The 72089-nt window shown below is 41.6% G+C and overlaps 4 protein-coding genes across 6 annotated transcripts in view; 1 reads left to right on the top strand and 3 right to left on the bottom strand.

Annotated features, from left to right (window-relative positions):
* The window catches only part of LOC109908203 (general receptor for phosphoinositides 1-associated scaffold protein-like), a 13209-nt gene extending 5929 nt beyond the window's left edge, over positions 1–7280 (bottom strand). Inside the window, exons 1-3 of the mRNA XM_020506751.2 lie at positions 6919–7280; positions 5120–5172; positions 346–397 (exon numbers count right to left, since the gene is read on the bottom strand). Of these exons, the coding sequence (XP_020362340.1) occupies positions 346–397; positions 5120–5172; positions 6919–7119 (306 nt within the window). The 5' untranslated portion in view covers positions 7120–7280. The remainder of the gene's footprint in view (positions 1–345; positions 398–5119; positions 5173–6918) is intronic.
* Positions 7281–12398: 5118 nt separating this feature from the next.
* On the bottom strand, positions 12399–56847 carry LOC109908204 (diacylglycerol kinase alpha-like). The gene is made up of 24 exons (XM_020506752.2): positions 56602–56847; positions 51487–51573; positions 51085–51161; positions 45800–45932; positions 45518–45592; positions 45354–45403; positions 43493–43567; positions 43229–43345; positions 41189–41306; positions 40735–40823; positions 40442–40561; positions 35583–35681; positions 35226–35312; positions 33297–33370; positions 33114–33188; positions 29710–29795; positions 28661–28750; positions 26036–26196; positions 25779–25843; positions 25566–25656; positions 18053–18242; positions 17716–17833; positions 16214–16274; positions 12399–16007 (listed from the first exon to the last, which is right to left on the bottom strand). Exons 2-24 carry the CDS (start codon positions 51560–51562, stop codon positions 15930–15932), a joined length of 2205 nt encoding a protein of 734 aa, XP_020362341.1. The 5' UTR covers positions 51563–51573; positions 56602–56847; the 3' UTR covers positions 12399–15929.
* A 1652-nt stretch (positions 56848–58499) lies between these two features.
* Positions 58500–69229, bottom strand: LOC109908205 (E3 ubiquitin-protein ligase NRDP1-like). 3 transcript variants are annotated; one of them, XM_020506755.2, is made up of 7 exons: positions 68741–69229; positions 63361–63436; positions 62971–63086; positions 62516–62787; positions 62177–62312; positions 60270–60373; positions 58500–60036 (listed from the first exon to the last, which is right to left on the bottom strand). In XM_020506755.2, the coding sequence occupies exons 3-7, from the start codon at positions 63058–63060 to the stop codon at positions 59682–59684; spliced, it is 957 nt and encodes a 318-aa protein (XP_020362344.1). In that variant the 5' UTR covers positions 63061–63086; positions 63361–63436; positions 68741–69229; the 3' UTR covers positions 58500–59681. The 3 variants fall into 3 exon arrangements, with proteins under 3 accessions (XP_020362344.1, XP_020362345.1, XP_031650337.1); XM_020506756.2 differs by having other exon boundaries at positions 63370–63436; positions 68741–69208; XM_031794477.1 differs by having other exon boundaries at positions 62971–63436; positions 68741–68936.
* A 1919-nt stretch (positions 69230–71148) lies between these two features.
* The window catches only part of LOC109908206 (zinc transporter ZIP10), a 13243-nt gene continuing 12302 nt past the window's right edge, over positions 71149–72089 (top strand). Inside the window, exons 1-3 of the mRNA XM_020506758.2 lie at positions 71149–71383; positions 71510–71559; positions 71754–71948. Of these exons, the coding sequence (XP_020362347.1) occupies positions 71766–71948 (183 nt within the window). The 5' untranslated portion in view covers positions 71149–71383; positions 71510–71559; positions 71754–71765. The remainder of the gene's footprint in view (positions 71384–71509; positions 71560–71753; positions 71949–72089) is intronic.

A 72089-nucleotide genomic window follows, 5' to 3' on the forward strand; every position in this document is an offset into this window, starting at 1 on the left:
GCTGGTGTCATTGTAAATAAGAATTTGTTCTCAACTGACTTGCCTAGTTAAATAAAGGTTAAATAAAAAGTTATGGGATACATCAGAACCTTATACTGTGAGTATGAGGCTCACGGATACATTTCTCCCTGTATTTGACAGATATGATGGCGACCTTTGATGCTTTCAACACACCCCACTAAATCTTATTTGATTTATGGGGTGAAATCATCCACATGGTTGGAGAGAACAAATCTCATCAGCGTTAATGTGAACATGAGAGAGAAGGAAAATCCCGTTAAATGACCCTTAGAAATCCAGAAATCCCATGTACCATACCACCTCCCACGTCTATTATCCTCTTACCTGAATCTCAAAGCCAAACGTCTCCTCATCCTTCTTCTCCAGGATAATTTCTCTAAAATACAAAAAAAAATGTAGCCATGATAAAACGAGTTTGAAATGAGTTTTCATTTACTTACAGTATTGAGCCACGAGTCAATTGTGACTGGCGACATCACCACCTGGTGCACATCAGTGCCATCAGAAAGTATTCATACCCTTTGACTTATTCCACATTTTGTGATACAACCTGAATTCAAAATGGATGACATATTTTTATTTTATCACCCATCTACACACAATGATAAAAGGTAAAACATTTTTGTATACATTTTTGATAATTTATTGAAAATGTAATACAGAAATACCTCATTTACATAAGCATTCACACATCTGAGTGAATACTTTGTATAAGCACCTTTTGCATCAATTACAGCTGAGTCTTTCTGGGTAAGTCTCTAAGAGCTTTCCACACCTGGAATGTGCAACATTTACACATTATTCTTTCCAAAATTCATCAAACTCCAAATTAGTTGTTGATCATTACTAGACTACTATTTTCAGGTCTTGCCAGAGATTTAAGTCAAAACTAACTTGGCCACTCAAGAAACTTTACTGTCTTCTTGGTCCGCAACTCCAGTGTATATTTTGCCCTGTGTTTTAGGTTATTGTCCTGCTGAAAGGTGAATTCCTCTCCCAGTGTAAGAAACCAGGTTTTCCTCTAGGATTTTGCCTTTCCTTAGCTCCATACCGTTTATTTTTTATCCTGAAAAACCTCCCAGTCCTTATCGACTACAAGCATACCCATAACATGATGCAGCTACCACTAGGCTTGAAAATATGGAGAGTTACTCAGTAATGTGTTATGTTTGGAGCGAATCCAATACAACACTTTGTATTAATTGCAGTATTACTTTAGTGCTGTGTTGCAAACAGGATGCACGTTTTGGAATACTTTTATTCTCTAAAAGCTTTTTCTTTCTTTGCATATATATATATATTTGTAATAATATTTAACCTTAAAATAATATAATACATAAATAAAATCTATTTAGTCTCAAATAAATAATTAAACATGTTCAATTTGGTTTAAATAATGCAAAAACAGTGTTGGAGAAGAAAGTAAACGTGCAATATGTGCCATGTAAAAATGCTAACGTTTAAGTTCCTTGCTCAGAACATATGAAAGATGGTGGTTCCTTTTAACATGAGTCTTCAATATTCCCAGTTAAGAAGTTACAATTTGTAGTTATTATAGGACTATTTCTCTCTTTACCATTTGTATTTCATTTACCTTTGACTATTGGATGTTCTTATAGGCACTATAGTGTTACCAGCTTAATCTCGGGAGTTGATAGGCTTGAAGTCATAAACAGCGCTGTGCTTCAAGCATTGCGAAGAGCTGCTGGCAAACGCAGGAAAGTGCTGTTTGAATGAACGCTTATGGGCCTGCTGCTGCCTACCACCGCTCAGTCAGACTGCTCTATCAAATCATAGACTTAATTATAATATAATAAACACACAGAAATACAAGCCTTAGTAATGACCTATGGTCAAATCTATCATTTCGAAAACAAAGCATTTATTCTTTCAGTGAAATACGGAACCGTTCCGTATTTTATCTAATGGGAGGCATCCTTAAGTCTAAATATTGCTGTTACATTGCGCAACCTTCAATGTTATGTAATTCTAATTATGTACAATTCTGGTCTTTGTTAGGAAGAAATGGTCTTCACACAGTTCGCACCGAGCCAGGCGGCCCAAACTGCTGCATATACTCGGACTCTGCTTGCACAGAACGCAAGAGAAGTGACACAATTTCCCTAGTTAATATTGCCTACTAACATGATTTAACAAAATATATATTTAGAATTTTAGCACTTTTCTCCCCAATTTCGTGGTATCCAATTGCTTAGTAGCTACTATCTTGTCTCATCGCTACAACTCCCGTACGGGCTCGGGAGAGACGAAGGTTGAAAGTCATGCGTCCTCCGATACACAACCCAACCAAGCCGCACTGCTTCTTAACACAGCGCGCATCCAACCCGGAAGCCAGCCGCACCATGTGTCGGAGGAAACACCGTGCACCTGGCAACCTTGGTTAGCGCACACTGCGTCCGGCCCACCACAGGAGTCACTGGTGCGCGATGAGACAAGGATATCCCTACCGGCCAAACCCCCCCTAACCCGGACGACGCTAGGACAATTGTGCGTCGCCCCACGGACCTCCCGGTCGCGGCCGGTTACGACAGAGCCTGGGCGCGAAACCAGAGTCTCTGGTGGCACAGCTGGCGCTGCAGTACAGCGCCCTTAACCACTGCGCCACCCAGGAGGCCAACATGAATTTATTTTAACTAAATATGCAGGTTTAAAAATATATACTTGTGCATTGATTTTAAGAAAGGCATTGATGTTTATGGTTAGGTACATTGGTGCAACGACAGTGCTTTTTTTGCGAATGCGCTTGTCAAATCATCACATGTTTGGCGAAGTAGGCTGTGATTCGATGATAAATTAACAGGCACCGCATTGATGATATGCAACGCAGGAAAGGCTAGTTAACTATACATGGTTGATGATATTACTAGTTTAACTAGTGATTATGGTAAGATTCATAGTTTTTTTATAAGATAAGTTTAATGCTAGCTAGCAACTTACTTTGGCTCCTTGTTGCACTAGCGTAACAGGTGGTCAGCCTGCCACGCAGTCTCCTCATGAAGTGCAATGTAATCGGCCATAATCGGCATCCAAAAATGCTGATTGCCAATTGTTATGAAAACTTGAAATCGGCCCTAAATAAAATAGGCCATTCTGATTAACCGATCAACCTCTAGTTAGTATTGTGGAGTTACTACAATGTTGTTGATCCATCTTCAGCTTCAATTACATTAAACTCTGTTTTAAAGTCACCAGTGGCCTCATGGTGAAATCCCTGAGCAGTTTCCTTCCTTTCCGGAAACTGAGTTAGGAAGGACACCTGTATCTTTGTAGTGACTGGGTGTATTGATACACCATACAAAGTGTAATTAATAACTTCACCATGCTCAAAGGGATATTCAATGTCTGCTTTTTCATCTACCAATAGGTGCCCTTCTTTGCAAGGCATTGAAAAACACCCCTGGATTTTGTGGTTGAAACTGTGCTTGTAATTCACTGCTTGACTGAGGGACCATTACAGATCATTGTACGTGTGGGTAAAGAGATGAGGTAGTCATTCAAAAATCATGTTAAACACTTGCACACAGTGAGTCCATGCAACTTATGATGTGCCTTGTTAAGCACATTTTTACTCTTGAACTTATTTAGGCTTGCCATAACAAAGGGGTTGAATACTTATTGACTGAAATTTCAGCTTGTCATTTTTAATTAATGTGTTAATTTCAAAAAACATAATTCCACTTTGACATTATTGGATATTGTGTGTAGGCCTGTGACAAAAATATCTACATCTAATCCATTTTACATTCAGGCTGTAACAACAAATGGTGGAGAGAAAAAATGAAGGGATGTGACTTTCTGAAGGCACTAAAGCTCATTCTCATAGAAAATGTTATACGATGAAATAGTATCTATAGTATCTATGGAGAGCACTCCATTGCACTCTGGCTATCTCTTTTCTACTATGAAAATAACTACAGTCCTGCTACAGTAACAGGACATAGATCTAAATTACATGACCAGATACTTCAGTTCCCCAAAACATGACAAGCACTCTTTTGTTTCTAAAAACCTCTTTGCGTCATGAAAGGTCACATGTCCAAAGGTCTAACTGGGCAGTGGTCTACAGTGTCCCCTCTACATCAAAACAACATCTATAAATTATATAAAAATGCATAATACACTAGAATGTCAAATAGTAGGATCCGTAGATAACCATCCAGTCCCTCAGAATCCCCTCCAGAGCTGAATCACATTCTGTGCATGCGATTCTCACACACAAATTATTGTCAATCGTAAATGATCATTATACAAGTTTTATCGGTGAAATGACCATGCAGCATCTGCATGCCAACCATTGATCTCAATCAGTTTCATGGGGATACGTGTTCAGATCTTGAGTTATACAGTGTTGTTTCAAGTATCCTTATGAGTTATGTACAGTGAAAGAATTTTAGAGCAGATGTTAACAAACTGTAGCATACCTGTGTTTAGTTTCAATTTTAAAAAAGCATATTTTTCCCCAGTGGCACATGCTGTTGAGTTTTGGCCACGAGAAAAAAAATGCAACCATTCGCACAATCAACCTAAAATCTCTTCAGAAATTAGGTGGTATTTTGTCTTAGAATAACATTATACTATGCCATTATATTTGGTTCTGTTATGTGGAATACTTTCATTGTGATCTTGCAGACATTCAGCTTTGATCTAACATTATTAAACTAGCAACATTCACCAGAGTAGCCTGTTCTCTGAGCAGCCAAACAAGTAGAGCAGAGAATGTGTCTAAAGTACAGACGTTTCAGACCTTTCGCTGTCGGGAAGAGGGGTCCAGAGAAGTCGCTCCGTAAATAGTAATAACCGCAAATACAAAAGGTTACTGTACTGCTGAATTTCTGTAACTCACTCCATTCAATCCTCCCAAAAGCTGAGCCCAGAGGCCTACTCAAATTACTCTGAAAGCAGCCCACTGTAACACGCATCATTTGAGTCTGTTGTGAATGAAAGGGTTTACTAATGCTGTTCTGGCATTCTGTGTATGATATATGCTTCCCTCCACCACAGTCAAGAGTGAGAAGTGACAGAAAGGCAGATGTGTCCTGTAACTGATGCCAGGGGGAGAGATGACTGTTTGCCTTACCTCCGTGGCTCTGTGGTCTGAGTCAGGGGATTCTTCTTCTGCAGCCCACCATTCTGTGACGAGAAAACATGACGGACATGAAATAACAACCAAAGACAGGTGTCTAAAGTTTCAAACAGAAATCACACTGCACACAAAGGGGATTTTCTTCCTACCTACGTAGGCCAGGTTTGCAGAACATACCTCAAAACTCTCGCTTATGTGTCTTGTCCACCAAGTGTTTGGTGTCTATGTTTGTGTTCAAGCTACTGAGCCAAAACATGGGTAAGAAACCATTACAGATAAAACCAGTATGTCTGTGTCTGACTGTTTGCTCTCGGTTGACCCTATTTACTGTCATTAGTCACAGGAGAGGTTTTGGACATCTATATTTAATTATCTACATCGGAGTCCACTGACTTGTGATGCCCAGACTGCTGATCAAACCAAACTGTGTGTCTTTATTTTTTATCATTATCAGAAAAAACAGATCTCCCCATTTCTACAGGTTACATTCAGAATGTAGACACACAAGACGTGTGTATGGATTGGAGCCATGGGCCTCTTGGTACAATCCCTGCATTGAGGGAAACCCCAAAACAAATTGGGACTTTGGGAGACCCAAACCTACACCTACAACCTACACTTTACCTAGTGTAAACTACAAGTATCTCTTACACTACATCCCTTACCGTATTTAGCCTACACTACAATCAATTCACCTCTGTTCTACCTCAATTATTTTAAATGTGGCCCCTATGAAAGGGCACTTTGTGTCACTGCCTCATTGGGTATTAAAATGTATTTTTTAAATAATATATATTTACACTGCCAGAATTGTCCTGGGCCCCTCAATGACTTCATTTATTCCCAAGTACCCAGAGAGAGACCCATTGGAGTGGTAGGAGCAGAGCAAGGTCCCCTGCACAATGCCCTGTTGTGGTCCTAGGCTCCAGATGATGAGATGTAAGAAGGAGGCCTCCACATAACTCTGGCTGGCCTCCTAAGACAGTACAGTAACACTACAGAACTGGGACAACCAATGCTGTTGTGTCACACACACACACACACACACACACACACACACACACACACACACACACACACACACACACACACTTCCCATAATAACAGTTTTACCAGTCTACATCACAGTACATTCTCAGATTATGATGATGCGTGGCCATGTTAATTCACTAGTAAAGTCAGCACTGTTCCTTGTGAGGCCATGTTCTGCCACAGTACATTATGTTTGCCTGCCTATAAATACTCATTTGATGCCAAACTAATTTCTCAATGCAGAGATATTATGAAATGGTTGGATTGCACTGAATCAAGAGGAAGTCTGGAGTGTGGCACTCAAAGAGTAATGTGTGGGTGGTCCTGTGGTCAGGAAGGGGCACGCTTTAGTACGTGACAAGTGGACACCATGTGTTTTTGCTTCAGTGTGTGTCAACATTTATACAAAGTTTATATCAAAATGGGGAACAGATGCAACAGGGGATCCATGTCGGGCTCTGACAAAAGGTCACAAATACTCACACTGCTATTTCTAATTAAATAACATGTCGTCACAAATAGGCTAATGTCTCCACTCATAATGAACAACAGACATCAATGCATGTGCTCGTGTGAGAAGCCACAAGGAAATCCATATTCAAATATTGAGCGTATCCGCTGGCCTCTGTACTTTACTGGCAAGTGACACTGTATTTGGCTAACTGAAATTATGTGCTTTCATTGATGTGTCTATTATGCTAGATTACTTGATTGAAGGAGCAAGTGAAAGTTAAAGTGATAAAGTTAAACAGGATACACACCTTTCTGAAGTTCCTTGGCAACGTTCCACCAGAGTAAGCCAAAGTCTTGTAATTATACACTTCCGAATTAGTTGGTAAATCCATAGTTTTACAACTGTCTGACTTTGAGGACGGAAAGTAAATATCGTCCGGACTCGAAAGTCTACCAGATGGATCACTGGAGTTTACATTTTTAAGCTTTCGTAGCGTCATATTCTTCATATTATGAGCGCTCCGATCAAGAAAGTACAAAAATAAACCCACACAATCTGAGTGAAACGTCTATCGCAGCAAACAACACTAATGCTTCTGTCCGGACAGCATGCACAATTTGGCAGTGAGAGCGAGGACAGGGGAGGCGTGCCCTGTGATGCACACGACACAATTGGATGGCAGTCGTATTGTGTTGTCTTTTGTTTGTCGATCAGCACTTCGTGCACGTAGGCAAAAACGAATGTGCCAAGAAAGTAGCATTTTTAGATAATTTTGGGATAACATTTGGGTTCTTTCGTTTGGCTAGCCAGAGCTGTGTTATGGTAAATGTTATTCTGCTAAATGGTTAAACTGCTTGTCAAGTGTGCAAAAAGTTTAACATACCTGAGAAAAGCCGTTGCCTATATAGCCTAGGTTCAAGTCTAAACAATAAGCCTACATTTATGAAAGAAAATAGTATCGGTTTTAGATAAAAACAGCCTAACAGACTACAGCCGTTTAAATTATAGAACGTCATCAGATAAATTGAACAACATTGGTCGGTGGCAGGGCTGTCATGAACTAGGCCTAGATATTTAGTCATTGCAAGAAGATCAGTATTGGGGAGTAGTGAACTAGCTACATGTAGTTCAACTAGTAAGTAAACTACATTTAGCAATACATTTAGCTTGGTAGTAGTTGAACTAAATTAAAATATAGGTAGTGTTTTCAGTATTTTTTTTGTAGCAGTGTAGCTAAGTAGTGGAACTACAAACTACTTTTTTTGCTAAAATAAAATATGGGTGAAGTAGAACATGTCCTTTATTTTCCAGAATCATACCTGCACAATTCTCACCTGAAACATAGTTGTGTTTAATAGGCTAAATTACACATTGTTGTTACCATATTACCCCAAAGTGATCTGTTTTTGCAATTTGGAGTCATTGACATTTCAGATTTACATATGAACATTTTTCATGAAGTAGTTTGAATTTAGTGGACTATTTTTTCAAAGTTACTTTAGTTATGTAAACTATATTTTAGGGTAGCTTTAGTGTAGCTTAGCTTCTTTCAATGTAAAGATATCGGTAGCTTGGTAAACTATATTTTCAGAGTAGCTTCCCCAACACTGAAGACACATAATAGCAATTGCTTCTAATAATCCATCTGTGAATGTACCAAAGTATAAGTCATGGGGCCCAGCCAATGAAGCTGGCACAGAGCAGACTGCTAAAACAGAACAAGTGGCACCCCCTGTGATCTTGTATGTGTAATACACTGCAAAAACAACAACACTAAACACTAAAATAACACATCCTAGATCTGAATGAATGAAATATTCTTATTAAATACTTTTTTCTTTACATAGTTGAATGTGCTGACAACAAAATCACACAAAAATTATCAATGGAAATCAAATGTATCAACCCATGGAGGTCTAGATTTGGAGTCACACTCAAAATTAAAGTGGAAAACCACACTACAGGCTGATCCAACTTTGATGTAATGTCCTTAAAACAAGTCCAAATGAGGCTCAGTAGTGTGTGTGGCCTCCACATGCCTGTATGTCCTCCCTACAACACCTGGGCATGCTCCTGATGAGGTGGCAGATGGTCTCCTGAGGGATCTCCTCCAAGACCTGGACTAAAGCATCCACCAACTCCTGGACAGTCTGTGGTGCAACGTGGCGTTGGTGGATGGAGCGAGACATGATGTCCCAGATGTGCTCAATTGGATTCAGGTCTGGGGAACGGGGGGGCCAGTCCATAGCATCAATGCCTTCCTCTTGCAGGAACTGCTGACACACTCCAGCCACATGAGGTCTAGCATTGTCTTGCATTAGGAGGAACCCAGGGCCAACCGCACCAGCATATGGTCTCACAAGGGGTCTGAGGATCTCATCTCTGTACCTAATGGCAGTCAGGCTACCTCTGGCGAGCACATGGAGGGCTGTGCGGCCCCCCAAAGAAATGCCACCCCACACCATGACTAACCCACCGCCAAACCGGTTATGCTGGAGGATGTTGCAGGCAGCAGAACGTTCTCCAAGGCGTCTCCAGACTCTGTCACTTCTGTCACATGTGCTCAGTGTGAACCTGCTTTCATCTGTGAAGAGCACAGGGCGCCAGTGGCGAATTTGCCAATCTTTGTGTTCTCTGGCAAATGCCAAACATCCTGCACGGTGTTGGGCTGTAAAGCACAACCCCCACCTGTGGACGTCGGGCCCTCATACCACCCTCATGGAGTCTGTTTCTGACCGTTTGAGCAGACACATGCACATTTGTGGCCTGCTGGAGGTCATTTTGCAGGGCTCTGGTAGTGCTCCTCCTTGCACAAAGGCGGAGGTAGCGGTCCTGCTGCTGAGTTGTTGCCCTCCTACGGCCTCCTCCACGTCTCCTGATGTACTGGCCTGTCTCCTGGTAGCGCCTCCATAATCTGGACACTATGCTGACAGACACAGCAAACCTTCTTGCCACAGCTTGCATTGATGTGCCATCCTGGATGAGCTGCTCTACCTGAGCCACTTGTGTGGGTTGTAGACTCCATCTCATGCTACCACTAGAGTGAAAGCACCGCCAGCATTCAAAAGTGACCAAAACATCAGCCAGGAAGCATAGGAACTGAGAAGTTCCACTCCTTTATTGGGGGTGTCTTGCTAATTGCCTATAATTTCCACCTGTTGTCTATTCCATTTGCACAACAGCATGTGCAATTTATTGTCAATCAGTGTTGCTTCCTAAGTGGACAGTTTGATTTCACAGAAGTGTGATTGACTTGTGTTGTTTAAGTGTTCCCTTTATTTTTTTGAGCAGTGTATATTTGGTGAGACAAGAGAATTGGTGAGACCACAACACAGTATCTTTATTTCTGTAGTAGGTGAGAATGTGGTAATTTGAGCAATGTTTTTACATTCAGCATTACTCTGTCAAGGGAAATATACACTGAACAAAAATGCAACAACTTTACTCAGTTACAGTTCATATAAGGAAATCAGTCAATTGAAATATATTCATTAGGCCCTAATCTATGGATTTCACATGACTGGGAATACAGATATGCAAAAGATAGGGGCGTGGATCAGAAAACCAGTCAGTATCTAGTGTGACCACCATTTGCCTCATGGCAGCACGACAAATCTCCTTCGCATAGAGTTGATCGGGCTGTTGATTGTGGCCTGTGGAATATTGTCCCACTTCTCTTCAATGGCTGTGCAAATTTGCTGGATATTGGCGGGAACTGGAACACGCTGTAGTTCACATCGATCCAGAGCATCCTAAACATTTGATTTTTTATTTCACCTTTATTTACAACTGCGACCTGGCCATGATAAATCAAAGCAGTGCAACACAAACAACACAGAGTTACACATGGGATAAACAAATGTACAGTCAATAACACAATAGAACAATCTATATACAGTGTGTGCAAATGTAGTAAGATAGGTAGGTAAGGCAATAAATAGGCCATAGTGGTGAAATAATTACAATTTAGCATTAACAATGGAGTGATAGATGTGCAGAAGATGATGTGCAAGTAGAGATACTGGGGTGCAAAGGAGCAAAAAATAAATAACAATATGGGGATGAGGTAGTTGGGTGGGATATTTACAGATGGGTTGTGTACAGGTCCAATGATTGGTAAGCTTCTCTGACAGCTGATGCTTAAAGTTAGTGAGGGAGATATGTCTCCAGCTTCAGTGATTTTTGCAATTCGTTCCAGTCATTGGCATCAGAGAACTGGAAGGAAAGGCAGCCAAAAGAGGAGTTGGCTTTGGGGAAGACGAGTGAAATATACCTGCTGGAGTGCGTGCTACAGGTGGGTGTTGTTATGGTGACCAGTGAGCTGAGATAAGGTGGGGCTTTACCTAGCAAAGACTTATAGATGACCTGGAGCCAGTGAGTTTGGCGACGAATATGAAGCGAAAGCCAGCCAACGAAAGCATACAGGTTGCAGTGCTGGGTAGTATATGTGGCTTTGGTGACAAAACAGATGGCACTGTAATAGACTACATCCAATTTGCTGAGTAGAGTGTTGGAGGCTATTTTGTAAATGACATCGCCGTAGTCAAGAATCGGTAAGATAGCCAGTTTTATGTTTAACAGCATAAGTGAAGGAGGCTTTGTTGTGAAATAGGAAGCTGATTCTAGATTTAATTTTGGATTGGAGATGCTTAATGTGAGTCTGGAAGGAGAGTTTACAGTCTAACCAGACACCTAGGTATTTGTAGTTGTCCACATATTCTAAGTCAGAACCGTCCAGAGTAGTCATGCTAGGCGGGTGGGTGCAGGCAGCGATCGGTTGAAGAGCATGCATTTAGTTTTTCTTGCATTTAAGAGCAGTTGGAGGCCAAGGAAGGAGTGTTTATGGCATTGAAGCTCGTCTGGAGGTTTGTTAACACAGTGTCCATTGAAGGGCCAGAAGTATACAGAATGGTGTCGTCTGCATAGAGTTGGATCAGAGAATCCCCAACAGCAAGAGCGACATCGATTGATATATACAGAGAAAAGAGTCGGCCCGAGAACTGAACCCTGTGGCACCCCCATAGAGACTGCCAGAGGTCTGGACAAAAAAAAGCAGGTAGCCTTGTGGTTAAGAGTGTTGGAACAGTAACCGAAAGGTTGCTGGTTCAAATCCCCGAGCCAACCAGGTGAAAAATATGCTGGTGTGCACTTGAGCAAGTGTGCACTTGAGCAAGTCACTTTATCCTACTTGCCCCTGTAAGTCACTCTGGATAAGAGCATCTGCTAAATGACTCAAATGTGAAAATGCTTAACACCTAATAAAGATATTGTACTTAAAAAAACTTGTTACCTCATATCCCAGCGATAATGCCTTGCATTATTCCTGGGAAGAAAACACTTCAATTTGCTATTAACTCAACTTACCCCAAGGCAAATATTTAGACTATTAGCCCACCCACACAGCTACAAGGATGCACTTTCATGCTAGGTTAAGGACCTCATGTTGAAGCTTATAGAGACCCCAACTGATGTATAGAACAATCTTAGAAGTATCTACTTTGGTTTAGATACACACATCATGAAATCTCTAACACAATAAATTAATTTACTTTTTTGGACTTAACTTGCTTACCACTTTTCCGTGTGGTTTCTTCCTTAGTCTCCATGAAATTATGACCATTTCCTAATTAATTGGTCAAATTATGAATTTTGTGTATGGTTTGCTTGAATTAAGAGTGACTCAACTTAACCCTTTGGTTCAACTTACCCCACTCTCCCCTTGGCCTAACTAATAAAGAAACATATCAAATAGTTACCTATTCATTATATAATAACCACACCACATTGCACAATGTCAAATCGGTTTATTGAAATATCTATAGCATCATTTCCAATATTTTCAACATTCTCAGTATTTAAGTGAAATGATATGGCTAACCTTCAATTAGAGATACAGAATAAGAGAAAACTGAGACCTTAAATTGAGAGGAGGAAGTAAAACAATTTGTTTTCGATTCCAAACGGTCACTCAATATATTAAAACTACTGAATTAAACTACTGCTATTAAAACAATTAAATTACGCTTGGCCACAGGACATAGGAGCAAAGAGTTTCTTGCTGACAAGAGTGCATACTAATTTCATATAAATCTGCACTGATGTGGGTATATTACCACAAGCATTATGCACTGAGCTTTTAAACATTTCATAACTTAACAAATCCTGGACAATTTTAGACTTTCAATTACCAAATTTGATACAGTACCAGTCAAAAGTTTGGACAAACCTACTCATTTAAGGGTTTTCTTTATATTTTACATTATAGAATAATAGTGAAGACATCAACGCTATGAAATAACAAAAAATAAATAAAAGTAGCCACCCTTTGCCTTGATGACAGCTTTTCACACTCTTGGCATTCTCTCAACCAGCTTCATGAGGTAGTCACCTGTAATGTATTTCAATTAACAGGTGTGCCTTTTTAAAAGTGAATGTGTGGAATTTTTTCCTTCTTAAATATGTTTGAGCCAAATCAGTTGTGTTGTGACAAGGTAGGGGTGGTATACAGAAGATAGCCCTATTTGGTAAAAGACCAAGCCCTATTTGGTAAAAGACCAAGTCCATATTATGACAAGAAGAGCTCAAATAAGCAAAGAGAAAAGACAGTCCATCATTACTTTAAGACATGAAGGTCAGTCAATACGGAAAATTAAGAACTTTGAAAGTTTCTTCAAGTGCAGTCACAAAAAACATAAAATGCTATAATGAAACTGTCTGAGGACCGCCACAGCAAAGGAAGACCCAGAGTTACCTCTGCTGCAGAGGATAAGTTCATTTGAGTTACCAGCCTCAGAAATCGGCAATTAACTCCACCTCCGATTGCACCACAGAGTTCAAGTTCAAGACACATCTCAACATCAACTGTTCAGAGGAGACTGTGTGAATCAGTTCATCCTGGTCAAATTGCTGCAAATAAACCCCCTGCTAAAGGACACCAATAAAAAGAAGAGACTTGCTTGGGCCAAGAAACATTAGACCGGTGGATATCTGTCCTTTGGTCTGATGAGTCCAAATCTGCGATCTTTGGTTCCGACCACCATGTCTTTGTGAGACGCAGAGTAGGTTAACGGATGATCTCCGCATGTGTGGTTCCCACCGTGAAGCATGGCGGAGGTGTGATGGTGCTTTGCTGGTGACACATAGTCCATCTGTAAATAGCCCACCTAATCTACCTACCTCATCCCCATACTGTTTTTATTTGATGTACTTTTCTGCCATTATGCACACCAGTATCTCCACTTGCACATCATCATCTGCTCATTTATCACTCCAGTGTTAATCTGCTAAATTGTAATTATTCGCTCCTTTGACCTATTTCTTGCCTACCTCCTCATGCCTTTTGCACACACTGTGTAACGGCTTTCCTCCTGGGAAGGAGAGGCAGACCAAAATGCAGCGTGGTTATAGTTCATGTTTTTTAATAGGTAAACTCAACATGAACATAATACAAAATAATAAACGTAGCAAAACCGAACCAGCCCTATCTGGTGCAACAAACACAAAGACAGGAAACAACCACCCACAAAACCCAACACAAAACAGGCTACCTAAATATGGTTCCCAATCAGAGACAATGACTAACACCTGCCTCTGATTGAGAACCATATCAGGCCCAAACACAGAAACAGACAAACTAGACATCCAACATAGAATGCCCTCTCAGATCACACCCTGACCAAACAAAACATAGAAACATACAAAGCAAACTATGGTCAGGGTGTGACACACTGTATATAGACTCTTTTTTTTCTACTGTGCCATTGACTTGTTTATTGTGTTACTGGCTTGTTTATTGTTTACTCCATGTGTAACTCTGTTGTTGTTGTCTGTGTCACTGTCACGTCCTGACCATAGAGAGCCCTTATTTTCTATGGTAAAGTAGGTCAGGGCGTGACTGGGGGGTTAGTTTAGTTTATATTTTCTATGTGGGGTTCTAGTTTTGTTTTCTATGTTGGTGATTGGTATGATTCCCAATTAGAGGCAGCTGTTAATCGTTGTCTCTAAATGGGGATCATATTTAAGTAGCATTTTTCCCACCTGTGTTTTATGGGATATTGTTTTGAGTAAGTGCACGTAGCATCTCTGTAGTCATGGTTTGTTGTTTGTGTTATTGTTTTGCTAAGTTACACTTTATAATAAATTATGTGGAACTCAACATCCGCTGCGCCTTGGTCCATCTCTACAAATATTCGTGACAGTCACACTGCTCTGCTTTATCTTGGCCAGGTCACAGTTGTAAATGAGAATTTGTTCTCAACATGCCTACCTGGTAAAAATAAAAAACACTGTCTGTGATTTATTTAGAATTCAAGGCACACTTAACCAGCATGGCTACCACAGCATTCTGTAGCGATACACCATCCCATCTGGTTTACGCTTAGTGGGACTATCATTTGCTTTTCAACAGGACAATGACCCAACACACCTTCAGGTTGTGTAAGGGCTATTTGACAAGAACAAGAGTGCTGCATCAGATGACCTGGCCTCCACAATCACCCAACCTCAACCCAATTGAGATGGTTTGGGATGAGTTGGACTGCAGAGTGAAGGAAAAGCAGCCAACAAGTGCTCAGCATATGTGGGAACTCCTTCAAGACTGTTGGAAAAGCCTTCTAGGTGACTACCTCATGAAGCTGGTTGAGTTAATTCAAAGCTGTCATCAAGGCAAAGCGTGGCTACTTTGAAGAATCTAAAATGTATTTTGATTTAACACTTTTTTTGGTTACTACATGATTCCATGTGTTATTTCATAGTTTTGATGTCTTCACTATTATTCTACAATGTAGAAAATAGTAAAAATAAAGAAAAACCCTTGAATGAGTGTGTCCAAACTTTTGACTGGTACCGTATACATTTAAATTATCCTACAAAAATGTCATAACAATGAAGTTAAATGCAGTTAAAATAATTTTGTTGAATAAACATTTAACTCAAACTTTTCAAGCGGATACCAATATCTTAGACTGTGCAACCCAGCAGTCTTTGTCCCCTTGATAACGCATAAGGTGAATTTGGCAAAAAATGATGGAAAAGGCACATAAAACCCACTAAAAGCTCTTAACTTGTTGTCCAGAGTAATATAAAAGGCTATCATACAGCTGTAGTTGGCAATGTTTTCATAATATCATCTTGTATTGAGGCAGAACAAACTAAATAATATGTGTTGAACTTTCTTAAAATGTTGGTCAACCTATTTCTCTAAAATAGGCATATACCAACTGGTTTCACAAACCAAGCTGCTTCAGTCATTTCACAAATGTAAAATAATAAGCAAGTGCATATAGGTCATGTTACTGCGTGTAGCCAGGGAGCAGGCTTCTACTTTGAGCTGAAGAAGCTGGACCGGCTCTGGGGACCCATCAGCATACTGGCCTGGTTCTTGTGTGTGATGTGAATCTTAAGGGGGAATATGAGTGAAAGGTTGTGTTACTCAAATGACCATGTTATTACCATGTCTACGTACTTGTTACCAACATGTTACCATGTTATATTAACAACATGTTATTAGCATCAAGCTCCATGGTCTCTAGCAATAGAACTTGCTTTAAAAGTTCTTAAAATGCTCTGTTACACTGAACTCAATCTGGGTTCCTAGCACTCACCGTACAGGGTGGCTGCATCCAGGGCTCTCCGTCTATCTGCATTGGTAAAGGTTTCTTAGTCCTGAGAGATGGACAGAGACATAAGGGAGAACATTTTGTGTTCACAACAGCTCAGAATTTTGTAAATACCAGCATACAACTGGGAAAAATACACTTAAATGCCCTTCCAACTGGTAATTACTAGTGGGGAAACTCATCTATCATCCCCATGCTCCGAGTTTCCCACTTGCACCTCTCTGACATCATTTGTCAACAAAAAAAGACAGCAAGCATGGTGGCATCTTCAGCAGTTGTACAAATGATTGATACTAAATTGATTCTGTTTATCTTCCTTCTGATTTAAAAAGTGAAAGCAGCTCTGGATATAGGGCAGGTAGCCTAATGGTGGCAGGTAGCCTAGTGGTTAGAGTGTTGGGCCAGTAACTGAAAGGTTGTTGGATCGAATCCCAGAGCTGATAAGGTACAAATCTGTCGTTCTGCCCCTGAACAAGGCAGTTAACCCACTGTTCCCTGGTAGGCTGTCATTATAAATAAAACTGTTCTTAACTGACTTGCCTAGTTAAATACAGGTTAAATAACAAACAAAACAATATATATATGTTCAACAGTTAGGGGCAGTTAACCCACTGTTCAACAGTTAGGGGTCACTTAGAAATTTCCTTGATTTTGAAAGAAAAAAACCTTTTTTATCCATTTAAAATAAAATAACATCAAATTGATCAGAAATACAGTTTTTAATGTTGTAAATGAAGAAGAAGAAAGCTATTTATTTATGGCCATTTTGAGCCTGTAATCGAACCCACAAATGCTGATGCTCCAGATACTCAACTAGTCTAAAGAAGGCCAGTTTTATTGCTTCTTTAATCAGAACCACAGTTTTTAGCTGTGCTAACATAATTGCAAAAGGGTTTTCTAATGATCAATTAGCTAATCCAAGTTTATCATTTTAAAAGGCTAACACAACGTGCCATTGGAACACAGGAGTGATGGTTGCTGATAATGGGCCTCTGTACCCTTATGTAGTTATTCCATTAAAAAACTGACGTTTCCAGCTACAATAGTAATTACAACATTAACAAGTTCTACATTATATTTCTGATCAATTTGCTGTTATTTTAATGGACAAAAAAATGTGCTTTTCTTTCAAAAACAAGGACATTTCTAAGTGACCCCAAACTGTTGAACAGTAGGGTATATATATATATATATATATATATATATATATATACTTTTTTGGGGCAAAAAAGAGCAAAATAATCAAAACCTTCTCATGACCTACACATTTGATGGAATTTCTCAGTTCAAAACGTGAATACACCCATCTTGTATTTAAGACTTTACAATGGGTAATTACCACCTTCTCACTTGGTTATGAAGGCAGCATTAGTAGTGAGGATGGAATATTTTTTTTAAAAGGTGTAAGGTGTACAAATAATCATCCCACATCATACTGTGATATCTCAGCTAGTCTGTACATGTCTCAACATGTCACAAACACTCACCTGATTGTAATCTGTGAGGTTTTTGCTAGTCTTATAGCACTCTTAAGTCCAGTATATATCTGCCCCATCTCCATGGCCCCTTCTAGACCAACCACTTCCAAACGCAGGTCACTGAGGTCTGTCATGGAAGATGGAAACACTGAACATGCAGTTCACACAGAGGCAGTACAGTTTTTAGTCTGAGACTAGCTGTTCAAAACTAGAACAGACCTCTTGAAATGGATACTCTAAAACATCTCACATGATATTCTAACAATATTCTATACCAGACATGGGCACAACTTTTAACATTTTGAAACCTTGAGCCCTTGGATCAAGCCAAGGGATTTCACTGTACCTTGTCCACTGACTTTCAGGATTTCAGGGTCGACAATAACCTCCGGCATTTCCTGAGGATTCATCAAGGACTTGGATTCACCCTTCTTGGCTTCTCCCCACAGGTTGGATCCACCGTGCATGCTGGGAATGTTGAGGACTGCGATCCCCTCCATAGAAAGGCCACTCAGGTCCAATGGTGTGCCGCAGCACTGAGGGATGTACAACATCAGGCAGACAGTGCAACTTAATGAGATGCCATAATGAGCTAAACATACCACATAACTATCAGGTCAGCTGTGTTAACCACAATCCTCATGTAATAAAATAATATATGCTTGCTTGCTGACTATCGACGCGCTAGCGGAGTGGAACTCACCTTTCATGGAGTAGCATTCAGCATAGGAGAAAGGTTTAAATATCAGTGCTTGTGTGAATATGTCCTTGTCTAATGCAGCTGTATTGACCCTCTAGGAAGAATCAAATTGGTTTGAGCTTTCAAATTGCCTGTTGAGTTTTTACTCTGAAAATTAGAACCTAACAGTTGGCGTCACGAAAGGGATTTACCACGATTTGCAGTTGAACTAGAGATTTCCGAATCAGAGAAACAGGAGCCGGCACCAGAAATAAAGTAGGCAAAGTTCCTACGCCTGTTATCACTAATTCTGACACTTGGGGAGATGAGAATCGTAGGCTGAACAATTATAGGATACGGACCTAGAAAATCTTAGTTTATTCAGTAGGTCCATTGTGTTTTATTTATTTTTTATTTTACTAGGCAAGTCAGTTAAGAACAAATTCTTATTTTCAATGACGGCCTAGGAACAATGGGTGGGGATATTCCCCTGTGAGATCTGTATAAGGGATGAAAGTCCCAGCTGCAGTTGACAGTGAGGCAGTAGAGTGTATGTGGATAATGATAAGAAGGCTGCCTATAAATTCTGAAGATAAGCCACATGCATGGCTAAAAGAAAAGCAATAAGATATTCAAACACTGTTTGAGTTACGTGTATTAGCACTAGCAATAAGGAGAGAGGTTGGTTTATGCCCTATGGGGAGGGGCAACCATGAAAGATTACGTGGAAATAGGGAGACAAGTCTGACTAGTTTTGGTAATGTGTGTTATCAACAACAGTGATATTTGAGGCGCAACACTGGAATAAGACATTAGGTGATCCGTATTCTCCAGCAATACATTTGCAGATGCTATAGTATAGGTTCTAATACAAGGTATTAAGTGCTGTGACCAATTAATAGGCACAAATACCATAACTATTATCTGGCGAAGTGGGTAGCTCTACCTTGGAAAATAGTTAATAGAAGGTGTGTATTATAGACGGGGAGTGAAGAAATCTAAACACCCTGCACACTGTCGGGAGAGGTTTCGGAATAATAACTATTGATATGGCAACAGACGGCCCTGATTTTCCCGGTAAAGCCGGAGCTAGAGGATTTGAATAAAGCCATGGAGGCACTGAAAGAAGCGTACAAGCATTCTATCAATTCGGCTCGAATATGGGAAAATTGAGCAAACTGGATAAGATTGGTAAGCATTTCCCGGCTGACAGAAAATTCCAATCTGACAGAAAATTCAGGGAGGCAATTATGACTTGGCACAATGACAAAACCATAATCAAAGCTCAATATACCAGCGTTTTGATGTCAGCATTATCTCAACAAAAAATACCAATCGATTAACCCGGAATTAGTAGATGTACTCAGCTACAGAAAGACTGGGTACGGGAGTACATTGATAGAATTTGTACTTTGGCCTTGATATCAGATTTGAAACCTGTGATCAAAACAGCAATTGCAGGGGTTGTGGATGAAATAGAGCAAGATGCTATGAGAGTTGAATTTAACTCCGCTCACTTCGCAGACGTGCGAGGGGTTAATACGGCCACAGGGAAAGTCACTAACTATAGTTTCAATGGCCAAGGTAAGAAAGAAACGTAGCGGAAAAACATCAAAGCGTAGGGAGAAAGAGTTCTGTTTTAGATGTGGAGCTGTTGGTCATTGGAAAAATGAGTGTAAAGTGGGAATGGAGCCTGCTGCAATCGGAAGAAATGCTGCCATTTGCATCTTTTTTAAAAGAGCAACAACAAATCCTCCGGAGAGTAGCAGGGCAGGAACTTTCACATAGCGGTGTACGGCATCGGTACGATCGATAGTGGTTCATAGAGATTACAGTTCTATGTGAAGGAAGACATATGAGATCACCTCTTACACAACTTTTTAATAGATCCAGGGAACAAAATCACTGATTCCTTATGATGAGAAATTGGCTAAATTTGCCATAAGAAAAAGTATTTTGGGTTGAAGAATCTAGGTGAAATGCCAGGGGTGTGGATTCTGAAGAGGTAACAAATTAAAATGATCTGGCCAAACACTCAGAACACACCTTGGGAGCTTTTTATCTTAGGAGACATTTTATGTGGTTTTATTATGAAATAGATTTACATTTTATGTTGTCTTGTTCTGAAATTGATTTCTAGAATGGACGAAAGGGTGGAGGGGTCATGAGGAATTAGCATAGGGGTTACCAAACCTAAAATTAACTTGACATTGTTTTTGTTCATGAACATTGTGGTGCGGTGGTTATGGAGAATCATGGGGAAAAGAGACCTGTGAATCGTTGGACTCGGTGGTGAGATAAAGTCGCTGTGTCTAAGGGTAGTACATGCTAAATAAAAGATACATAAACGTTGGGGTGGATTAAAACAAATGTTTAATGATTGGAGTAAGGATAGAGGATTTACCATTATCATGTTTGATTTATAATGAATACTTTTGGATTGCTGGTTAAGATGTAGCATAGTGAATGCTAAGGAAATGTACACTTTCTTTTCCAGAAGAGGGGGTTTCATTATCTCTCGTTGGAATGTTTCCGGAGACTGTGGTCTTGGGGAGAGCAGTTAGGGATATTTGGCAGTTTTAAGTATAAAAGTATCTGGAGTAAGCCATAAACGGAGTTCCCAGACAAGTAAGGCCTGCTATTTAGTGGGGTCTTTTCAATTTGGTTTTAAATTGGGTATGAAGAATGATGGAAAGTTTTACATTTAAAAAAAAATGGTTTCGGAAGGAAAGGGAAAGAAAAGGGAGAGGAAATATTTAATGGTGTTGAATGCCCTGTATCCTGACTTTCTGGTGAGGCCTGATCAAGCTCACTAGAAATTATCGAAACGGGTGGGATTGAATTATAAATTGAATGAGAAACACCAGTCTCTATTCTATTTTACCATTACCATTACCATTTATGGGATACCATTATTTCCTTATAGTATTATCAAGAGTTGTAACTCTAAGTTGATTGGTTATTCGAATTATTTAATTTTTTATTCAACATGTTGTTTTTGAATCACGATGTGAATCATGTGTTCGAAGGGAAAATTACTAGTTCCCTGGTCCTTGGGTAAATATACACATTTACTTTGTTCAGTCTGCATATAGAAGAAAAGATATATGTTAATGATGGTTGACTCTTACTCCAAATGGATTGTGATGTGTGTATTGCTGATTTAATTTTTGTCTTTGTTTCGATACAAATGTCACCAGATTGGGTCTAGTGGAGTGTTGGGATTCCCCCATGGGTTAGGGTGCTAACTCCCTGATCTGGTAAATCTTCTGAGAGGTCGTCGGTAAAATAAGGGAGTATAAACCAAGTTTGAAAATGGTTTTAACAGTAACAGTATGTTGTTATGCTGTTTGACATTTGTTGTAGAGATGATGTTATTAAGAAATTGGGAATGTAATATTTTGTCATAGTCAATTCTTGTCTGGATTTCCTGAAACAGAACTGTTGTTCTGATCTGTCCTCTCTTGAGGTTATCATGGAAGGTGACGTCAGATGGTGTCTTAATGCATGTAGGAATAATTTGGCCACAAACGGATTGTGTGAACCGGCTGAAGAAAGAGCAACAAAGGTGTTCAATGCGACAGTGACTTTTAAACACTCCAATCTGAGTCCGAGCCAAACATGGGTACAGGTGGCAGGAGTGCTGAGACCGCGAATGTGGAGTGAGCATGGAGAGAGAACATACACATTTCTCTCATGCTCCTGGGTAGCTGGTGGGAGAAATGGACAAGAAAGAAATGGTGGTAACGGCTCAGATGAGAGACTCATGTATGTGGGAAAAACGGATGTATCTATTTGGATATTGAAATCGGGACATTATCAAGGGCCATCAAAATGACAGGCAAGAGTTACATGTGCCGTTGGGAAGATTAACTGTCATGCTACCTGAAGAAGACATGCTAGAATGATAAGTGCCGGGAAAAGGGGCAAAACACAAGTCTCAACATCAACAGTGAAGAGGCGACTCTGGGATGCCTTCTAGGCAGAGCTGCAAAGAAAAAGCCATATCTCAGACTGGCCAAATAAAATAAAAGATTAAGATGGGCAAAAGAACACAGACACTGGACAGAGAAGGCTTTTTCTTTGCAACTCGGAGCATCCCGGAGTCGCCTCTTCACTGTTGACGTTGAGACTGGTGTTATGCGGTACTATTTAATGAAGCTGCCAGTTGAGGACTTGTGAGGCGCCTGTTTCTCTAACTAGACACTCTAAAGTACTTGTCCTCTTGCTAAGTTGTACACCGGGGCCTCCCACTCCTCTTTCTATTATGGTTAGAACTTGTTTGCGTTGTTCTGTGAAGGGAGTAGTACACGGTGTTGTACGAGATCTTCAGTTTCTTGGCAATTTCTCGCATGGAATAGCCTTCATTTCTCAGAACAAGAATAGACTTGACGAGTTTCAGAAGAAAGTACTTTGTGTTTCTGACCATTTTGAGCCTGAAATCGATCCCACAAATGATGATGCTCCAGATACTCAACTAGTCTAAAGAAGGCCAGTTTTATTGCTTTTTAATCAGAACAGTTTTCAGCTGTGCTAACATAATTGCAAAAGGGTTTTCTAATGATCAATTAGCCTTTTAAAATGATACACTTGGATTAGCTACCTCAGCATGCCATTGGAACACAGGAGTGATGGTTGCTTACAATGTTCCTCTGTACGCCTATGTAGATATTCCATAATTTCCAGCTACAATAGTCATTTACATTGTATGATTTTTAAGTAATTCATTTGCATTTTATTGCATGACATAAGTATTTGATACATCAGAAAAGCAGAACTTAATATCTGGTACAGAAACCTTTGTTTGCAATTACAGAGATCATACATTTCCTGTAGTTCTTGACCAGCAGGGATTTTGGCCCACTCCTCCATACAGACCTCCAGATCCTTCAGGTTTCGGGGCTGTCGCTGGGCAATACAGACTTTCAGCTCCCTCCCAAGATTTTCTATTGGGTTCAGGTCTGGAGACTGGCTAGGCCACTCCAGGACCTTGAGATGCTTCTTATGGAGCCACTTCTTAGTTGCCCTGGCTGTGTGTTTTGGGTCGTTGTCATGCTGGAAGACCCAGCCACGATCCATCTTCAATGCTCTTACTGGGGGAAGGAGGTTGTTGGCCAAGATCTCGCGATACATGGCCCCATCCATCCTCCCCTCAATACAGTGCAGTCGTCCTGACCCCTTTGCAGAAAAACATACCCAAAGAATGATGTTTCCACCTCCATGCTTCACGGTTGGGGTGGTGTTCTTGGGGTTGTACTCATCCTTCTTCTTCCTCCAAACACGGCGAGTGGAGTTTTGACCAAAAAGCTCTATTTTTGTATCAGACCACATGACCTTCTCCCATTCCTCCTCTGGATCATCCAGATGGTCATTGGCAAACTTCAGACGGGGCTGGACATGCGCTGGCTTGAGCAGGGGGACCTTGCGTGCGCTGCAGGATTTTAATCCATGACAGCGTAGTGTGTTACTAATGGTTTTCTTTGAGACTGTGGTCCCAGCTCTCTTCAGGTCATTGACCAGGTTCTGCCGTGTAGTTCTGGGCTGATCCCTCACCTTCCTCATGATCATTGATGCCCCACGAGGTGAGATCTTGCATGGAGCCCCAGACCGAGGGTCATTGACCGTCATCTTGAACTTCTTGAAATCCCTTAACAGCTGTTGCCTTCTGTTAAGGGATTTTTTTTTATCAATAATGACTAATTATGTATACATTTCAATCAGGACTGACTAATCAGAATACTATTATGTTACTGTATAGAATTATGAATTTTCTTTTTATCCTAGTACTGAATATAATGTGTGTAAATATAATCAAGAATTAGAACAATGACTGTCTGTTCCTTGGTAGAAATGAATGAACTTATCGTCAGACTGGCTAGAATGCTTATCGACACAGAAAGACCTTGGCTCATAAATTATATTAAATTGGTGTGGGACGATATGGGAAGGCTTGAGATACTGCTTTTGTACCAGGGTGAAGAAGAGACGGGACAGTTCGAAAACTAATGACGTCATTTTGAGTTTATAACCTGTGGTAAAATGTTTAATGTTCAGTACTCTCGAGAATAAACGCTGCTGATTGATTTTGAGACTGGTCTCTGTCCATTTAATGTAAATAAGAGTCTTACAAATTCTTAGAAGTGGGTAGAGTGTTTAATTTAATTGGGTATTAAAACATGTAGGAATTTTATTCCAGTAACACCTTCTCACCAAGCTGCTTGCCTATTGTCCTGTAGCCCATCCCAGCCTTGTGCAGGTCTACAATTTTATCCCTGATGTCCTTACACAGCTCTCTGGTCTTGGCCATTGTGGAGAGGTTGGAGTCTGTTTGATTGAGTGTGTGGACAGGTGTATTTTATACAGGTAACACGTTCAAACAGGTGCAGTTAATACAGGTAATGAGTGGAGAACAGGAGGGCTTCTTAAAGAAAAACTAACAGGTCTGTGAGAGCCGGAATTCTTACTGGTTGGTAGGGGATCAAATACTTGACCATCATTAAAATACCACATTTTTACCTAACTTTTATTTTCTTGTGTCAGCAATTGGACATTGTTCTTAGGGGGAGCTAGTTACACCACGTTACCCTATCAAGATAGAATTTAGTTGTGTGATGACACTTTTTATTGCTGTTTTGAATTGTATTTATCAGACATTTTTGATTGTTTATATGAACATTTCGTAAGAACACTTGGAAATATTATTTAGGCCTATGGATTTCTCCTCTTTCACGCATTTCTGGAACTTTGGCTACCAGCTCTGTGCCTTTGTGCACAATCTCCAGATGCTATTTCAGGTTTGATGTGGTGTTTCTAGACAAAGATATTAATGCTTGCTGCCTGTGCATAGGTTAAGCAGGGGACACAACACAACTGCCATCTTTCTTTGATTTTCAGTTTCACGATAGCCTAGGAAATGAGTTAGCCTAGCTACAGATGAATTCCAGGAAACAAGGCTTAAAAAAATATACAACCTTCTGAGAGATTCTGAAAGTAATGGAAAAAATAATAATATAAAACAATTTTGAAGACAGTAACTTGTTATATTACTCCGTTACTCATAAAAGTAACAGTACTGTAATGTGTTACTTTTACTCGCAACACTGGTTGGGTATATGTTTTTTTATAAAGTTACTATATGTTTCTATGTGTTGATGCAAAGCTGTGTGTTTGCAATCCTCACCTCAATTGTAAGACATTCATTCAGTTTCTTGCATGAAGCAGAGATGGTCTCAGAGGTGGCAAACTCAAAATACCACAACTTGTTCTTCATTCTAGAATATTGAACAACATTCTTGCATTAACGTAGGGTCGTTTACACCATGCACAAAGTCATTACACCTAAAAGTCCCCTCTGAATAACCAGACTCCAGTCCGATTATTCAAGTTTTCTTACCTGCTATTAAATTTCTGGGGGTGTTTCTCTCTCAGCGTATGAAACCGGTGGGCAATAGAGGCATCCTGTCAACACAGAACAAGTTATAAAAAGGTTGACGAAGCATTCTGGTGTGTGCCATAACTAAGTAGCCTGGACATATCATTTTTTGCTGTCCTGCCAACTCCTATGGTCATTGCCATGTTGATGTGACAATGACCATAGGAATTGGCAAGACAGCACAAACAGATCTGGGACCATGATAGAAGTTCACTCACCACTCCGATGGAGAAGTAGTTGTTGATGATCTCATAAGGCACAGGGTCACCCATCTCCTGGGGGTCCTCTAGGATCACCTCTACATTCCAGCGGTCCATCAGCACCGGGGTGCTGCCCTCAATCTCCTTCAGGATCCGACACAGATCCGTCCCATCATAACCTATAGGGGAGAGTGGCTCAACTATATTCAGCATCACTCCATCAAGGGAACTATAGTATTCTTTCTCACAAAGATATCTACATATATTTCAGGATGTTCTGTTTCCCTGGAAATAATCAGAATTCATATTAACATGATAGTTTTGAAAATATACTTGTAAAAAAAAAAAAAGAAGTGGTCTCTTTGCACAACTTACCCCAGGTTTGGGATAAGTTCAGCCGCGGGACTGTAAGTTAAGCTGCCTACAAATTTCTGTACTGAATGAAATATTACCACTACATTTTTCAAACCATTTCTATCTTCATTTCCCAAACACAAATCACAATTGCTTTTTTGTCTTTTAATAATTTGAAGCATCTTTTAACACACACCTAAAAAACATGCCTAACAAACACTTTGTACTTAAAAAAAAAACATTTTTAACACAGGCCAAGCCCTATTGTTACCTCATTTCCAGCGATAATGCGTTGCATTACACCTGGGAAGAAAACACTTCAATTTGCTCAACTTAAACAAACATTGACTATATTAGCCCACACAGCTACAGTTGAAGTCGGAAGTTTACATACACTTTAGCCAAATATATTTAAACTTCATTTTTCACAATTCCTGAGATTTATAATCCTAGTAAAAATTCCCTGTCTTAGGTCAGTTAGGATCACCACTTTATTTTAAGAATGTGAAATGTCAGAATAATTAGTAGAGAGAATAATTTATTTCAGCTTTTATTTCTTTCATCACATTACCAGTGGGTCAGAAGTTTACATACACTCAATTAGTATTTGGTATCAATGCCTTTAAACTGTTTAACTTGGGTCAAACGTTTTGGGTAGCCTTCCACAAGCTTCCCACAATAAGTTGTGTGAATTTTGGCCCATTCCTCCTGACAGAGCTGGTGTAACTGAGTCAGGTTTGTACGCACGCACACACTTTTTCAGTTCTGCCCACAGATTTTCTATAGGATTGAGGTCAGGGCTTTGTGATGGCCACTCCAATACCTTGACTTTGTTGTCCTTAAGCCATTTTGTCACAACTTTAGAAGTATGCTTGGGGTCATTGTCCATTTGGAAGACCCATTTGTGACCAAGCTTTAACTTTAACTGACTGTCCTGAGATGTTGTTTCAATATATCCACATAATTTTCCATCCTCATGATGCCATCCATTTTGTGAAGTGCACCAGTCCCTCCTGCAGTAAAGCACCCCACAACATGATGCTGCCACCCCCGTGCTTCACAGTTGGGATGGTGTTCTTTGGCTTGCAAGCCTCCTCCTTTTTCTTTCAAACATCAAGATGGTCATTATGGCCAAACAGTTCTATTTTTGTTTCATCAGACCAGAGGACATTTCTCCAAAAAGTACAATATTTTTCCCCATGTGCAGTTATAAATCATAGTCTGGCTTATGTTGATATAGGACTAGGTTTACTAGGGATATAGATACTTTTGTACCTGTTTCCTCCAGCATCTTCACAAGGCCCTTTGCTGTTGTTCTGGGATTGATTTGCACTTTTTGCACCAAAGTACGTTCATCTCTAGGAGACAGAACGTGTCTCCTTCCTGAGCGGTATGATGGTGCGTGGTCCCATGGTGTTTATACTTGCGTACTATTGTTCGTATAGATGAACGTGGTACCTTCAGGCATTTGGGAATTGCTCCGAAGGATGAACCAGACTTGTGGAGGTCTACACATTTTTTTCTGAGGTCTTGGCAGATTTATTTTGATTTTCCCATGATGTCAAGCAAAGAGGCACTGAGTTTGAAGGTAGGCCTTGAAATACATCCACAGGCACACCTCCAATTGACTCAAATGATGTCAATTAGCCTATCAGATGCTTCTAAAGCCATTACATAACCTTCTGGAATGTTCCAAGCTGTTTAAAGGCTAGGTCAACTTAGTGTATGTAAACTTCTGACCCACTGGAATTGTGATACAGATACATTGCGATAAGTGAAATAATCAGTCTGTAAACAATTGTTGAAAAATTACTTGTGTCATGCACAAAGTAGATGTCCTAACCGACTTGCCAAAACTATAGTTTGTTAACAAGACATTTGTGGAATGGTTGAATAACTAGTTTTAATGACTTCAACCTTACATGGATGCACTTTCATGCTAGGTTTAGGACCTCATAATGAAGCTTACATAGACCCAAACTGATGTATAGAACAATCTAAAAATAATATTATCTGGTTTAGATACGAACATCATGAAACCTCTTACAATAAATGTAATATATATTATTTTTTTTACCTAACTTGCTTACCACTTTTCCCATGTGGTTTCTTCCTTCACAATGATGACCTTTTCCTAAATGTTTAGTTAAATTCTACATTTTGTGTATGGATTCCTATAAACAAGGGTGGCTCAACTTACCCCTTTGGCTAAACTTACCCCGTGATACAGGAAATGTGATATGTGAACTCACAACAGAATGAAAAAAGACAAAAGACAACCCTTCTCACCTCCTCCCCATCTAAGACAACGTGCAAGGTCATTTCCTGTGCCCAGGGGTAACACAGCCACAGGTGGCCGCACTTGAAGATTGTTTTTTTCTGATTGCACCAGAAGGGGAGAAAGAGAGATCGTCAGCATTTTACTCATGTCTAGGTTACTACATGGAATCCATTTCAGTAACATGTTTGGTAAGAAAATTAATCGTTTTTACTCATATACTAAAGTTGACTTGTCTATTGGCATGTACACTCAGTGGCCAGTTTATGGTACACCCATCTAGTCCTGGGTCGGATCCCCCTTTGCCTCCAGAACAGCCTGAATTATTTCGGGGCATGACCACTTTCTCCACACCGTTACACTACTGCCAACAGTCAGTATTGTTGACACCAGGCAGGATGTGGCCATGGACCCGTGCTGCTTACACTAAATCCTGACTGCCATCAGCATGACGGAACAGGAACCGGATTCATCGGACCAGGTAATGTTTTTCCACTACTCAATTGTCCAGTGTTGGTGATCGCGTGCCCACCGGAGACACTTCTTGTTTTTAGCGGTTAGGATTGGAACATGGTGTGGTCATCTGCTGCAATAACCCATCTTTGACAAGGACCGACGAGTTGTGCATTCCGAGATGCTGTTGTGACCCACCGGTTAGCTTGCACGATTCTTCCCATTCTCCTTCGACCTCTCATCAATGAGCTGTTTTCTTCCACAGGACTGCCGCTGACGGGATGTTTTTTGTTCGTCGCAACATTCTCGGCAAACCCTAGACACTGTTGTGCGTGAAAAGGCCCAGAAGGGTGGCCGTTTCTGAGATACTAGAACCGGCACGCCTGGCATCAACAATCATACCACGTTCAAAGTCACTTTGGTCACTAGTTTTTTCCCATTCTAATGTTCAATCGAACAGTAATTGTATGCCTGCTTTATTTTGCAAGCCACAGCCACGTGACTCACTGTAGGAGCGAACCATTTTCTTGAACGGGGAGGTGTACGTAATAAACTGTCCACTGAGTGTATAGTACATGGTCTACCAATATTGTGTACTGGACCCCACCTATGGCATCAAGTATCCAGCCCACAGTGCCGTCCCCTCCGCAAACCAATATCCTGTAATCCTTCAGATTTCTGAAGAAGCACAGCCTGAAACACAGAGTGTGTATTATGTTGGGGGTGCAGTACAAGATCTAACAGTGACGTTCACTGATGGTTATGACATCTCAGAGAGAAATAAGCCGCTCAAGTTTACTTGAAGTATGAGATCAACTATGATTAACATCACGGTTGTGATGATAAGTTTATAACAAAAAGGTTAAACATAAAAAGATTAGTGAAGAGAGGATCTGAAAAATCATGATCAGTCAATGGGAAATATCACTAACTTGGGAAAAGTATTTATTTTTAGGCCAATATCGGTATAAATTGAATAATTTTACAACTGCGACCTGGCCAAAAACACAGAGCTACACATAAATGTACAGTCAATAACACAATAGAAAAATATATGTCCAGTGTGTGCAAATGTAGAAGAGTTGGCCATTAAGGCAATAAATAGGCCATAGTGGTGAAAAAATTACAATTTAGCATTAACACTGGAGTGATCGATGTGTAGATGATGATGTGCAAGTAGAGATACTGGTGTGCAAAAGAGCAAGAGGGTAAATAACAATATGGGAATGAGGTAGTTGGGTGTGCTATTTACAGATTGGCTGTGTACAGGTACAGTGATCGGTAAGCTGCTCTGACAGCTGATGCTTAGGGAGGGAGATATAAGACTCCAGCTTCAGTGATTTTTGCAATTCGTTCCAGTCATTGGCATCAGAGAACTGGAAGGAAAGGCGGCCAAAGAAAGTGTTGGCTTTGGGGATGGCCAGTGAAATATACCTGCTGGAGCGCGTGCTACGGGTGGGTGTTGCTATGGTGACCAGTGAGCTGAGATAAGGCGGGGCTTTACCTAGCAAAGTTTTATAGATGACCTGGAGCCAGTGGGTTTGGCGATGAATATGTAGTGAGGACCAGCCAACGAGAGCATACAGGTCGCAGTGGTGGGTAGTATATGGGGCTTTGGTGGCAAAACGGATGGCATTGTGATAGACTACATCCAGTTTGCTGAGTAGAGTGTTGGAGGCTATTTTGTAAATGACATTGCCGAAGTCAAGGATCGGTAGCATAGTCAGTTTTACGAGGGTATGTTTGGCATCATGAATGAAGGAGGCTTTGTTGTGAAATAGGAAGCCAATTCTAGGTTTAATATTGGTTGGAGAACATTAATATGAGTAACAGTCAAGGCCATGCCTTGATTTTCAGGAGACTGACATAATTTCACTTCTGTTGGGAAGTAGGAGGGAGACCAGCATTTCTCCTCTCCACAGTTGTGGCTATTCTATTCTGGACACATCATCATATTCTGACTGTGTTAAACCTGCCGATGCATCATGTCATTAATAGTCAAGGCCATGTCACTGACTGCACTGAGCAGGCTGGAGCTGTTGGGCAGCCCTTGGCACATTGACTGTAGTGTTGTCAGCTTCCCATAAGGTGGGAGTGGATGATGATACTTTGTGTTTTCTTTGTGTGAGGTGGGTTTCTGATAGGGGGTCATTATTCTCCAAAATGAGGGAGAACGTTGCACTAATGCCGGGGCCCAACGGTGGTGAAACTGATGAAGCGTCAGGTAGTGTCAGTGGGACTGGAGTCACCAAATCAGGAGTAACCAAAGACCCTCCAAGAGATGGAGGAGATGAAGTGATACAATTAATGCAATGCAAAATTCCATATCTAACGTAATAAAACTAAAGTCATGTTTTTAACACAACTCACCCTCAGATTTCACAACATGGACTGATGTTTCTGTCACAAAGGGGCATTCCTCTTGCCTGACAACTCACCCTGAATTGAATTCTGCTGCTCTATCGTTACATACATTCAGTCTAAACTGCCAACCTAGAAGTACTTTGACTTCAAAATGAGGGGCATTGTACAAAACATATTCATCAGCGATCAGATCGTAAAATTTAACCCGAGTATCAAAGTTGATAATGCCATCATGTAGGCCGGCTCTGGCCTAACCAATTGTTTTTTCGGACCAATCAGAATGGTCAGAATGTGTTTGCATTCTAGAAATGGTCGGGGAGGGAGGCAAATCCAGACTCATCACGGAGAAGAAACATCAGTTGGCTGGAGCGGTGTGGATGGGTAGCCAGGCAAGCATTCCTCTTCTGTTTTCACAATGATTGGCTGTTGCTGCTCAGCCTCAATCTGTGGAGGAGGTATCTGATCTTTCGAAGGGTCTACAACTGCATGTCCTACAGCAGTACAGTGCAGTACAGCATTGTCCGCCAATCCTCCTTTATTCTTTCTAGCTCCGAGTCTCTCTGGCCATCTATGCTTCACCTCGATTACAAAGCCGTGGGAAATAGGGGTGCTGAGGGTGCTGCAGCACCCCATGATAAATGTAAATTAAATAAATATCTAATATATATACTTTAAAGTGAACTACGCCTTTATTACACGTCAATAGCACCCCCAACCCAAAAACATCTTCCCGCGGCCATGGTCGCTTACTGTTCGTCTAGCGCCCCCCACTGCATTGATTTTCTGTGTAATGGCAAAAATGTGCTGCCTTACTTTCACCACTCCCTGTATTTACCATGTGCAACATATTTTTGTGGCGCATGACCTCCCTGTTCATCACTTTCCCTTTCGCTGAAATTATTTTTCCGTCTGTGTTTGTCTGCTTTCTTTTGAACACACAGAGCTGCATTGCCTCGCATTTTTGACAGCCTGCGACTGAGCGTAATTTGACCAGAATCCATCAAATTTATTGGGGAATTTATTTGTGAAACTTTAACGCGAGATACTGTAGTAAAACTCTTACAACTATTTACTTTTTTCCCAACCGCCACCAGTTTGGCGGAAAAACAAACATTAACATAGTAAAATGTTTTACAGCTTTGTCACTCTATTTTTTATTTTAAAATGATCTTATTTGATTATTTATATATATTACATATGATAAGGCCACAGACAGCCAGAGGTAATTACAGATACCTGTGATAATCTAAAGTACCAACAAAAAAAAACACTAGATGTCATCTGATAAAATTCCCATTAAAAAACGTGAACGTTTTCTGGTAAACTTTGAACGTTTCCAGTAATATACCCTCCCTTTGCAACCATTTTATTGGCTTTGATGTTCCAACTATCCCAATACCATTGCATATTCAAGCAGTAAATAAGAGAACTGGTAATGAATTTATATTAAAGCCCAGATACACACACAATAACACATCTCAGACTCCTCAAAATGTAAAATGTCTTAAATGTAATTTCGAGATTTAAAGCTGCTAAATACACCCCAGTTGTCCAATTAGTGATGCAGGTAAAACAGAGTGCAGTTTTTCATTTTATACTAACAGTGGTCTATACATCATATGCAGTTATCCATATGGGAAACCTTACCCTGGTCCAGGTCCACCATTGGATAGGTTATACACCTGCCGTGGATTCAGCAAATACTGGAATTTACGCAGAACTCTGAAATGAATAAAATAGGACTTGAAATTGTAAAATAGAAACATTGACATTGTTTATTATTCCACCATAAATGCCCATTTGTGTAGGAGTGTTCACTTGTAGCATCACCTTTCTCCCTGCTTGCCTCCACTTTTAGGGTTCACAAACACTAAAAGAGGATGAGTGTCTGGGACCGGATCAATCTGATCAGAGATAAATAGTTCAAAGATTACAGCAGTTTCACAAATGGATACAATGATATTGTCAGTATATTCAGTCTATATTGTCAGTATATTCAGATAACATATACAGTGGGGCAAAAAAGTATTTAGTCAGCCACCAATTGTGCAAGTTCTCCCACTTAATTTTTTTTTCATCATAGGTACACTTCAACTAAGACAGACAAAATGAGAAAAATAATCCAGAAAATCACATTGTAGGATTTTTAATGAATTTATTTGCAAATTATGGTGGTAAATAAGTATTTGGTCACCTACAAACAAGCAAGATTTCTGGCTCTCACAGACCTGTAACTTCTTCTTTAAGAGGCTCCTCTGTCCTCCACTCGCTACCTGTATTAATGGCACCTGTTTGAACTTGTTATCAGTATAAAAGACACCTGTCCACAACCTCAAACAGTCACACTCCAAACTCCACTATGGCCAAGACCAAAGAGCTGTCAAAGGACACCAGAAACAAAATTGTAGACCTGCACCAGGCTGGGAAGACTGAATCTGCAATAGGTAAGCAGCTTGGTTTGAAGAAATCAACGGTGGGGGCAATTATTAGGAAATGGAAGACATACAAGACCACTGATAATCTCCATCGATCTGGGGCTCCACGCAAGATCTCACCCTGTGGGGTCAAAATGATCACAAGAACGGTGAGCAAAAATCCCAGAACCACATGGGGGGACCTAGTGAATGACCTGCAGAGAGCTGGGACCGAAGTAACAGAGCCTACCATCAGTAACACACTACACCGCCAGGGACTCAAATCCTGCAGTGCCAGACGTGTCCCCCTGCTTAAGCCAGTACATGTCCAGGCCCGTCTGAAGTTTGCTAGAGAGCATTTGGATGATCCAGAAGAAGATTGGGAGAATGTCATATGGTCAGATGAAATGAAAATATAACTTTTTGGTAAAAACTCAACTCGTCGTGTTTGGAGAACAAAGAAAGCTGAGTTGCATCCAAAGAACACCATACCTACTGTGAAGCATGGGGGTGGAAACATCATGCTTTGGGGCTGTTTTTCTGCAAAGGGACCAGGACGACTGATCCGTGTATAGGAAAGAATGAATGGGGCCATGTATCGTGAGATTTTGAGTGAAAACCTCCTTCCATCAGCAAGGGCATTGAAGATGGAACGTGGCTGGGTCTTTCAGCATGACAATGATCCCAAACACACCACCCGGGCAACGAAGGAGTGGCTTCGTAAGAAGCATTTCAAGGTCCTGGAGTGGCCTAGCCAGTCTCCAGATCTCAAACCCATAGAAAATCTTTGGAGGGAGTTGAAAGTCCGTGTTGCCCAGCAACAGCCCCAAAACATCACTGCTCTAGAGGAGATCTGCATGGAGGAATGGGCCAAAATACCAGCAACAGTGTGTGAAAACCTTGTGAAGACTTACAGAAAACGTTTGACCTCTGTCATTACCAACAAAGGGTATATAACAAAGTATTGAGAAACTTTTGTTATTGACCAAATACTTATTTTCCACCATAATTTGCAAATAAATTCATAAAAAAAATCCTACAATGTGATTTTCTGGATTTTTTTTCTTCTCATTTTGTCTGTCATAGTTGAAGTGTAACTATGATGAAAATTACAGGCCTCTCTCATCTTTTTAATTGGGAGAACTTGCACAATTGGTGGCTGACTAAATACTTTTTTGCCCCACTGTAGTCTAAATGGAATATAGCTGTGAGGCACTTCCTAGTGACAGTTCTCTAGACTCTAAACAAGGTAAAATAGTTAGACATGGTTGCTTATTTACTCACACCAGTTACTATCCAGCAGTCCTGTAATAGGGAAAGGCCTAGACAGGGTACTAGTACGTACCTGAAGCACCTTTCCGTCAGGAGTGGTGTTGTGGTCACTGTCGCCGGCTGAGCTCGAGGAGCCGTTCTTCATGCTGTTAGGCTTCTCCTGATGGGGTCAAGAGAGAGATGAACAGTCAACTTAACAAATCCAGAGATCATATATAACAACAAGCAATAACCGTATAATAGTCAAATACAGATGTATTGTTTCTCAAACTAGACATCTTAGCTATCCTACTATTACCATTGCATGTGAGTGAATGTTGTTAAGAGAATAAAAAAGTAATTTCACTAAGTTGAGGTTCCTTCAAATATATCCTTATGTGAGCTTTACAAGTATTAGACACCTGTCATAGGGCAGTAGGTTATCCTGTACCTTCATAACAGGGTAGATGGCCCAAGGGGGGAGGATATGGTCTCTGAGAGTTCCACAGTTACAGTCGGAGGGCTCCTGGGAGGCACAGTCATCATGGCGCTGGAATACAGTAACAGCCAGTGATATCTATTATCAAATTATTCATTTATAAAGCTAACCACATTTTATTTATAAAGCATTTTTATATCAAAGTAGTCACAAAGTGCTGTATTGTTCACAGACATACAGTATCAGTCAAAAGTTTGGACACACCTACTCATTCAAGGGTTTTTCTTTATATTGACTATTTTCTACATTGTAGAGTAATAATGAATCAAATCAAATCACATTTTATTAGTCACATGCGTCGAATACAACAGTGAAATGTTTACTTACGAGCCCCTAACCGACAGTGCAGTTTCAAAAAATACAGATAAGAATAAGAGATAAAAGTAACAGAGTCAATGGTTAGTTGAAGTAGTATAAGTCGGACGTTTACTTACACCTTAGCCAAATACATTTAAACTCAGTTTTTCACAATTCCTGACATTTAATCCTAGTAAAAATTCCATTTTAGGTCAGTTAGGATCACCACTTTCTTTTTTAAGAATGTGAAATGTCAGAATAATAGTAGAGAGAATGATTTATTGATTCATCACATTCCTAGAAGTTTACATACACTCAATTAGTATTTGGTAGCATTGCCATTAAATTGTTTAACTTGGGTCAAACGTTTCGGGTAGCTTTCCACAAGCGTCCCACAATAAGTTGTGGTAAATTTTGGCCCATTCCTCCTGACAGAGCTGGTGTAACTGAGTCAGGTTTGTAGGCCTCCTTGCACGCACACTCTTTTTCAGTTCTGCCCACACATTTTCTATAGGATTGAGGTCAGGGCTTTGTGATGGCCAATCCAATACCTTTACTTTGTTGCCCTTAAGCCATTTTGCCACAACTTTAGAAGTATGCTTGGGGTCATTGTCCATTTGGAAGACCCATTTGTGACCAAGCTTTAACATCCTGACTGATGTCTTGAGATGTTTCTTCAATATATCCACATAATTTTCCACCCTCATGATGCCATCCATTTTGTGAAGTCAACCAGTCCCTCCTGCAGCAAAGCACCCCCACAACATGATGCTGCCACCCCCGTGCTTCCCGGTTGGGGTAGTGTTCTTCGGCTTGCAATCCTCCCCCTTTTTCCTCCAAACATAACGATGGTCATTATGGCCAAACAGTTTTATTTTTGTTTCATCAGACCAGAGGACATTTATCCAAAAAGTGCAGTGGCGGTTTTGGAGCAGTGGCTTCTTCCTTTCTGAGCGGCCTTTCAGGTTATGTCGATATAGGACTCGTTTTACTATGGATATAGATACTTTTGTACCTGTTTCCTCCAGCATCTTCACAATGTCCTTTGCTGTTGTTCTGGGATTGATTTGCACTTTTCGCACCAAAGTACGTTCATCTCTAGGAGACAGAAAGGATCTTCTTCCTGATGGCTGCACGGTCCCATGGTGTTTAGACTTGCATACTTTTGTTTGTACAGATGAACGTGGTACCTTCAGGCATTTGGAAATTGCTCCCAAGGATGAACCAGACTTGTGGAGGTCTACACATTTGGTCTTGGCTGATTTATTTTCCCATGATGTCAAGCAAAGAGGCACTGAGTTTGAAGGTAGGCCTTGAAATACATCCACAGATACACCTCCAATTGACTCAAATTATGTCAATTAGCCTATAAGAAGCTTCTAAAGACATGACATAATTTTCTGGAATGTTCCAAGCTGTTTAAAGGCACAGTCAACTTAGTGTATGTAAACTTCTGACCGACTGGAATTGTGATACAGTGAATTATAAATGAAATAATCTGTCTGTACACAATTTCTGGAAAAATTACTTGTGTCATGCACAAAGTAATGTCCTAACCGACTTCACAAAACATAGTTTGTTAACAAGAAATTTGTGGAGTGGTTGAAAAATGAGTTTTAATGACTCCAACCTAAGTGTACGTAAACTTATATTGTGCCTTGCGGTCAGAGGCCGAGCAGTTGCCATACCAGGCAGTGATGCATCCAGTCAAGATGCTCTCGAAGGTGCAGCTGTAGAACCTTTTGAGGATCTGAGGACACATGCCAAATCTTTTCAGTCCCCTGAGGGGGAATAGGTTTTGTCGTGCCCGCTTCACGACTGTCATGGTGTGCTTGGACCATTTTAGTTTGTTGGTAATGTGGACACCAAAGAACTTGAAGCTCTCAACCTGCTCCACTGCAGCCCCGTCAATGAGAATGGGGGCGTGCTCAGTCCTCTTTTTCCTGTAGTCCACAATCATCTACTTTGTCTTGACCACGTTGAGGGAGAGGTTATTGTCCTGGCACCACACAGCCAGGTCTCTGACCTCCTCCCTATAGGCTGTCTCGTTGTTGTCTGTGATCAGGCCTACCACTGTTGTCTCATCGGCAAATTTAATGACAGTGTTGGAGTCGTGCCTGGCCTTGCAGTCATGAGTGAACAGGGAGTGCAGGACGGGGCAGAGCACACACCCCTGAGGGGCCCCTGTGTTGAGAATCAGCGTGGCGGACGTATTGTTACCTACCCTTACCACCTGGGGGCAGCCCATCAGGAAGTCCAGGATCCAGTTGCAAAGAGAGGTGTTCAGTCCCAGGGTCCTTAGCTTATTTATTAGCATTGAGGGCACTATGGTGTTGAACGCTGAGCTTTAGTCAATGAATAGCTTTCTCACATAGGTGTTCCTTTTGCCCAGGTGGGAAAGGGCACTGTGGAGTGCAATAAAGACCGCATCATCTGTGGATCTGTTGGGGCAGTATGCAAATTGGAGTGGGTCTAGGGTTTCTGGGATGATGGTGTTGATGTGAGCCATGACCATCCTTTCAAAGCACTTCATGGCTACAGACGTGAGTGCTACGGGTCGATAGTCATTTAGGCAGGTTACCTTAGTGTTCTTGGGCACAGGCACTATGGCGGTCTGCTTAAAACATGTTGGTATTACAGACTCGGACAGGGAGAGGTTGAAGATTTCAGTGAAGACTTGCTAGTTGGCCAGTGCATGCTCGCAGTCCATGTCCTGGTAATCCGTCCGGCCCTGCGGCTTTGTGAATGTTGACCTGTCTAAAGGTCTTACTCACACTGGCTGCGGAGAGAGTGATCACACTTCCGGTACAGCTTGTGCTCTCATACATGTTTCAGTGTTATTTGCCTCAAAGCGAGCATAGAACTAGTTTAGCTTGTCCGGTAGGCTTGAGTCACTGGGCAGCTCTCGGCTGTGCTTCCCTTTGTAATCTGTAATGGTTTGCAGGCCCTACCACATCCGACGAATGTCAGAGCCGGTGTAGTACGACTCGATCTTAGTCCTGTATTGATGCTTTGCCTGTTTGATGGTTCGTCGGTGGGCATAGCAGGATTTATTATTAGCTTCCGGGTTAGTGTCCCACTCCTTGAAAGCGGCCGCTCTAGCCTTTAGCTCAGTGCGGATGTTGCCTGTAATCCATGGCTTCTGGTTGGGGTATGTACGTACGGTCACTGTGGGGACGACGTCATCGATGCACTTATTGATGAAGCCAATGGCAGATGTGGTGTACTCCTCAATGCCATTGGAGGAATCCTGGAACATATTCCAGTCTGTACTAGCAAAGCAGTCCTGTAGCTTAGCATCTGCTTCATCTGACCATTTTTTATTGATCTAGTCACTGGTGGTTCCTGCTTTAATCTTTGCTTGTAAGCAGGAATCAGGAGGATAGAATTATGGTCAAATTTGCCAAATGGAGGGCAAGGGAGAGCTATGTATGCATCTCTATGTGTGGAGTAGTGGAGTATAGGTGGTCCAGAGTTATTTTCCCTCTGGTTGTACATTTAACATGTTGATAGAAATTAGGTAAAACTGACATTAAAACTATGAAATAACACATTTAGTAACCAAAAAAGTGTTAAATTCTTCAAAGTAGCCACCCTTTGCCTTGATGACAACTTGGCGCAGTCATGGCATTCTCTCAACCAGCTTCACCTGGAATGCTTTTCCAACAGTCTTCAAGGAGTTCCCATATATGCTGAGCACCTGTTGGCTTCTTTTCCTTTACTCTGCGGTCCAACTCACCCCAAACCATCTCAACTGGGTTGAGGTCAGGTGATTGTGGAGTGGAGGCCAGGTAATCTGATGGAGCACTCTATCATTCTCCTTCTTGGTCAAATAGCCCTATTAAAATATTATTTTAAAAAACAACCATTTAACTAGGCAAGTCAGTTAAGAACAAATTCTTACTTACAATGACGGCCTACCCCGGCCAAACCCAGACGACGCTGGGCCAATTGTGCGCCGACCTATGGGACCCCCAATCACAGCCAGATGTGATTGCAGTCACTGGATTTGAACCAGTGACTGCAGTGCACCTCTTGCACTGAGATGCAATGCCTTAGACTGCTGCACCACTCAGGAGCCAACCTGGAGGTGTGTTGGGTAACTACCTCATAAAGCTGGTTGAGAGAATGCCAAGAGTGTGCAAAGCTGTCATCAAAGAAAAGGGTGCTACTTTGAAGAATCTCTCATTTGATTTGTTTAACACTTGTTTGGTTACTACATGATTCCATATGTGTTATTTTATAGTTTTGATGTCTTCACTATTATTCTACAATGTAGAAAACAGTAGAAATAAAGAAAAACCCTTGAATGAGTGGGTGTGTCCAAACTTTTGACTGGTACTGTAGATCCAGACGTAGTTCCAGACATAACTCTTGCAAGACCACTCCATGAACAGATTGAACAACAGATTGTAATATGTAAATATTCTGCTTGGAAGAAAAGACTGGCCTAATAACTTAAAGTGGCCTAACTCTCCCCACCACAGGGCTACTCAGGAGCCCTCCCTCATCACCATGGAGTGGCACCAGACACAGTGTTTGCCCGTCAGCCCGTGATAACTCTTGATCTTCTTCTGACACTTGTCACACTTCCCAGAGTCACAGTTCCCACTGACCCAGTCATGGGTTGGAACCTGAGGCAGGAGACACAGGCAGAGTCAGATGCAAGACTGACATACATGCACCGGGACAAAGAGAGTGGCTTAGAAATTCACATTACAACTTACACTAAGAATGAAGAGGCATTGGAAATATTAATATAACTGCAAATGCCATTGTAAAATGTTGTTTGAAAAAAAACTCTTACTCCCGTGTCTTTCTTAGACTTGACATAGGTCCTGGTACAGGGAGCTGGGTTTCTGTTGGCACAGCGTCCATGGACCGTGTATTTACAACCTTGAAAACAAAAACAGGTAAACAATGCGTTACGTGTCTCCATTGTGTTTTCAACTATTATTGTTATTCTCTCGTTTAATGAATCATGTTAATCAAGACAAGATATACAAGGCTGACAATTAAGTAAACAATAAACACCACTACAGTTTTTCCTATGGAAATATGTGGGGATGTCATAGGTCATAATGGTTATCTAATGGTACATGTTGACATCATCTGACTATGAGAATGCATTCCACTAACTTGCTTTTAATTGTAAGTTCAGGATAGGTGTCTTCCTGGTAATTTTTTGTTGTTGCTTTGAGTGGATTGAGGAAGTTATGTTGTATTTCCCTCTAGTGGTGAGACCAGACAATGACACTCACAGGTGCAGCAAAGCCCCTGTTTCCTCAGTCCTAGCAGCATGCTCTGACACACGTTGCAGTAGACAGGCTTGTTGTAATTTTTCATCCTCCATAGGTGCTGCCCATCCTTCTGAGTCATCTGGGGGTAGATGGTGGGGGAGAAAACACATATTATGGTATAATAAACTAAATATAAAAACGTTGTGCTTTTTTATCTTATATGTCAAAAACTATTTTGACCATTTTTGCACACTCCTAAAACAAACACTGACTCTAAGGGTAAATGTTGGATCTCATATTTGGAAAACATTATGTAAGCAATGCAACATTGATACACATTTCATTTTAATATTGTCTCATGGTTGGAGATTGTGGCTATTAGTGATGCTGTTAGCAACAAACATAAATCGCCTCTGAGATGACTCTCCTGGAATGACAGTTCAGTGTTGACTTTTACAGTTGGCTTTACAATGGCCTTTGCATGCCATGATCCCATCTATCAAAATATCAGAATTATGCTGAAAGGAATCTATGCTGCATAATTAAATGAGGAATGGAATGTACATTTCTACCATATTTCCATGGAATCTCCTTGGGTAAATATAAGCCCTTTCTATGCAATACTACATCAGTAACACCAATGTTTGCAACACAAGATTATATGCTCTTTTCCAGATTATAGACACAAATACACAGTAAAAAAAATATTTTACAAACATTGGTTTAAATGACTCATGGTGCCTCAGCTCAGAGCCAGACTTTCAGTCAGTCTATGTGTATGAAGCATAGCCCCTAAAATCAGCACACAGCAATGTGAGAGTGCTGGATGAATGGTATTCTCATTGGTGGCCAGAAATAGCCTGAGGGGAAGTACCTGGCATTGTGGTAGGGGCACGAGAAAGACCAGTTTACAGTTCAGATCTTTGTAAGGCAGTCTGATAACAGACCCAAAAGTAAACTGCATGTTCAATAAGTAAGCATGGGACCACTAGTATTCTAGTATTCTAGTATTCTAGTATTTCCAGATCTCAGCACTTGGGAGACAAGAGTGACAGTGGTCCCATGTGGCTCAGTTGGTAGAGCATGGCACTTGCAAAGTCAGGCCTGTGGGTTCGATTCCCACGAGGGACCAGTACAAATTAAAACAGGTCCACTCACTACTGTAAGTCGCTCTGGATAAGCACGTCTGCTAAATGACTCGAAAGAAAATGGCACCCCCACTTAGTTTCATTGTTCTAAACATAATAACTTACTCTTTATACTGTAACAATGAATGTTTATGTTCTTCCTTTCCATTGCAGTTGCTACTAATTGATGCAGAGGGTGAGGTTAGATGGAGTTGTGAATGAGAATAATAGATAGGCTTTTCCCCACTTCCTCTAACTCACTCTGGTGGTGCAGAGATAGATGTGTATGTGAAACAGGTAACATTAGCACACATGCATGAGTGAGTCAACAAAGGGGTGGTGCACAGAGGTAAGAGCAGAAGGAGAGCAACATACAGAGTGACAGAAAGAGAGAGCATGTACTGTATGTGTGTGAGTGAGGAAGACAAAAGGAGGAACTGCAGACACCGGCTGAGCATATTTCTAAAGGTACAGTAGTATTATCATTACAAAGACGCATTAGGAAATGTACTGCATGATCAAAACATTTAACCATCTCCTCCCCTTCATCTACACTGATTGAAGTGGATTTAACTGGTGACATCAATAAAGGATCAGCGCTTTCACCTGGTCAGTCTATACCATAGAAAGAGCAGGTGTCCCTTAATGTTTTGTACACTCAGCATATAACACAAAGAGGATGCATCATGGGTACTCCTCCCGGCCTGCACAGGAAACATTTGTTGACGCAATAAAAGGGGAAGGAATGATGGATGGTCCCTTTTCCACCTTCTGCCCCAGTGACATTAGGGTCTTAATCATTTGGGCAAAATGTATCAAACCATTTTTGCAACAGCAACCAGCATTTCTTATTGGAAATCCAAGTAGTCCCTCCCTGTTTCTTCCATTTTGTTCCTAATGAACACAACCCAGAAGGGGAACATGGTTCACCCACCTTCAGCCCAAGTAATACCAGCAGAGGGACGTTGTTCATTCCGCCTTCCACCCACTCATCCAGAGAGACCGTGTTACTGCTGTCTGCGTCGATGGCTGTCATCATGTCCTTCAGCACCTGAACAAACCAAAGTGCATTCTAGCTTAGCATCTAAATTAGTATTTTTGGGAGGTTCAGCAGATATTTGTAGAATTAATTAAAATATGTATTTTCTCCTCTGATATCAGTAATTGTAAGGGACATCCCACATTTGGCCACACTTACTGGTCTCAGCTCAGACACATCCCAGTCCAGGTAATCTGCAGCGTGCATCATCTGAGCAATGATCCGGTCCACCTCCTATAGGAAGAAGAGTATTAGTTATTCTTATGAGAAGACCTGATATACATTACCAGTCAAAAGTTTGGACACAGCGACTCATTCAAGGGGTTTTCTTTATTTGTTCTATTCTCTACATTGTTAAATAATAGTGAAGACATCAAAACTATGAAATAACACACATGGAATCATGTAGCAACCAAAAAAAGTGTTAAACAAATCAAAATATATTTGAGATTCTTCAAAGTAGCCACCCTATGCCTTGATGACAGCTTTGCACACTCTTGGCATTCTTTCAACCAGCTTCATGAGGTAGTCGCCTGGAATGCATTTCAATTAACAGGTGTGCCTTGTTAAAAGTTCATTTGTGGAATTTCTTTCCTTCTTAATGCATTTGAGACAATCCGTTGTCTTGTGACATGGTAGGGGTGGTATACAGAAGATAGCCTTATTTGGTAAAAGACCAAGTCCATATTATGGCAAGAACAGCTCAAATAAGCAAAGAGAAACGACAGTCCATCATTACTTTAAGACATGAAGGTCAGTCAATCTGGAAAATTTCCAAAACGTTGAAAGTTTCTTCATGTGCTCTCGCTAAAACCATCAAGCACTATGATGAAACTGGCTCTCATGAGGACCGCCACAGGAAAGGAAGACCCAGAGTTACGTCTGATACAGAGGATAAGTTCATTAGAGTTACCAGCCTCAGAAATTGCAGCCCAAATAAATTCTTCACAGAGTTCAAGTAACAGACACATCTCAACATCAACTGTTCAGAGGAAATTGCGTGAATCAGGCCTTCATGGTCGAATTGCTGCAAAGAAACCACTACTAAAGGACACCAATAAGAAATAGAGACTTGCTTGGGCCAAGAAACACGAGCAATGGACATTAGACCGTTGGAAATCTGTCCTTGAGTCCAAATTGGAGATTTTTGGTTCCAACCACTGTGTCTTTGTGAGACGCAGAGTAGGTGAACGGATGATTTACGCATGTGTGGTTCCCACCGTGAAGCATGGAGGAGGAGGTGTGATGGTGTGGGGGTGCTTTGCTGGTGACACTGTCTGTGATTTATTTAGAATTCAAGGCACACTTAACCAGCATGGCTACCACAGCATTCTGCAGCGATATGCCATCCCATCTGGTTTGCGCTTAGTGGGACTAAAATAGATTTTTCAACAAGACAATGACCCAACACACCTCCAGGCTGTATAAGGGCTATTTGACCAAAAAGGAGAGTGATGGAGTGCTGCATCAGATGACCTGGCCTCTACAATCACCCAACCTCAACCCAATTGAGATGGTTTGGGATGAGTTGGACTACAAAGTGAAGGAAAAGAAGCCAACAAGTGCTCAGCATACATGGGAATTCCTTCAAGACTGTTGGAAAAGAGATCCAGGTGAAGCTGGTTGAGAGAATGCCAAGCATGTGCAAAGCTGTCATCAAGGCAAAGGGTGGCTACTTTGAAGAATCTCAAATATAAAATATATTTTGATTTGTTTAACACTTTTTTGTTACTACATGATTCCATGTGTTATTTCATAGCTTTGATGTCGTCACGATTATTCTACAATGTAGAAAATAGTAAAAATACATAAAAACCCTTGAATGAGTAAGTGTGTCAACTTTTGACTGGTACTGTAAAAATGAAAGGGTATGAGGTGATGTCTCCTGCAACAACAGACAGTCATTACATGTTATTACATTGTTATTATTTTGAAATGGGTAATGGGGAAACTGGGATAATACCTAGGGGGGTGTAGTTATTCTTTGTAGTTCACAAAAAAATATTACAAATTGACTTACAGAGCTGTCAAGGACTCCATTGCCATCTCTGTCATACAGTTTGAAAGCAACTGAGGGAAAAATGTGCATATAAAAATCTTGAAAAGGCACTCAGACAAATATCTATACAAATAGACTGCAACAAGAAGCTGCTACTCAGTGGAGAAAATATGATAAAGACTCACACTCCAGCTTGTCTCTGGGCTGGCCATCCTCCAACAGAGAGAAGTAACACGAAACGTCCTTCAGAAAGACCTCTTCTAAAGGAGAGGAGGAGGACAAGGAGGGGGAGGAGGATGGTGAAGTGGATACACACAGTATAGCTACATATTCAGGTTCAGTCTGTGGACTTTGATTAAAAAAAACAACACATAGCAATAGTGAAACTGATGACTAAACTATAGACAACAAAATAAGCCAAGACATGGTATTCAAGAGGTATTCTACACATGGGCAAATAAACATACTGGCGTTGTCCTGCCCGTCCAGTTCGGTTCCGCTCTGGAAGGATCGGAACAGGCGCTGGCAGAGATCCTTAGGGAAGTCCTCAACCTCCAAATAGGTCTTCAGGAAGAGACGGAAGCCTTCCTCATTGATACACTGGAACAGAAGATGGGATATCAATCAGTAAATTGATGGGAGATCGATGGTTTCTAAAATAGTCATCAAAACAGTCTGATTCAGAGCAGAGTGATTTAGGTGAGAAGTCTAATTCCTTGAGCAGGGATCATCAACTACATATTTCCTTAAGCGGATGGTCAGTGGGCCGGAACATAATTACAAATACAGTGCATTCGGAAAGTATTCAGACCCCTTGACTTTTTCCACATTTTGTTACGTTACAGCCTTATTCTAAAACTGATTAAATAAATGTTTTCCCTCATCAATCTACACACAATAGCCCACAATGACAAGGCAAAAACAGGTTTAGACATTTTTGCACATTTATTACAAATAAAAAACAGAAATACCTTATTTAAATAAGTATTCAGACCCTTTGCTATGAGACTTGAAATGGAGCTCAGGTGCATCATGTTTCCATTGATCTTCCTTGAGATGTTTCTACAACTTGATTGTAGTCCACCTGTGGTAAATTCAATTGATTGGACATTCATTTTAAAAGGAGGACACCTGTCTATATAAGGTCCCAGAGTTGACAACGCATGTCAGAGCAAAAACCAAGCCATGAGGTTGAAGGAATTGTACGTAGAGCTCCGAGACAGGAATGTGTCGAGGCACAGATCTGGGGAAGGGTCCAAACAAATTCTGCAGCATTGAAGGTCCCCAAGAACACAGTGGCCTCAATCATTCTCAAATGGAAGAAGTTTGGAACCACCAATACTCTTCCTAGAGCTGGCCGCCCGGCCAAACTGAGCAATCGAGGGAGAAAGGCCTTGGTCAGGGAGGTGACCAAGAACCTGATGGTCACGCTTACATGGCTCCAGAGTCCCTCTTCCTCTGTGGAGATGGGAGAACAGACCAGAAGGTTAACGATCTCTGCAGCACTCCACCAAATCAGGCCTTCATGGTAGAGTGGCCAGACGGAAGCCATTCCTCAGTAGAAGGCACATGACAGCCCGCTTGGAGTTTGCCAAAAGGCACCTAAGGACTCAGACCATGAGAAACAAGATTCTCTGTTCTGATTAAACCAAGATTGAACTCTTTGGACTGAATGCCAAGCGTCACGTCTGGATGAAACCTGGCACCATCGCTACGGTGAAGCATGGTGGTGGCAGCATCATGCTGTGGGGATGTTTTTTCAGCAGCAGGGACTGGGAGACTGGTCAGGATTTAGGGAAAGATGAACAGAGCAAAGTACACAGAGATCCTTGATGAAAACCTGCTCCAGAGCGATCAGTACCTCAGACTGGGGCGAAGGTTCACCTTCCAACAGGACAACGACCCTAAACACACAGCCAAGACAACACAGGAGTGGCTTCAGGACAAGTTTCTGAATGTCCATGAGTGGCCCAGCCAGAGCGCGGACCAGATCGAACTGGAGAGACCTGAAAATAGTTGTGCAGCGATGCTCCCCATCCAACCTGACAGAGCTTGAGAAGACTGGGTGAAACTCCCCAAATACAGGCGTGCCAAGCTTGTAGCGTCATACTCAAGAAGAGTCAAGGCTGTAATCACTGCCAAAGCTGCTTCAAAGTACTGAGTAAAGGGTCTGAATAAGCATGTACAATTTGTTTAATTTAAACAAAAATACATTTGCAAAAATGTCTACAAACCTGTTTTTGCTTTGTGATTATGAGGTATTGTGTGTAGATTAATGAGAATACATGTTTAAAAAAATATATATTTTAGAAAAAGGCTGTAAGGTAACAAAATGAGGAAAAAGTCTAGTGGTCTGAATAGTTTCCAAAAGGCACTGTAATTTGTAGACTGCTAATGCACCGCAAGATGCCCAAACAGATATAATATTTGACAAAAACAATAATTGAATTGCTTAAATTTGTACTCGATCATATATATAGAGTGCCTTCAAAAAGTATTCACACCCCTGGACTTTTTCAAAATGTTGCTGTGTTACAGACTCACTCTGTGTGCAATAATAGTGTTTAACATGATTTTTGAATTACTACCTCCTCTCTGTACCCACACGTACAATTTTCTCTAAGGTCCCTCAGTCAAGCAGTGCATTTCAAACACAGATTCAACCACAAAGACCAGAGAGAAGAAGGGCACTTATTGGTAGATGGGTAAAAATACAAATCACATCACTGAGTAGAGCCAAGCAGACGCAATCCTAGAGGAAAACCTGGTTCAGTCTGCTTTCCAAAATACACTGGGAAATTCTCCTTTCAGCAGGACAATAACCTAAAAGGTCAAATATACTGTTCACTGGAGTTGCTTACCAAGACAACATTGAATGTTCCTGAGTGGCCTAGTTACAGTTTTTACTGTATGGCAGTAAAATACATGTCAGAATCTATGGCAAGACTTGAAAATGGATGTCTAGCAATGATTAACAACCAACTTAACAGAGCTTGAAGAATTAAAAAAATAATCATGTGCAAATATTGTAAAATCCAGGTGTGCAAAGCTCTTAGACTTCCCCAGAAAGACTAACAGCTGTAATTGCTGCCAAAGGTGATTCTAAAATGTATTGACTCAGGGGTGTGAATACTTATGTAAATAAGATATTTCTGTATTTCATTTTCAATAAATTTGCAAAGAATATATGTTTTTACTTTTTCATTATGGGGTATGGTGTGTAGATGGGTAAGAACAAAATCTATTTAATCAATTTGAATTCAGGCCATAAAAACAAAATGTGGACTAAGTCAAGTGGTATGAATACTTTCTGAAGACACTGTATCTCTATTATACGTGGGAATACTTTGGAACAGATTTCCAAAATTAAAATCACCTGGAGTTAATTTGCTGGCGGTTTTACAGTCTTTCATATCCAACCATAAGAAATATATAGAGTTCCTTCAGAAAGTATTCATACCCCTTGACTTATTCCACATTTTTGTTGTGTTACAACCTGAATTATAAATTGATTAAATGAATTGTTCCCCCTGACCCATTTACACACAATACCTCATAATGACAAAGTGAAAACATGTATTGAACATTTTTGTTGTTGTTACAGGTTTTGGTTTTTCCATTTATGTTTTGAGGTTGGACTTTTAGCACGTATAGCATTATAGCACAAAAGACAAAGGGCGCACAGATTGGTGTCACCTCGTCAGTCGTTATGTGTTACACCTGTGCTGGTTTCCATCTCGTTAGTGGGAAGGTGTTTCACCTGTGTTGGCCCAGGTGCTATTTTAGGAGTGTCTGGCCCAGTGCTCTAGTTGAGCTTGAGAGATGTTGAGAGAGCTAAACTTTATGACAGCTGATGTGTGAGCCAAGCTCAACTTATATAAGTTTGAAAGAAGCTTATTTTTGGTTTCCCCTGTTTGTTTTGCTCCATATTCTTTTTACTTGCCATCCTAAGTTTTTGTGGAGTTTTCTTTGTCTTTTTGGAGGCAAACTTAGTGGGAATCAATGGTGGGTGTCTTTCAGAACCCCTTCTGAGTGGCTTTGGCAACTTTCAGTGGGCACCCATGTGTGTGTTTCAGAATCCCTTTTTGTTTGGTTGTCAGTGATTTTCTTTGTTCCCTTAGTGACATTTTGAGTTTCATGTTCCCACAAGACAGTGTTAGAATCCCCTTTGGCAGTGACTACGGCTGAGGCTTTCTGGGTAAGTTTAAGAGTTTTGCACACCTGGATTGTACAACATTTGTCCATTTTCAAAATTCTTCAAGCTCTGTCAAATTGGATGATCATAGCTTGACAATCATTGAAGTAGTGTCATAGATTTTCAAACAGATTTAAGTCAGAACTAACACTGCCACTGAGGAACATTCACTATCTTCTTGGTATAGATGTAGCCTTGTGTTTTAGGCTATTGTCCTGCTGAAAGGTTAATTAATCACCCATCTACCAATAGGTGCCCTTTGCGAGGCATTGGAAAACCTTCCTGGTCTTTGTTGTTGAATCCGTTTGAAAGTCACTGCTCGATTGAGGGACCTTACAGATAATGTGAGGAGTACAGATAAGGTAGTCATTGTAAAATCATGTTGAACACTACACTTGTTGCACACTGAGTCCAGTCTGACTTGTTAAGCTACATTTTACTCCTGAACTTATTCAGGTTTGCCATGAAAGGGGGTGAATAGTTATTGACTCAACACATTTCAGATTTTCAGTTTTCACCACTTTGACATTATGGGGTATTGTGTGTAGGCCGGGGATAAAAAAAACTTGGATTCATTTTTAAAAGAAGGCTGTAACAATGTGGAAAATTCAAGGGGTGTGACTCCTTTCTGAAGGCAGCAGGGACTGGAAGACTATTTATGTGGGGACAAATAAAATATAGCCAAAGGCTGCCAGTTGGCAAACCCTGTTCTAGATTGTACAATACAGTGCATAACTTCCTGAAGTTGTCAGATACCCAATAAAGACCCCATTTCAATCAATTGTGCCAGCTGACTTTTTTAGGGGGACTAATTTGCTTAAGGGCTTCAAATCAGAATTCCCTCTGGAATACTGAACCACAAACCCATTTCTGGTTGAGGTTGCTTTTCCCTGGGTGATACTTTATTACTGTGGCAGTTATGTAGTGTATGACACCACTATTCAGCCCAACCTCAATGTTAAGGAGACTGGTGTAGAGGAGAGAAGGGGTTTAGATAACCGCGCCAAAAATGTTCTGTGCCGTTTGTCAGATTTTCCACTTCCTTGATAATTACAGTACTTTGAGAGGGTGTGGCTTTGTCATTATCCTTGTTGAAAAATGTATTTTTCTGTAACCCATGGTTGCCCTTAAATTACTGCTAGTCTACCACTTTTATTCCTCCTAGAAGACAGCAATTACCCTAATCCAACTGCCGATATTGGTAACTGTCCAGTTAAAATCCCCCTATGGCTTACTCTGCATGAGGCCAACACATCACACAGACGTTACAGAATTGGCACAACTGAAGAGGTCATTACTTTTAGCAACTTCAGCTGCTTGTAAATTCATCAATCCCTGAAGCCATGTCTCTTAGAATTGATTGGCTTTATCTAGAAGTCACATCTATAAACACGATAAATGTTTTAGTTAGTGGATTTACTATTAGGAAACCAATTATTTGTTTGCGGGGGTATCATGAGCACAAACTATAATATGTACCCCGAACATTTAAGATGGACTGAAGCAGACATGAGTTGTGGTGGGGTCAGTATCAACCTGGCCATTGTTTCCTCTCACCTCTCCATGTCTGTGCTGGGCCAGCCTGCCATCTGCATCAAATTCCCTCAGCACATCTTTAACCCTCAGCCTGCAGTCTAGGAGGAGAAGAAACGCACTAAACATCTGTCGAAGTAATGATTCTAACAGAGAATGCGTAATCACAAATGATCAAACTATAGACGGAAAACGGCATATATTCTACATAGCAACATTCATACATGGCCGGTGTACTACGGCATTGAAATTCCGTTCTTAAAATGTTAACATTGATGTTCACAAAATGTCTAAATCCAGAGATCTACCAAGAAAGATAATGTGGGCGCAATGGTGCAACGTTTTGCAGATATTTAGAAATACACATATGACAGCGTGTGGGTGTAAATGGAAAGGGGTGCAAGGAAACTGCCAGCCTGTACTCACAGTCAATGTACTGCTGTAGCTGGATGAAGTCAACTGGGTTCAGCTCTTTCAACTCTGAGACTGTGGGGGTGGACATGCTGCCTGCGCCTGCACAAACCGCCAGAGGGCGAGAGGAGGAACAAGTCATCAGTCTTCTGTGTGAATGTGAAATGGAGGTGGCTCAGACATCAAACCAGAATTGTAAGCTGAACAGTCCTAGGTAGTAACTCGCGAGGCTTTGTTTAGAAATGTCACAAGACGTTTCAGATCATAACCCCATGCAAACCAGTTAGAAACGGCCTGTTTATACCCACAAGATTTACATCTGCAAATTGGCGAGAACCACAGTTCAACGCCAGATCTGGCTTGCAAATACCCCTCAATGTCCTTTAGTCATCTCTAGTCATGATGTTAAGGGTTGTGAGAAAATGTTTGTCAGAATCCCCTCTTCCCACTCAAATTACAACAATGAGCAAAACGATGTAGCATAACTTCTAAGCATAAACGGTTTCAAGCAACACTTCACACCTCTGACCACTGTACTTCAAAGTAAGCTCTAAATAAGCAGTATCAGGCCACAGACACACCAGAGACATTATACGTCTCAAGAGTACGTCTCCCCAAAGCTTTGTTCTTTGTTCTTTAAATGTCTGACCCAGTTTTCCAAATTATACAATTATTTTATTACCCATAATCTCCATTTAAAAATTGTTCCAGTCCCTAATAATACCGCAGGAGTATAGGTCAACCAGTCAGTATATATCTACAGCAGTCAGAAGTCAACAGTCAGTCATGGAGTAGTACTGAAACCTAATTAAACTCCTAAACGCCCACTCCTTTACATGTGACGCGGAACCACTGTCTCTCTCTGTGCCAACAAAAGGGTCACGCTGTCCCAACTCAATTCTCTTCAAAAGGTTAACAGCGTTGCCTAGCAATTTTGTTCAGGCAGCCAATCAGCTGAGGGAGTAGAGACTTGACAGGAAAGTGCCACTTGTTGAGCAGGTTATTGTTTTTTGTCATGAATCTGGGAGGCAGCTCTGCAGAGGTCACTAGCTAGCACAGACACAGTCATAAAATCAGATTTTAAACCTAACCCTAAACACACTGCTAACCCTAAATTAAGACCAAAAGCATGTGTTTTCATTACATTTGGACCTTTATTTAACTAGGCAAGTCAGTTAAGAACAAATTCTTATTTTCAATGACAGCCTAGGAACAGTGGGTTAACTGCCTGTTCAGGGGCAGAACGACAGATTTGTACCTTGTCAGCTCGGGGATTTGAACTTGCAACCTTTCGGTAACTAGTCCAACTCTCTAACCACTGGGCTACCCTGCCTAATAGACCATTTTGACTTTGCAGCTGGCCTATCTAAGGGGGAAATCACTCAGTTCTGTCTCTAGGACAAAACTCATGACAAATGTCAACCTGCACTTGTTGATGGAAAAAGTGGAATATGGCAGGCAAGTGCCTTTAAATAAGAATCTTGATAACTACCAACTCAAAGGACTAGTTTTATACTGCACATAATGCAACATTTTGGGATTCTTATTAGGGCCTTAACCATACAGTTCAAATAAGTAATCAAATCAGAACTGCTCATTTCTGCTAACGTGAACATAAAAAATACATTTCTAAGAGCTAATAAAGATGTGCTTCTAAACAAGACGTAAAATCTAGTTTTAGGCTACTTCTAGATGTGTACCCTTGCCTGTGGCAATATGGCAGATGGCCATTCTTCATGCCCTTCAAAGAAACACGCTGACATATGCATGTTTCATTCCCTCATGTCGGACAGACGGTATACCATCCTTGTCTGCCATGATTTAAGACCGAGCAACCTGGGTAAAATCTGATTCTTGACTTCCTGATCAGATATGACATTTGCATGCTGGATTTTTACATGCAGACTGGAAATTACTACCAGACAGAACAATGTGTACTATATATAAAAAGACACGTGAAGTCAAAAAAGGGCACCAAACTGGCCCCCCTCATGAACCCCCCCCCCCATATCCCCCATCCCAACCTCACACACACACGTCAGGATTATGCCGATTGTGATAACCGGTGAGTAGATTGGTATAGCTGAAAGGGGGAGATCCAGGCAACCATCCATCCAGACACATCAGAAACCTCAGCAGGTTCTTATCTGCCTGTGGAATGCCTCTGTGTTCTTAATACTCCCTTGTATACTGGGTGGCAGGTAGCCTAGTGGTTAGACCATTGGGCCAGAAACTGAAAGGAAGCTAGTTTGAATCCCAGAGCTGAGGTGGTGAGAGAACCTGCCGATGTGCCCTTGATCAAGACACTTAACCCTAATTGCTCCAGCGTCGCCGTTGATATTGGCAGACCCTGGCCGTGACCATGAGTGACCCCACTCTGAGGGTGTCTCAGGGGGAGTTGGGATATGCAAAAAAAAACATTTCCAATTCACACATGGTTATAATACACTTGTGCATGTGTTTAAATAGGCCAAATATAAGCACCCAGCTAAATGACATCAGGTAGGAAGGAAGGACATGCTTGGTTGCTATGGAAAGTGTTTCCCTACATCAGCTATGCTCCATCAGAGCATTGCCACGAGTGACTAACGGGAGGGAGGGCAGGGGGAGCCCTCAGCTAAGCCAGCCAGCCAGCAGCTATGAGTGTTCCCCAGCGCTACCACCATCTCTCCTCCCACGCCACTGTGACTCATCCTGTGAATGGGGGAATACTCCCTCTCTCTAAATCAGGGGTGTTAAACATACGGGGTCTAATCCGGCCCACAGGTGATTTGAGAAGAAAAAAAAAATGACTAAAGGGACAAAATGACTAAAACCAAATAAACTGTAGAAATGATAATGGACCTACAAACATACTGTGTCCAGCCGGGTAATAATCACTCAAATGAAAGCTAGACAGGGAGCATTGAACATTCCAAAATCTATGGTTAGAGGACTATTTTTTGCACAGGAAATATAACCAATTTTCAGTGCGGCCCTCCAGACCTCATTGAAGACTGAATGCGCCCCCTGGGGCTAAATGAGTTTGATATCCTTGCTCTAAAATGGACCCTTTGCTCAGAACGTCACTTCTCAAGGTTCATCCAAAATAAAACAAAGCCTATGACATGAGTTTTGCTACATCTTTTTTTTAAACTTTTTTTTATTGAGTGTTGACCGCAGTTGACCACAGAGCTGGAGTGCAACTCCTTGATAACACAGTTTGGATCACTGGAAGTTCACCCATTACTTGGTTAATGACATTTGAGACGTAAACAACAAATGCCAGATGTTAGGCAGGGTTTGTCTGAGTGGAGAGACTTTGGCTCCTATGCATGAATCACACATTTCTGGCAAATGTGGGCGAGGCACAGCTTGTTGCCTTTTTTATTAACCAAACAATGTGTATGACGTTAAAAAAAATACTATTCAGCAGGCTGTGTTGAGTTAGTCCCGTGGAGCACTGTGGTGCGTACAATACAGAAAAAAAGCACAAACCCGCCTGGACTTGTGAGGGTGCACCCTTCCCTCCAGTAACCACGCCACTTTCACGCTGAGCATTGCCACATGTTTGGAGGATCTGTTTACTCTTACTGTACTGCCATTGTAAAACCATTGAAATGTACAATCTGTGTATAGGGCAAAGGGAGTAAATGATCAAATGTTTAGATTGTGTGATTGCATGATAGTAAACACACACACAATCCCTCTAGAAGCTCTATTGATCCCTTTTAGATTAATTTAATTAATTACATTTAATTTCTCTGCAGCAATAGTGTGACCCGCTTCCTGATCCGTCTGTAGAGATAGTCTGTTTCCTTACCGACAGGTTGACCTGACCAGGAATGCCTCTCTCGGTGTTTCCCTGTGATTACTTAGCTGTGCAGGTTAAGTATGACTTTTTCATTAAGAGACGGTCTTTCCCAGAACGAGGATAACATTTCTGTTTTTTGGCAACCAATTTTCCAGTGGGGAGGGAAACCAGGAAATGGTATAGATTTAAAAAGGAACTGATGACCTCACTTGACTTGAATGGAAATGCAAAAACTACACTAGCAATGAAAAATGACCATGTCGTTTCAAATCCCTAAAATGTTCTGGGTAATCTGTTGTTCAAATAATGGAATAGTTATTTGCAGGGTTATCAAGGCACCCTTTAGGCCACATCATGCTGGCAATATGTCCAGCCAGAAATACACTCAAAAGACAAAATTAAAAGTTTCAGAACCATCCCTGTGACTGTTTGTGGTTGCATGACCCAGAAAAATCTAAAATGTTAAAGGAAATCTGATGAAAGCCCAAAATGTAGTTAAACTCTGATTGCTACTTGCCAACATGTTCTAAATGCATGGCCAGAAGACCTAGTTTACCCATAGGTAACTTAATTAAGGAGACACATACCAAGGGAAATAAGCACACAGTGAAGTAAATATATCAGAAGGGACAAACATCATGTCTTAAATGGTGCAACTATGGTTGTGTGTTGAGCAATGTGTTGCTTTGTTGTTTTAATCAGTTAGATGGCAAGTAACTGTATTATTCAAAGTCAAAAGTTATTTGCAAGGATGTCACATTGCTAATGAAAATCATATAAACCAAAATTGCATTTTCCATCCAGACAGAGCTCCTTGTATCAAGGACCATAGGTCCAACATTGTCTCCAACCTGTCTGGTCTACAATATTGAGCCATAAGGGTGACAGTTTAACACCATGTAAAACCTTAAACAGTATATTCAATTTATATTCTTAGTAGCTTATCTCTCCTTCTAGGCTATAAAACATGCCCTATGTTAACTATAGTCTAAAGAGGAGCATGTCTAAAGGTTAGGCTATAGGTTTCAAAGGGGAGAAACATGGGAACAGAAGCTGCAGATGTAGCCAATGTATATAGCAACCCATCATTGGATGTATCAGTAGGATCCCACTCAAAAGTAGCCTGTTTTGCCCAACCAGGGAACCAACTGAGATCAGTTGGGCGAGACGAGGGATACCGTCTCTCCCATGGAATATGTATCTTACCCAAACTTGTCAGCGGCGCAACGAAATTCACAGGCAATATCTGTATGCAAAGTTGTGAACAAGCATACACGATTCGTTGAACTTCTTCCAGTAGTACTAAATGAGGCTGTTTTGAGCATCAATTAGCCTACCTATATTTCGCGATGATGAGCGTTGTCTGTCTGTCGTCCTTAAACGGAGTGTCGTGCCGTTCGTCCGGTAAGATATTTCCTCAGCGAGGATCGAGGCGCAATTCAACGTTTTTACACCCAGCAAATCGACGGAAATTGTCTGTGGACGCTGCAAGAAAGGTAGTCTAGCTGTCAGCTTTCATTTACCCAGAGATAACAAGAAAGATTGGCTGACTGCCACGCCCGACTCAGCGATTTCCCCCTCCCTAGCTATTAAAAGAAAGAAAGAAGCAAAGCACCGCCTCGAACTGTCATCTGCGGGCACTTTGACTAACGCGGGGATGTAGTCTACATTGGGCTTGCCCCATTTACCCCAGTCTACTCTAGTATATGGAGGTGCGTTCTTCTCTTATCATTTATGTGCCCTAGGCTATAATAGAGCAGCGATGGACAAATTCAGTTGCAATCGATAGGACATTTTTCCTACATTTGATTTTCAAGGCACTGTGAGCCTATAGCGAACTACAGTACATCTTCCGCCAAGAAGTCTGGACCAGTTTCGCCTCGTTCACACGGATAGGGTTATTGATTTTTGGTACACCAGAGGTACATTCATTTTCAATGGAACGCTGCGTTTGCCTTACAGCATTGAGTTGCAGAGGCAGTTGCAGTGCGCTCTATGTAGTGCAAACTTTGGATTTATCTCACTGTATGCGCAGACGGCTTGACAGAACTGGTAGCAGAAGGTGACTGATGAACTTTTGTTATACACATATCTAGATGATGCTGCGTGCCATTTTGCGCAATAACACTGTCGGTGTGATCAATGCGTTTGGCACAGGTGGGTGTGCTATGTAAAAGAAATAGCAAGTCTCGATCACACCTACAGTGTCATGCGCAAAATGGTACGAAGCATCATCTGGATAGTGTGCAACAAAAGTTCAACATTCACCTTCTGCTACCATTTCTGTCAAGCCATCTACACATACAGTGTAACGAATAACGCCTCGATCACAGACAGCTTTTTTTCCCTAATTGAACGCAGTTGCAGTGCGTTCTCTGTGGTGCTTACATTGGATTTATCGAAAGTATGCGTCAAACTGTAGACCGCTTGACAGAAATGGTAGTAGAAGGGGAATGTTGAACTTTTATTGCACACTTATCCAGGTGCTGCTGCTCACCATTTTGCGCAATAACACCGTCGGTGTGATTAAGGCGTAAGTTCGAGAAATCCAATGTATGGACCACACAGAACGCACTATAAAAGCCGCTGCAGTCAAACGTAGCTGGTTTAACAAAATGCAATGACACTGTCAGTGTGCTCGAGACATTAGGCCTATGAGCTCCCAACTGCTTTGTTACATTAGTAGCCTATATTATGGAACATCTATAGATAATCAAATGTGACAGCAGTCCCATAAGTGTGTTGAGGCAATGATGGACTGACAGTAGCCTAATTATTGATTCTGACCCTTTGATGGTGTGAATTTGAGGTTGAATCACTGAACAAACAGTTGTGCATTGTAAAATCCTGTCCAACAGTACAATTATTGGCATACAAGTAAAAAGGTGTCTCAACCCATTAGATCATTTAATACCAGATGATGAACCAGAGGATTTTCAGGCACAATAACAAAAGCATGCCCTTTGGCAAATCGCATGATATTCCAACCATTCACAAAGGGAAAGATTTAAAAGGAAAGGCCTCAATAGAGTATGGGCTGCTGGCAAGAGCTCACTAGACACTGCTGCTGTAGACATGCACAATGTCTGACCATGTGGGTGTTTGTGTGGGTGGACAGAGAGAGCATTGCCAGATAGGCTGCTGCTTAGAGTGCTAATCATCAGAAATCATGATGTATAGAGGCCCTGCATGTAGGAATGACTCAATGGCATAAGAAAAAAGCCATGCAGTACTGTACCATGATGACAATCAAGATCACAATTTTATTTTTTCCTTCATCTTTACCCCACAGCACAAAAGATAAAAGGACACAAAATGACAAAACTCAATCCAAATGTATCTGATTATGGTGACACTAACGAAGTAGCATTGAAGTTAGATTTTCACATGGTTGTTTTCGACTGCATGTCTTTAGATCAAGTCCCTTGTCACTCTATCATTCAGTAATTCAAAGCTTTTAGATAAAATAGTTTGGTAAAAATAAGAAATTGTCAATTAATAACACAAACAAGCATCAACCATTTATAAAATAAAACAGGTAAAACTACACAATGTTACATTCCAATGGTTTAACGTCAATTGGCCCAACTTCATGTTCACTAAGTACAACGGAAGCAATGAAAAATGAGCTTCAATTTTCTAAAATGACAAATGTATTTACATAACACAAAAAACATCTTCAAGCATACTGCTTCTGGTGTGGAGATCCCGCCCCAGCAGGTCTTCAAAATCTATAAATAAAATGCATGGCACAACAAAAATGTAATAAACGAAAAGTAAAACATCATGGCGTACAACAGTCATGACATGATTAGCAAAAAACAATACTGACGTGAGCAAAATGTCCAGAGCAGCATCCTTAAACACATGGATGCCAACTGACAAAATCCAGTCTAATTACTGTATAACAAGAATAGCTTAAGAATGTGTATATTTTTTTTCAATATAATATTTGTATTTACATGATTTTTTGATATGAATTAATTTACATAGTACAAGGTGTAGGATGGGGGAACCAGAGAAGCCTAGGAGATCAGGCATAGCTTTTTATTATGCAACTCTCAAACATTCCATCTTAGAATATCCTGGGTATTATCAGTTAAGTTCTCTTTTTCCAGGTGTATTTGAAATGTCCTTTTAAGGCAAAGATATTAAATAAGCTCATATGTAAGTAATACTCTTCTGTTCATTTTAGGAGCCATTGAGATCATTTCATTTCCCCTACAATCACTTATCTTTAGAGACAAAAACTGACATATCATCTGTCATTAAGAAATAGACTCATAATTACCATTCAATTGAGAAGGAGTATTTTTTTAATTATATTTTTTAGAGATGAGTAATAACTCAAGAATCAAAATGTCCGGTTTGCACTCCTCTCTGCCATGCTAGACCCCCTGCTCCTAGTGTTGGGTTATTATAAGATCTCCTCCACTCCATGGGCAAAGATCATGACCAGGCCAGGCTCTAGGATCATGTCCTCTCCCATGTGTTGGTTCTCACAGGCCATCACCACCACCGCCTGTTTCCCAGGGATCCGCTTGGCCACGTAGTTTTCATAGTAGCGCCGGTTCATCTGCCGCGTCTCCAGCGTGGCCAGGCCCTGCGGCCAGTTCCTTTCGTGGGCATTCTCAATCAGCTCGTTAATGATGGACAGAGGACAGCCGCTGTCGATGAGCGAACGCTTGATGACCGCCTGGAGAACTGCATCTGGCGTGGAGATCATCCCGCCCCAGCGCGTCACCCGCACAGGTTGGAGGGAGTTGACCCATCTGTTGGGCAGGTCAGGAACAGGTGAGATGTGGAATAGGATCTTTAGCTCTAAAGCACTGTGACAACAGGCTAATGTAAAAAGGGCTTATTAAATTTGATTTTTAAAGTGAGTTTGAATGATTGTAGCAGTCAAACAATATCCAACATAATAGACTTGAGGCTGAAATCAAGTGCTAAAACTCCTGAAAATATTCTAGAGGAGAGGGCCAAAGGGACAGGAGAGTAAACTCACTCCAGGATCTCGTTGTACTCAATGCTCTCCTCCAGGTTCTGCATGTTGGGGTTTGCACTGCGTATTGCTCTCATGTTTGCTTTTAGCAGCTGGATGTCCCGTTTCTGACAATGGAAGAAACACACACACAGCAGATCCCTGACCATTGAGGAACAGAGCACTAATGGATTTGCATATAGGTATATCACAGGAGGTTGGTGGAGCCTTAATTGGGGAGGACGGGCTCGTGATAATGGTTGGAGCAGAATGGTATCAAATACACTGCTCAAAAAAATAAAGCGTACACTAAAACAACACATCCTAGATCTGAATGAATGAAATATTCTTATTAAATACTTTTTTCTTTACATAGTTGAATGTGCTGACAACAATCACACAAATTATCAATGGAAATCAAATTTATCAACCCATGGAGGTCTGGATTTGGAGTCACACAAAATTAAAGTGGAAAACCACACTACAGACTGATCCAAACAAGTCAAAAATGAGGCTCAGTAGTGTGTGTGGCCTCCACGTGCCTGTATGACCTCCCTACAACGCCTGAGCATGCTCCTGATGAGGTGGTGGATGGTCTCCTGGGGGTTCTCCTCCCAGACCTGGACTAAAGCATCCGCCAACTCCTGGACAGTCTGTGGTGCAACGTGGCATTGGTGGATGGAGCGAGACATGATGTCCCAGATGTGCTCAATTGGATTCAGGTCTGGGGAACGGGCGGGCCAGTCCATAGCATCAATGCCTTGCTCTTGCAGGAACTGCTGACACACTCCAGCCACATGAGGTCTAGCATTGTCTTGCATTAGGAGGAACCCAGGGCCAACCGCACCAGCATATGGTCTCACAAGGGGTCTGAGGATCTCATCTCGGTACCTAATGGCAGTCAGGCTACCTCTGGCGAGCACATGGAGGGCTGTGCGGCCCCCCAAAGAAATGCCACCCCACACCATGACTGACCCACCGCCAAACCAGTCATGCTGGAGGATGTTGCAGGCAGAACGTTCTCCAAGGCGTCTCCAGACTCTGTCACGTCTGTCACATGTGCTCAGTGTGAACCTGCTTTCATCTGTGAAGGGCGCCAGTGGCGAATTTGCCAATCTTGGTGTTCTCTGGCAAATGCCAAATGTCCTGCACGCTGTTGGGCTGTAAAGCACAACCCCCACCTGTGGACGTCGGGCCCTCACACCACCCTCATGGAGTCTGTTTCTGAACCTTTGAGCAGACGCATGCACATTTGTGGCCTGCTGGAGGTCATTTTGCAGGGCTCTGGCAGTGCTCCTCCTGCTCCTCCTTGCACAAAGGCGGAGGTAGCGGTCCTGCTGCTGGGTTGTTGCCCTCCTATGGCCTTCTCCACGTCTCCTGATGTACTGGTCTGTCTCCTGGTAGCGCCTCTATGCTCAGGACACTACACTGACAGACACAGCAAACCTTCTTGCCACAGCTCGCATTGATGTTCCATCCTGGATGAGCTGCACTACCTGAGCCACTTGTGTGGGTTGTAGACTCCATCTCATGCTACCACTAGAGTGAAAGCACCGCCAGCATTCAAAAGTGACCAAAACATCAGCCAGGAAGCATAGGAACTGAGAAGTGGTCTGTGGTCACCACCTGCAGAACCACTTCTTTATTGGGGGTGTCTTGCTAATTGCCTATAATTTCCACCTGTTGTCTATTCCATTTGCACAACAGCATGTGAAATTTATTGTCAATCAGTGTTGCTTCCTAAGTGGACAGTTTGATTTCACAGAAGTGTGATTGACTTGGAGTTACATTGTTGTTTAAGTGTTCCCTTTATTTTTTTGAGCAGTGTACATGCCATTCCATTCATGCCGTTCCAGCCATTTATGAGCCGTTCTCCCCTCAGCAGCCTCTACTGGGGTATATGTATGCAACGTGAGAGTGCGTGTGCTTACTTGTTCCCCCAGCTGGTGTTTGTGCTCTGCAGCATTTTTCTCTAGTTCAGAGATCTTGGTCTGCTGCTGCTGTACCACGCCACGTAAGTGCTTGATGCAGTTGTGGTTGCACATCTCATCTTTCGGCATCTCCAGCCTGCGGCGAGATTGTGACATTATGAAATTAAAGCCACTACGTCACTCTAGAGACCACTACAATACTAAATAATAAATACAAGACTAGGTAATGTCACATTCTGCAGTGGTGGTGCGGCATGCCCAGCAACTCAAAAGTCACAGCCATGTTTTCCCATTCTGTCTGGTCTACTCTGCTGTGTAATGTGCTCTAATGTCACCTACCCACAGCCCTCCTCACAGTTGACAGGTCTTTTGGGGTTGTGCTCGCAGTCCTTCAGGTGAGACTGCAGTTGATCTAGCCGCAGTGTGGCTGGGCAGCCGAAGCCAGCGTTGTCACAAGCGATTTGGAGTTTGGAGAGCATGTTGCGCATGATGCGGGGCACAGGCCGGAGGTGAGCCAGTGTCACCACGCTGCGGTCCACAGGACAGATCTGCTGCTGGTTGAACCACTGGGTGATGCAGGCGTTGCAGAAGGCATGCTCACAGTGTGGGGCCTAGACATAGGAGAAAAAGGAGCGGAGATGGGAAAAGGGAAGATGGGAAAATAAGTATGTTTGAAATCGGTGAAAGGTCTATATTAAGAACTCAGTGACAACCTGTCTAAATAAAGGATAAATAAAATAAGTCCTTGTAATAGATCTGGTCCAGAGGTATAGGAGGTATAGTAGGCCATTAACCTGCACTGGCTCCTCCAGTACCATGCTGCAGATGGGACACAGCAGGTCTTCATCCACCTCCCCTTGGAACCTGGTGACGTCGTACCCCATGGCACATCACTGATACACACCAATTTCTGCAGAATACAAGGCTAGGTGAGTCAATGCCTGGAGAAAACCCATCTGACCAATGCAAACCTGTCCAGGAGTGTTTATGGGATATCTGCAGAAGAAATGCAGCAAAATGAACATACCCACTTTATCCTGTGCAATTAACATAACTTCCAAGGTCAAGCCTTGTTACCATATTAAACAACTTCAGCTATATCATCATACTAAACCATTTGGAGTGGCTCAAGCCAGTAGCTTGATAGAATTAGTGAGTGAACAAAAGAAAAGCAGTAGTGGTACCTCACTCACAAATGGTCCTCATTTCTCCTATTCAGCAGGACTGTTAAAGGTCACATGGAGTGGTTTCGATGGCACACTGTATGGAGAGACAGACTCAATCAGACACATAGCTAAGTCTAACTGGGAAGCACATTTCCAGGCATTTACTACATTTACTGGACCTTACTTACTGACCTTATTGTCCCCATGGGGAAATTTTGTTGCAGTGTCATGTACACGTTTAAAGTGGTGTTTAAATACAACAAAAATTGGCAATACAACTTTCATAAGATACATACCAATAAAACATTTTTATTTTATTTTATATAATTTAAGAAAGACTAGCCTGCGGGCCTTACTGAGTCGATAGGTACATTATCCCGAGCTATTTAGGAGGGATATCACACCTGGCACAAATGATTGTCTAGTTCTGTTTTTCCTGCGCCCAGAGGGGAGTAGTTCAAAGTCTGGGTACAGGGGGTGGCTTGGGTCTTATGACAATTACACAGTAATTAGGCCTACACAATATCCTTGGGATTAATCACGACATGCATCTTCATCTTCGCAACAAAGCCTCCTTCACTCACGCCACCAAACTTACCCTAGTAAAACTGACTATCCTACCGATCCTAGATGATGTCCTCTACAAAATAGCTTCCAATACTCTACTCAGCAAACTGGATGCAGTCTAACAGTGCCATCCGTTTTGTTACCAAAGCCCCTTATACCACCCACCACTGCGAACTGTATGCTCTAGTCGGCTGGCTCTCGCTACGTATTCGTCGCCAGACCCACTTGCTCCAGGTCATCTAGAAGTCTATGCTAGGTAAAGCTCCGCCTTATCTCAGCTCACTGGTCACGATAACAACACCCACCCGTAGCACATGCTCCAGCAGGTACAGTGGGGCAAAAAAAGTATTTAGTCAGCCACCAATTGTGCAAGTTCTCCCACTTAAAAAGATGAGGCTTGTAATTTATCATAGGTACACTTCAACTATGACAGACAAAATGAGAAAAAAAAAATCCAGAAAATCACATTGTAGGATTTTTAATTAATTTATTTGCAAATGATGGTGGAAAATAAGTATTTGGTCAATAACAAAAGTTTCTCAATACTTTGTTATATACCCTTTGTTGGCAATGACAGAGGTCAAACGTTTTCTGTTTTCACACACTGTTGCTTGTATTTTGGCCCATTCCTCCATGCAGATCTCCTCTAGAGCAGTGATGTTTTGGGGCTGTTGCTGGGCAACACGGACTTTCAACTCCCTCCAAAGATTTTCTATGGGGTTGAGATCTGGAGACTGGCTAGGCCACTCCAGGACCTTGAAATGCTTCTTACGAAGCCACTCCTTCGTTGCCCGTGCGGTGTGTTTGGGATCATTGTCATGCTGAAAGACCCAGCCACGTTTCATCTTCAATGCCCTTGCTGATGGAAGGAGGTTCACACTCAAAATCTCACGATACATGGCCCCATTCATTCTTTCCTATACACGGATCAGTCGTCCTGGTCCCTTTGCAGCAAAACAGCCCCAAAGCATGATGTTTCCACCCCCATGCTTCACAGTGGGTATGGTGTTCTTTGGATGCAACTCAGCATTCTTTGTCCTCCAAACACGACGAGTTGAGTTTTTACCAAAAAGTTATATTTTGGTTTAATCTGACATTCTCCCAATCTTCTTCTGGATCATCCAAATGCTCTCTAGCAAACTTCAGACGGGCCTGGACATGTACTGGCTTAAGCAGGGGGACACGTCTGGCACTGCAGGAATTTGAGTCCCTGGCGGCGTAGTGTGTTACTGATGGTAGGCTTTGTTACTTTGGTCCCAGCTCTCTACAGGTCATTCACTAGGTCCCCCCGTGTGGTTCTGGTATTTTTGCTCACCGTTCTTGTGAATCTACCTATCATTTTGACCCCACGGAGTGAGATCTTGCGTAGAGCCCCAGATTGAGGGAGATTATCAGTGGTCTTGTATGTCTTCCATTTCCTAATAATTGCTCCCACGGTTGATTTCTTCAAACCAAGCTGCTTACCTATTGCAGATTCAGTCTTCCCAGCCTGGTGCAGGTCTACAATTTTGTTTCTGGTGTCCTTTGACAGCTCTTTGGTCTTGGCCATAGTGGAGTTTGGAGTGTGACTGTTTGAGGTTGTGGACAGGTGTCTTTTATACTGATAACAAGTTCAAACAGGTGCCATTAATACAGGTAACGAGTGGAGGACAGAGGAGCCTCTTAAAGAAGAAGTTACAGGTCTGTGAGAGCCAGAAATCTTGCTTGTTTGTAGGTGACCAAATACTTATTTTCCACCATAATTTGCAAATAAATTCATTAAAAACCTACAATGTGATTTTCTGGATTTTTTTCTCCTCATTTTGTCTGTCATAGTTGAAGTGTACCTATGATGAAAATTACAGGCCTAATCTTTAAGTGGGAGAACTTGCACAATTGGTGGCTGACTAAATACTTTTTTGCCCCACTGTATATCTCACTGGTCGTCCCCAAAGCCAACACCTCCTTTGACTGCCTTTCCTTACAGTTCTCTGCTGCCAGTGACTGGAACGAATTGCAAAAATCGCTGAAGCTGGAGACTTATATTTCCCTCACTAACTTTAAACCTCAGCTATCTGAGCAGCTAAACGATCGCTGCAGCTGTACATAGTCCATCTGTAAATAGCCCACCCAATCTACCTACCTCATCCCCATATTGTTTTTATTTACTTTTCTGCTCTTTTGCACACCAGTATCTCTACTTGCACATCATCATCTGCTCATTTATCACTCCAGTGTGATAATTACTGCAAATTGTAATTATTTTGCTACTCTGGCCTATTTATTGCCTACCTCCTCATGCCATTTGCACACACTGCATATAGACTTTCTTTTTTCTATTGTGTTATTGACTGTACGCTTGTTTATTGCATGTGTAACTCTGTTGTTGTTTGTGTTGCACTGCTTTGCTTTATCTTGGCCAGGTCGCAGTTGTAAATGAGAACTTGTTCAACTAGCTTACCTGGTTAAATAAAGGTAAAATTTAAAAATTATTATGCTTCTGAGCCCAGGCACAGTGCAGGTACACATATCTGTAATAATGTCACCTGAAGTGCATGACAATGAAATCAATGATTGGTAGATCAGCAGTAAAATAAGTGGGGCAGCGCGATAACATCTAGCTAGTATCTAAATATATGGTCTTTCTGGCACACTGAAGATGATGAAACAGGGCATCAGCGTAGTTCGATGGTGGACTATGGTTTATCTTAAGTGGTGGTTGAGAGTTGAAAGTATGTGGACACCCCTTCAAATGACTGGATTTGGCTATTTTGGGGCAGCAGGGTAGCCTAGTGGTTAGAGCGTTGGACCGAAAGGTTGCAAGTTCAAATCCCCGAGCTGACAAGGTACAAATCTGTCATTCTGCCCCTGAACAGGCAGTTAACCCACTGTTCCTAGGCCGTCTTTGAAAATAAGAATTTGTTCTTAACTGACTTGCCTAGTTAAATAAAGGTAAAATACATTTTTAAAAATTAGCCACCTGTTGCTGACAGGTGTATAAAATCGAGCACACAGCCATGCAATCTCAATAGACAAACATTGGCAGTAGAATTACTGAAGAGCTCAGTGACTTTCAACGTGGCCCCGTTATAGGATGCCACCTTTCCAACAAGTCAGTTGGTCAAATTTCTGCCCTGCTAGAGCTGCCCCGGTCAACTGTAAGTGCTGTTATTGTGAAGTGGAAACGTCTAGGAGCAACAACGGCTCAGCCGTGAAGTGGTAGGCCACACAAGCTCACAGAACGGGACAGAGTGCTGAAGTGCGTAAAAATGGTCTGTCCTCAGTTGCAACACTCATTACTGAGTTCCAAACTGCCTCTGGAAGTAACATCAGCACAATAACTGTTCGTCGGGAGCTTCATGAAATGTGTTTCTATGGCCAAACAGAAGCCACAAGCCTAAGATCACCATACCAAGCATCGCAATGCCAAGCATCAGCTGGAGTGGTGTAAAGCTCACCGCCAATGGATTTTGGAGCAGTGGAAACCTGTTCTCTGGAGTGATAAATCATACTTCACCATCTGGTAGTCTGACAGACAAATCTGGGTTTGGGGATGCATAGTGCCAAATGCATAGTGCCAACTGTAAAGTTCTGTGGAGGAGGAATAATGGTCTGGGGCTGTTTTATGGTTTGGGCTAGGCCCCTTAGTTCCAGTGAGGGGAAATCTTAACGCTACTGCGTTATTTTCAGTAATGTTATGTACAATGACATCCTAGACAATTCTTTGCTTCCAACTTTGTGGCAAAAGTTTAGGGAAGGCCCTTTCCTGTTTCAGCATGACAATGCCCCCATGCACAAAGCGAGGTCCATACAGAAATGGTTTGTCGAGATCTGTGTGGAAGAACTTGACTGGCCTGCACAGTGTCCTGACCTTAACCCCAATGAACACTTTTGTGATTAATTGGTACGCCGACTGCGAGCCAGGCCTAATCGCCCAACCTCACTAATGCTCTTGTGGCTGAATGGAAGCAAGTCCCCACAGCAATGTTCTAACATCTAGTTGACATCCTTCCCAGAAGAGTGGAGGCTGTTACAGCAGCAAAGGGGGGGACCAACTCTATATTAATGACCATGATTTTGGAATGAGATGTTCAACGAACAGGTGTCCACATACTTTTGGTAATGTAGTGTAGCTACTATAGATGAGACTGTAGTTTAAATCCAATTAGGCTGTTCATTAGGCTATTATGTTTTCCTAGATACAGGTGAAGACTGATCAAGGCATGTGGGGAAAGCTAGAACGACAGAACTATAATATTAGATTGAAAAACTATTTCCTAATGGTAGATTAAAATGACAATATTTCTGAAATTGATAATCTGTTTTACACCCTTGCTTTCTAATCTTTATGCCAACTGTGTAGCCTCCCATTATATGAGTGGAAGCTCGTGGTGTTCAAGCTGACCAGTGACCTATTTTCAGTAACGTTATGGCAGGGGGGTGGGTTTGAGGAGTGGTTAAATAAATTTCGCATATCTAGCTATCTGATATTACAGGGCATTTTACAGACTGTGATAGCCAGCTCAATCTAGCTAGCTAATGTTAGTTGGTTAGCAATCTAACGTTAGCCACTACTAGATATACGAATGCACTGCAGCTTAAATATATTTTTGTTTTACTAGCTAGCTGCTAGTTAGTTAGCAAGTTGCCACCAAGGAGTCAACATTCGTTTTTTTGTCTAGAAAATAGCTAACGTTAAACCCAACTAGCTAGTTAATGCTGGCTACCTAGCTAGCACTGCAGCTGACTAGCTAACATTAGCTAGCCAACTGTTGTTGACTTGCTAGCTATATCAGACTGCAACCATTAAAAAAAATCTATATAATAATCTGTGATCGGAATAAAAACTTACGTGTTTGAGGCACAAGCAAAATTGCTGCGACAATTTCAGACCTCTGCTAACTAGGTATAGTAGCTGGTTTAGCAAGCAAGCCACTCCTACATCTCCTCGCGGTGCTATGCAACCAGAGCTTGAGGGTGTCCGAAATTATTGACATCAAGTGATATTAAAACATTTAGGATAAAAATATTTTCTTTCGTTTTTCTGTTGACATACTTGGGGGGGGGGGGGGAGCCATAAAATCTTCTTTGTAATTCAGCTTTGGATACGGGCTCTCAAGTTTGGGGCCATTCGGGGGGGCTCCATTTTCCTGTGCAAGTGGCAGACTCCTAGAGTCCTCTGGGAGATTACACACAGGGGGACCACTCACTGTCCTCTTTTTTTTCAGGGTGTCACTGCCTCTTGTGGGGTCAAGACAACCATCATCTTTTGGCTCCCAAAGGCCATCGATGAACCAGCCAGGAGAGGGTGTCTTCTTCTCGAATGCGGTTTAACGTAGGTTGGCATCCAATAAATGCTGCATTACCGCCACCTACTAGACTGGAGTAAAACTCAATTATACTTTGCTTGAAAAAAATAACGAATAAAAAAAAATACCCTACCATCGAAAATAAATACACGTAAAAAAAAAGGATGCCATACTCCACTATTTAAATCGATTTATTCCTACTTCAGCCCAACAACCTGAAAGGATGGGACACCACCACTTAACACACCCTGTAACTCTTCTGACATCAAATCTCGCACACCCCAATACCTCTCTGCAGCTGCCACCAAAACCTCTATTTTCTGCAACTTACATCCCTGCAGTGAAGATAACCATAGCTATAAATGCCAAAAATCCAATCTTACTGAAACATATATTACTTGTTTTATCCCTCTTTACTGGTTCATTATATACTACTCACACCACTCCTCTCAGGATCCACCCCCCTTGACCCATCTTCTGCTACTTTCTTCACTGCCTCAGCATGTGAACTTCTACTCTAACCCTGGAAACATCAACCTACCTCTCTCACAGGAAATTTTGGTTCCCCAGCCCCATGGGCACTCCTACAATTTGTATTTTTTTTATTTTACTAGTCAGTTAAGAACAAATTCTTATTTTCAATGACAGCCAAGGAACAGTGGGTTAACTGCCTGTTCAGGGGCAGAACGACAGATTTGTACCTTGTCAGCACGGGGATTTGAACTTGCAACCTTTCGGTTACTAGTCCAACACTCTAACCACTAGGCTACCCTGCCGCCCCACATACCACTAATTTCCCCAATGCTACACATTCCTTTGTCCTTCTGCACACTTCTCACACCTAGGAACCTCCCTTCTACAGACTGCCGCTACATGCCCATAAGCTTGACACCTGTAACAACGTAATGTATTCGGCACAAAAGATTGTACAGGATAACATATTTCCTAACATCACTTTGTCAGGCAAAGACTCAACATCAAAATGCAAAAGAACAGACAATGACTGTTCTGTTTCACCAGTCACGCCACCCTGTCTGCGTCACATCAAATGACGAGCATCACAAACATAGAGAATCTTCCCCTTCACTTGGTCAGCTTTCAGTTGGTACCTCTCTCTCTCTCTCTCTCTCTCCAAGACCTCCTCTGCCTCTTTTCCTTCCATTCCTCCTCTGAATTCCAAGTATTAGTCTCCTTAGGATAATACTGCACTTCCCCTGACGTACATATTGTTCTTGCCTTCGGGGCGGCAGGGTAGCCTAGTGGTTAGCGCATTGGACTAGTAACTGAAAGGTTGCAAGTTCGAATCCCCGAGCTGACATGGTACAAATCTGTCGTTCTGCCCCTGAACAGGCAGTTAACCCACTGTTCCTAGGCCGTCATTGAAAATAAGAATTTGTTCTTAACTGACTTGCCTAGTAAAATAAAAACATTGAATTAAAGGGATGCCATTTAATAGGCTGTCACAATCTCAGCACAAACACCTCGGGATGTATCGCTCAACAGTGCATCCCACTTATAAAGCCCAGGAGAGGGTGTGGGGGTTCAAGAGTTCTCCGCTTTGGACTTCTGTTAAAATCAGACTCATAATCTATTATCCCATTAGGCCCACTCATCCCTCTCTTTCATGAATGATTGTGAGATACTACTACTTACCTGTAATGTATTCTTCAACATTTAAAGGGGCAATCTGTGGTTGAAACAATAAGAAAAGGGCCACCCCACCTCTGTTTTGGTAAAAAGCTGAGCTGCGGGCCTAGAGATATGTAACCACTCTCAAATTAATAGACAGAGCATTGGATGCAAGGACTGCCCAGCCAATAAATCAAGGTTATAGTTCTAAGTATGTTTTAAGCCTGTGCAGTGTTTGTTTGCATGTACAATGTTTACAAACATTGGAGTAACAAGCGTAGCAACTGCAGCTTGCCCCTTTAAAGTGATAACAATTTGCATAGGGTAGGCCTATCACAAGAAAGGTTGAGAGAATTCAGCTAATTATTATTTTTGTGGATATTCATTCAATTCAACCCTTGTTTAGGCTACATTGTTAGATCCTCCAACTATTATTATACTGGTTGAAGATGTTGCAGTAGCCCAGTTATTGCAACAATTCTGTTCCAGGACATGGATATTAAGAACACTTCTCACGTGCCTTGAGCAGGGCAAACCATCCTGCTGTATTGGAAAAGGTAGGTCAATTGCCTTGAGTAATGCTTTGCGGCCTCCCTTATCTGTTTCATGACTCAGTTAACGTGTCGTTATAATATTAACATAGAAAACCAAAAGACAATAACCCCAGGCTCTTCAACCCTCAGATCAGCAGGGCAAGAGAAGATGTACTTCAGGACTGGGAAAAACAACCCGTGTGAGTAGCCTGTAGGCATAATAAAATCTGTACGATTTTGTTGTTTCGCGGACTGTATAAAGTTTGGCAATTTTGTAGTGTTTCGCTGCGTGTTACAATTTGGCAGACTAAATGATAAACAAACTGGAAGCAAGTTGAGACTGTTCACGGTACGTGACTTTTGAATAAACTTGCCTCCATATTGCTTTCTGCAGTTAATTTCTAGGATGTCACCACTACTGATGCTCGCAGTATTTGTCTGTCTGCCTCTGCTGGAGTTTGGGACAAGGGCTCGACCATCTCTCAGTGGCACAGTGGAAACGCCATCGAATACGACAGACAGGATATCAAATGGAAGCCGACAAGAGGTATCAACAGCCGAACATTTAGACGAGGCTTTTGAGGAGCAGGTGAGAATATTATGGAAGGCCGTCTATGCCATTACAGTTTTGCAAATTTTTCTAATTTGATAATTCCGAATATTTCGAGAGTGCTCTTCTCGACGATTTGATGGCCTGATAAATCCTACCCCCCTCTAACCTATGTGAACT

Source organism: Oncorhynchus kisutch, linkage group LG17, assembly GCF_002021735.2.
Source record: "Oncorhynchus kisutch isolate 150728-3 linkage group LG17, Okis_V2, whole genome shotgun sequence".
Classification (NCBI taxonomy): Eukaryota; Metazoa; Chordata; class Actinopteri; order Salmoniformes; family Salmonidae; genus Oncorhynchus; species Oncorhynchus kisutch.

Excerpts from the sequence above, each read along its gene's own strand:
- LOC109908205 (XM_020506755.2), bottom strand. The coding sequence starts at position 63,060 with ATGGGGTACGACGTCACCAGGTTCCAAGGGGAGGTGGATGAAGACCTG. Across the intron at positions 62,788-62,970 it reads TACTGGAGGAGCCAGTGCAG|GCCCCACACTGTGAGCATGC; the intron begins GTTAATGGCCTA and ends TCCTATGTCTAG. Across the intron at positions 60,374-62,176 it reads AACACCAGCTGGGGGAACAA|AAACGGGACATCCAGCTGCT; the intron begins GTAAGCACACGC and ends TTCCATTGTCAG.
- LOC109908204 (XM_020506752.2), bottom strand. The coding sequence starts at position 51,562 with ATGTCCACCCCCACAGTCTCAGAGTTGAAAGAGCTGAACCCAGTTGAC. Across the intron at positions 45,404-45,517 it reads GCCCAGAGACAAGCTGGAGT|TTGCTTTCAAACTGTATGAC; the intron begins GTGAGTCTTTAT and ends TTTTTCCCTCAG. Across the intron at positions 16,008-16,213 it reads GGATGCAGCCACCCTGTACG|ATTCACATCACACACAAGAA; the intron begins GTGAGTGCTAGG and ends TTCCCCCTTAAG.